General features: G+C 40.3%; 1 protein-coding gene across 1 annotated transcript; it reads left to right on the plus strand.

Annotated features, from left to right (window-relative positions):
* The first annotated feature begins 5,177 nt into the window (after window positions 1–5,177).
* Window positions 5,178–57,786, plus strand: SCML2 (Scm polycomb group protein like 2). The gene is made up of 14 exons (XM_086609152.1): window positions 5,178–5,241; window positions 11,741–11,811; window positions 16,057–16,291; window positions 20,400–20,488; window positions 21,922–22,165; window positions 35,809–36,059; window positions 40,552–40,687; window positions 42,598–42,801; window positions 47,179–47,361; window positions 49,928–50,041; window positions 54,165–54,167; window positions 54,993–55,271; window positions 55,979–56,142; window positions 57,661–57,786. Exons 3-14 carry the CDS (start codon window positions 16,093–16,095, stop codon window positions 57,784–57,786), a joined length of 1,992 nt encoding a protein of 663 aa, XP_086465278.1. The 5' UTR covers window positions 5,178–5,241; window positions 11,741–11,811; window positions 16,057–16,092.
* The last annotated feature ends 14,303 nt before the right edge of the window (window positions 57,787–72,089 follow it).

Consider the following 72,089-nt stretch of genomic DNA (forward strand, 5'->3'; position numbering starts at 1 on the left):
TCAAAGCTTTCAGATGGGTAGTCTTCCCCCATAAAATGCTGCTAACACTTTTGTGCTTCTCTTGAGCTTTCTACCTTCAGCCCAAGCTGCTTTATGTGCTTGTGCGCGCCCTTGGTAAATAATTGTCTTTTGCTGTAGTAGATTTTCTGTAATGGCAGGAGTCATCCATTTAATTGTTGCACCAAGAGTTTATGGAGGAAGTCTGTCCCCTTTTCTTGTAGGTTTTCTGCATGGCTGTTGTCTAAATGTACTAAAAGAGACACCCTGTTCCGGGCAGATAAGATAAGAATCCCAGTAGGGAAGCACAAAAAGAAGGGAAAGGAGACATTTCATGCTCGCTCTGTCTTGATATCTTCAACTGTGTGCATTGAGGCTTGGTGAAGGGTAGTTAAAAGGTGCTCACAACCCTGTGTGGTAGGAAGTGAAGAAGGCCCCTTCTTGAGCAATGGTAAGTCTTGGGCTTCTCTTAGTAAACTTCATCTGAAGGTGAAAAACTGCATGGTATGGGCAGAGCAAATGTTTCTGTCACCTGAATATGTGACATCCATAAGGAAGAGACAAGGGGTTTCTTTGAGAAAGTGGTCTCCTGCCGTGTTTTGAACACCCAACAGTTTGAGGTGGCTTTAAGGTGGCTAAGAAATAGCTGCAGAAATCTCAAAGCATGACTACTGATTGCTTTTTCCTCACATTGGACAGCAAGCAAATAGCGAGTCTTAAAAGATGATACATTGTGCCTCCTCATGTAGCACACCATCTGTGGTAAAAACTAATACTGTTGGCAGAGGTGATGCTTGTCCAGCATATAGACAAAGCAATCATTGTGTTTGTTGAAAGTTTAACTCTTCCCAGAAAGAAGTGGTGTGGATTTTTAGAGCATCTTGGACAAGAAGCTGGAGTTCAGCTTGGTAGTTTATAAGAGGAATTACACATTGGTCTCCAGGATTATCTTTACCAGACCTTAAATTCTAAGGTGCCTTTTGTGATTGAATGTGATCAAAAAAAAAAAAAAATACACAAGCCAGTCAAGATAGCTTTGTCTGGTTTCTTCCTTGTCTCTAATTTCTTGCATGATAGATGTGGTTGTTCTTGCCTCTCTTCTGTTGAGTAATCTTATCAGCAGAAGAATTTTGTGGTTGCAGATAGGGTGAGAGTAAGGTAAACACATGGAGTTTTGAATCGGTAAGCAGAAAGCATTATGTTAGATAATCTAATCTTGTTTTGTATCTACTACTTCAGTTTATGAAGTGTGCTGTAGAAAAATGTTAGTTGGTGAACAATATAATATGATGCTTTTGTAATTTTAGTATATGCTGTATTTTAATCTTGCTACCTAGAAGAAAACAATCTTTCATGGAATTTTGAAAATAGGCTAAATGTGTATATGTATATTTATGTAGTGAATATATAAGCTCTCTATATACTTATATGTATTAGTATATTTTTAACACTTTCTTTGAAAATGATACCCAGTTCTTTGCTTTTTTTTTTTTAAAAAAAAAAGCTGAGTAGCGTGTGATTAAGTCCACAGTAGCAACATTTCATTTTCCTTTATGTTTTGACAAAACGATCTAGAACATACTGTGTTTTACAATGGAAAGTAAAGTCAAATTTGTCTATTTAAAAATAGGCTTTATGAAGAGAGGAACGTAGATAATGAATTCAACTGACTTGGGTTTTTTTGGTCACTGTGAGCTTCATTACTCTAGAACTAAGAAGTCTCTTCTGTCTCTGACATAAAAATGAAGTTCCCATTTTCAATCACTTGTCAGCTTTGAGAGAAATAGTCATTGAACATGGCTAGGTGAAGGAGATGAAAAGAAAATACTCTTTGTACCTGCAAAAGTATTTCCCTCTTTCGTAACCTCATTTTTGAGGTTTGTCCTCAAAGTTTAACCAAACTGAGGGTCATGGGCTGAAGGAGTCATCTTTCTCAGCCTGGTGATTTGACGTAATAGTCTTCCATGTCTTAATTTTGTTTTCAGTGATCGTTGGAAACTAAAATTACTAGAATTTAGGATATCAAAATCTCAAATGTAGATAGGTGCATATTAAAAAACCCCACAACTCCGTGCATGTATTTCATGTTTAGAAAATTGGATTTTAACCTGATTTTCTTTAGCGTTGCTTTTAAAAATAAACAATAATTCTTATCCACCCTGACTACTGATACTGGAAGAAGCACACCAGAACAAGGCATCATAGCAACTGTGAAGTATAGACTGGAGGAAACTCTTCTGAGATGGTAGTAGATACAGGGTATCTCATGTGAAAACAGTATAGTGATTCTTACTGCTGGTAGCTTTTGATCTGCTTAGACAAAACACTCCAACTTTGTAGCAGGCTTCCCAACATTGAGGGCTGGAATGCATAAAAACAAAGGGAGCTTTTGAAAATAATCTTTATTTTATTCAGAGTTATTTTTTGCATGCTTCTGCGTGTGCTGAGTGAGTTTTAGTTAGGCATTTTAAAGAATCGATTTCTTGCCATCAAAAACAAGTGATATTGACGGTGCTTTGGGTGTATTATGAATGAAGATGCCTCCACCTCAAATGAAATAGGTATTTAAATGGCTATTGAGGAATCCATTTCTTCTCATTAATGTCTTCATCTCTTCTTGTTCTCATTGTTTTCTAATGGCTCATGATAAGAAAAGTGTGTTGCTGAGAGTGCTGCATTTCAGCCTCCGTATTTACTACAATATTTTTGACATAGACAGTAAACCTAACTAGTGCAGGAAATAAATAATTTGGGTGGTGGTTGTCAGCGAGAACTCATCTGGTATCCAGGCTGCAGTTTTTCATGTTCTTTCACCTGTTCATGATGTCTCTTATCATGAAAGGCTGTCATCTTGTTTGAAATCTGGCACTGTTGGGTAGATGTTCTTTCATGACTTTGTCCTTTCAAGCTTTGAGTGTTCACAGGAAGCAGTTATTAGTTCTCTTCTTCAATAAGTCTCTATGTGGGACTCTGTTGGATTTCCTCTTTGGAAATAAGCGGACTGAGAAGTTACCTACTCTGCAAGCTGCCAGCCTGATGTCTGTGACAGTCCCATGACTGTTTTTGGGAAAGCCTGACTAACTGAGCTTGTATAACATGACAAAAGGGTCTGCTAGTGATTGCCACCGCCCAGTAGAAAACTAGCTGAATTCAGTTCAATCCCAAACAGACTTGATGGAATGTACTTTGATGTGTAGGTGGGAGAAGGTGAATGTTATCCTTGTGTCTTGGCATTGTTACTAAACTAGTTTTACTGCTGCCCTCTCTCAGGGTTTCCACTGGTAGTTGTCAGGATGTAGGATGTCCACTTGTGTGGGTTAAAGCCCTATCCCTGAGGAGGTACTGAGGTTAGAGCTCTGTAGGCACCATCCAGAAGGATTTCAGCAGATCCTTCTGAAGTTGACCCCGTGAGGATTTTTCTTTGGGAGCCTGTCAAGTGCTTTCAGTGATGTAGAAAATGTTGCAAAGCAAATTTTTTTCCAAAAGAATGAGCATGTAAGTCAAGAAAGAAGACTAAGTAAAGGTGTCCCAGTGAGGCTGCATCAGGGCTGGTCTCCAGCTCTCCGCAGCCCTGCCCTGCCTGGCCATGTGCCTTGTCGGGCCAGGCCCTCCCATGGGCCCATGTCCCAGCCTGGCCTCAGCCTCAGGTGGGTGCCCAGGGCTGAGGCTGCTTCCAGTGCCCCCCTGGTTGCTCCTGGCCGGTGCGATGGGGTGGCCTTGGCTGGTGAGACTCTACTTGGCTGCACCTGATGTGTACCTGGCCTGTGCTATGCCCTGGCCAAAGGAGCACCACATCCTACCCCACGCCGAGCCGGGTGGATGGCTTATCCCCTCCTCGCTGACTGATGAGGGATTTTGGGTTTGATGGCAGAAGATTGTCGTGATTCAGCTCTTGCTGTGCATGGCAGTTCCTTGATAAATAATGAAAGAAGTGGGGCAGAAATGATGAACATGAAACATTGCTGGTTGATACTCTCTGTTTCAAGCAAAGCCTTACTTACAGAAAACTTAGAAGAGAAACACTATTAGGGCTTAATCTTTGCTGCGGAACAACTCATTGTCTCTCAAGTGTTTCTGATCACCAAATGCCTCTTATTCTAGGTTAGAAGTGTTTTTATTTCAAATGAAAGCCAATCAGTAGCTAAAGACTGAAGTGCCAGTGGATAATCAGCTACCAATACAATCTTTTGAAAAGTACAAGTGAACCATCCCTTCACCTGTTCAGGCTAACTAGGATGGCCAAAGCTGTGAGCTGAGGCACCTTCCCGGAGGAGTGGCTCCATTCCTGGTGCTGAGGCATTTGCAAACCAAGAGAGTTATTCAGGTGTGCAGAGCTTGATAACCTTTCTAAATCTGAAAGTGTACTTGCATTTCATTTGCCGTCTCAGTGTCATACTTGAATTGTGCTTGAATTCCAGTCCGCTATTGTCAAAAGCAAGTGACCAAAACAACATATTTTAGAGACTGAAAGGAGCAGGTGGAACTGGCTCCTTCTGTCTTCTCCATTCTAGCCTCCCAGTCCACCTCTGTGTCTTTCATATGACTGAAATCTGGCAAAAATGAAATACAACAAACTCCTTTCTGTATGTGTGTGGAAATGAACAGTAGAGAAGGTAGATTCTTCTGAATTACTTTTTTTTTTAAACAAAACAAAACAAAACAAACCTGAAACGTGCACTGAGATAGCTGCTTGAATTTGAGTATTCAAGAATTTGAATATAGAATGGAATCTTTAATCAGAAATAGGCTTTAAGATTTTTTTCCCTTGTTTCTCAGTTCATAGTGTTCTAGACAAGATTTCAAAAGATACCAGGTGATCTTGAGAATCTCAAATTGCATGTAGGTTGAGTAAAGCTGTTAAAAATTAGGGCAGAGTTGCTCTTTGTGAAGCTAATACTACATTTTCTGCAACTAGATTTATTCTGATAATGTGATATAAAGTAGTCAAAAGCTCTGCTTTTTCATGCTGTATTTTTCAATATATTTTGAAAGAAAAATAGTGCAGTGATTAAATTTATAGTACAAATACCTTTTTGATTATGCATTGAAATGAATAAAACAAAGTCAGTCTTTGGAACAAGACATTCTGTACTGTTTGAAAGCATTCTGTGTTATGCTGGACATCATTATGATGTGAATATGACATTTATTATGTAATGGAATCTTGTCTTTTAGATTCAAAGAATATTAAAAAAGAGAAAGATGGAAAGAATCAGCAGGCAAACAACTCATCTTTAAAAAGTGGTAGGTATTGCAGCTGTCAGGGTATTAGTTAAGGTACCCTAAAAGAAAAAGTGTGTATTTGGATTGTACTATCTCCTGAGGCTTTTTTGCAACCTCTTTGGCTGTTACTGGTGGGTAGTTAAAAACATACCATTGCTTTCATTTAACTCTGTTGGAAATGTATGTTTTGGTATAGAAAATGATGGTTGAAACTGCTTGACTTGAGCTTGATAGTTTTACTAGCTAAGACAAGTACTCTTTGTATATATAATTAAAGACACTGTGTAAACATTAGGTTTTTTTAGATCACTTACTGATTTGTCTGTTCTTCTAACCATGTATTTCCTAGTTTCATACCTTTTCTGCCCCAGTTATCTTCTCTTTCCTTAATGTGCTAGCTGGTGCTAAAGAAGGGCTTTAGGGCTTTTCAGTTTAATAGCCTGAGTTTTTAGGATTGCTTTAAACTTAATTTGTTTTAAAATCGTTTTTGTGTTTATAACAAACTGAGGAAACTACACAGTCTCCAGAAATGATCCAGCTTCTTCTCAAACCTCTACTGTCTCATAGAGAGCCTCTGCTATCCTCAAGAAGTGCCATAGTGCAGCATATACATGGATTTGCTGGCAATTTAGCCTTTGTGAGGTGCAGTGAGAGGGCAGCATCATCTTTATGTACGCTTCATATGTTCATGTTGGATGCTTCAATTCGGGGCAGTAAGAAATGTCATGAGTACTGTTGACTAAAGTAGAAGATCTCTTCAGAAGTCCTTAGTTAATTCTCCATAAAATATCACTGGGTTATTTAAACTCTCACTCTGCTTATGTTTCCATGCCTCTGAACTCTTAATAGATGATCTGGTTCAGAGATTTTCTTGAGTGCCAGAGGAGGAGTTCCTTACAAGTACTGTAGTCACTGAGCAAACATGCTGGGATACTAACACGGTAGCTGGGTAGTTGAGTTGATGACTTTGTATAAAAGATACAATACCTTGTTCCCACCACCCATAGTACAGCTTTCGTCTGTTAAATTTGCCAGACTTAATTCTTCCATTTCTTGAGATCCTAGCTGTCATCTTTGTTATTCTTCCTTGTTAATTTGAGACAGGAGAGGAAGTGTATTTGTCTTGTTTTCCCTCTTCTGCAGTCTAAGAGGAGCTCCAGTCAAACTGGACTGAGATAGCATGTCTGTGTTTTAAAATAATGTTGTCTGACATAACAGATGGAGCCACATAAGACAGCCCCCACCAGTAAAGTGCTTCTCATATGTGGATAAGATAACCATATTTCATGAGTTGCTGGCCTCCTTCTGCAGTAGCAAGCAAGGTGTTAAAAAACTTTATAGAGAAGTAGTGCTAAGCCGGCAAGACATATTTTGTCATCTGTGTTCTTTGCTTCGGGACTACGCTGTTAGTCTAGTGTCTGAGCAATGAATTTACTCATGAAATCTGTACTCAGCTCTCTCTGTCAGACATCTAGAGAGGAGTGCCTTGCTCGAGATCATGCAAGATTTCTGATTTTTCTATAGATGAGATGATAATTTTTATTCTGTGTTGTTACTTGTTGGTAGCAAGGAGGAAGAAAGAGCCTCTTGGTGCTGGATGAAGGAAGATGTCTTACAATGCCTTGGGCTAACATCCAGGAAATCCCTACAGTTTTCAGGGGGATGCATGATAGGAAAAGTTGAAGAGGAGGGGAGATACAGAGGTGTGAGAGGATGTCCTGATTTCAGGTGAAGAAGTAGACTAAAGTAGGTAGGGAAAGGCAGAATGAGGAGAAAAAGTCTAATTCAGTGATTGCAATGTGTGGAAGGAGGTAGAAAGTATAAAGCAGGATATGAAATACCTTACGCTAAAACTATTATGTTTACAAGAGTATGTAAACCAAAATTAAAAAGAAAACTCATATTTGACCAAGACAGATGGTGACATGAAGACTAGAAAAGATACATCTCTATGTCAAAAGCCTCAGATGCATGCCAAGGGAACCTAGGGATGAGAGAAGACACAAGTTGCTCCATCTGCTTAAACAGTGTTGAGACTACAGTGATACTGTATTAAACTAGCCTAAATAAACCAGAACCTTAAACTCTACCTATATACAAGTAACATATAAATCAATAGTTTCAATCTTCAATTTAAGTTCTGTAAAAATTTGACTTAAACTAAACTGAAGTGTGATGTACAGTAGAGGACGGAGCATTTCAATGAACTGGGTATTCACATATTCATGGGAGCAGATGGAACACCTCCAAGGGTGCTGAGGTAGTTGACTGATAGCAGTGTGAGGCTTCTCTCTCATTTTGGAGAGGTCATAGTGATTGGGGAAGTTTTGTGATGTCTGGAAAGAGGCAAAGAGTATGCCTGGTGTCAAGAAGGACAAGAAGGGAGCACTTGGGGAATTGCAGGCTGGCCTGCCTGACCTCAGTCTTCAGGAAGACTATAGAGAATATCCTCCTGGCTGCCGATTCCAAGCAAATAAAGAGCAAAGATGGGGTTAGGAGTAGCTAGATGGATTTGCCAAGTGTGAACGTGTATGACATTGCCTTTAGTGGTAACTGATTCTGGAAACAAGGAGCGAGCGGTGGATGTTGTTCGTCTCAACTTAAGCAAGGCTTTTTGTACAGTTTCTGTAGCATCCTTTTGGCCAAACTGGTGAGATGTCGTTTGGATAGGTGGATGGAAAATTGGCTGGATTGCCAGACACAAAGGATTTTGACCAGCAGTGCGAAGCCCGCCTGGCAGCTGGTAGCTAGTGGCATTTCTCGGAGGTCAGTTCTAGGGCCGATGCTGCTTTATGCCTTACTGACCGATGGGGGTCATCGGAGATTGTGGGCATCATCTAACCGGGAGGAGTAGCCGCGAGGCTGGAAGGCAGAGCCGCTCTTCAGATGGGCCTCCCCCCCGCTAGAGAAGCGGGCTGACGGGGACCCCGCGAGATTCCAGGGCGAACGGAGAGCCCCGAGCCCTGCGGGGCGGCGGCGGGCAGCCGGCTGCCGCAGGGAGCTGCGCGCGGGCCCGCAGCGCGCTCTTGTGGTGGAAGAGGTCGGCTGCATCCCGAGTCCCGTCGGCAAGACTGCAGGCAGCAGGAATTTGCTGCTTTCGGGTGTTCCTGAGACCGCATCTGGAGTGCTGCATTCGGTTTTGAGCGCCCCAGTACGAGGAAGACGCTGCTGTACTGGAGCAAGCCGGCAGGCAGTCCACCGGAAAAACGAAGGAGATGGAGTGCAAGATAGAAGCGGGAAGCTGAAACCAGAAAAATGGTTTCTTCAGCCAGAAGAAGAGAATGCTTCTGGGAGATCATCATGCTGTCTTCAGTTACCTGACAGGCGGCTGTAGAGAGGACAGAGCCAGGCTCCTCTCAGAGGCACGGTAGAAGGATGAGAAACAGCAAACACTGACTGGAGCATGAGAAATTCCTGCTTGATGGAAGGAAAGAAATCTTCACATTGAGGGTGATGGAACCCTGGAGGAGCAGGAGGCTGAACTGGAGACCTCCTGGGGTCCCTTTTAAGCTTGAGCTACTTTGTGATGGGCAGGTTTGACAAGAAGCAGTAGGGTATTGATACAGCATTGGAGAGAAGACAAGGACCATTGACCCATGGGTCATTGCCAGTAATGCAAGCAACTATGGCATAAACTTATTTCCTCCATTTTTAAATTAGTCAGGCCGTTTGCCCATGCTGATTGTCTTGGATCACTGTTTTAGAGTCTCACTCCTGTGTTGGTTACAAACTATTCTTTTTTTTTTTTTTACAAAAGGTCCTAGTTACCTTCTGGTGTGGGTTTTTTCCCCTGTTTCCAGTATATGCTGGTTTGTTCTTCAGCGCAGAAGTTCCTTTCTCTCTAGTTTTCACTTTGCTTGTGGGTTGGTAAAGTTGTGCTTGTTGCATAATGGCTTTTTCTTAAGCTGTTTAGTTCAGCCTGCAGGTCTGAGTGGGAAGAGAAAGGCACGTCAAATCATTTAGTGTGAGCTAATTTTGGTAAGGATCTCTGTTTCTCAGAAGTTGCATGTTTTCGGGGGCCTTAGGCTCAAAAATACATAGAAAACAACTGCTGCCTTACCCGTGTGCACTGAGAATACAGAGCAGCTTTGCGCGTAGAGATTTTTTTTTTTCCATGTGATTATCTTCCCAGACGTGCATCTTACATGTTGCAAACATACATTCATGTCCCATTTCTACAACTGCAGTAATTAAATGGTAATTAGCACCATCTCTGAGAGCTTGGCTTTAATTTATTGCAGCATGTCTTCACAAGTGGAGACATGCTGCAATAAATTTAAACTTCAGGTCATTTCTGCTTGATGAAAGAGGTTTTAATAGCCAGGATTTAAAGCAAAGAGCCAGGCAATGTTGTTTTCCTCTCAGCTTTACATGCAGCTGGCTGCTTGTGTTACCTTATGTGTTTTTCTAGTAAATGCTCTCTGGAAAGCAAACCTGTTTGTTTCCCTCTGTACTTTTGGGTCATCTCACCAAATTTACAGTCCTGTTATAACAATTGAGCTCATTAGGGAAATGCTGGTATATGGAGATAATGTTTTCAGAGGAGGTGAACAGTCATTTCTCCTGGTGAAAGGTGCTATCTCTTGAAGTATCTGCATTTGTATGGTCCTTAACCTAGTGAGGCTCTGATTCATGATTACAGCTTTTATATCATGTTAGATATGAGACATTTGGGATATAACTAGCATTTTCTTTTTGCTAGGTTTAATTTTATTGAATTGAGTACTTTAAAGTTACTGAGGTAAACTGATTTAAAAAAAAACCACACAACTTTTTTTTTTTTTTTAAAAAAAACAAACCACAAGTCAACCTGTAGTGGCAATTCTATTATTAGACTCAAAGAAGAATCTTTGTAAGGTGAAACTGCTAGCGGTTCATCATATTTAATTTTTGCAGCCTCCTTGGCCTGTCAATGAAAACAATAATGGATCTGGAGGCTGCTTTCTGGAGAAAGCTCTGAAGAGCTGTTTCCTGAGCATCCCTTCCTGAAATACAAGTATCTAACATATGCTTAATGTACCCTGCCGTTTGTGAGTAATACAAAATCGATGTAACTGTATAAATATGTGAATAAAATTTTCATTTCAAAATAGGTGGAATTCCAAGATGTTGTATGGAAATGTCTTTGTTACCAGCTTACATACAGTCCAGACCTCCAAACTAACAGCTTTTGAGATTTTACTGACTTGTTACATAGCTAGCAACCACATGGCCTCTGCAGTGCCAAGGACAAATCACTTGTACGCTATTGAGTCTGTTATGCCAAAAAAAAGAGGATCTCAGGCCAAAGGAGTAGTTCTTTTCTGCTTGAGGCACTGTATATTTTTGACTAAATGCTGTGCTAATGCAGTCAGACTCTGGGTTTGAGCCGCCACGCATCCTTCAGAGAAGCAGTGTGCGAGTGCTGGACAATGCTGCTGTTTTCTGGTTGTTTCTTTGCTTCTCCTCTCTCCTGAAAATTTCAGAGATGTGTTTAACTTGCCCAGTGGCCTTTTTGGAAGGGTTACTGGTCAAGCCGATGCAATCTCTCCATCATCACCAAGGATTTCGCTACAGATTGTGTGAATGGCCGTTGCTGAGCCACTGGGTGGCATCACTGCATCGTTTTGGGGTTCGTGGGTGATTTACTCTTCAGGAACATCAGAAAGATGCCAGCTGCCCAAACAAGAAAAATAAGCAAAAGAGCTCACTTTGATAATTTAGGAACAAAAACGTTAGCTGTGCCATTGTAGTTTTTCTCTTGTGCTTTACATTGATTTACGTAATACTTGCTTATATCTTTTATGTTAGTGCTTCATACTGTTCCATTCATACAAAACTGGTAACACTGATTAAATCAAATGCAGAATACAGTCACCCATGCACATAAACAATGCCGATGTTAACACTGGAAAAAACACCATGGTTCTGTTGCTGAACATTGCCATAATATTTACCCTACAAAGAGAAATCTATATCAGACTTCAGATGAGAAGAGACAAAGACGCAGTTAAAAGGCTGTGGTAATCCTTTTGCTTTTTAGTGGCCTGGGGATAGTATTCTCAACATACATTTCAACACAATCTGCATGTCTGTATTTTTCAACATATATCGTCTCTACTCCTATGAGGTTATTCTATGAGTCCTGCTGCTAGGGGAGCTAAGATACAGACATGCTAACGTGATATGTACAGGGATGCTTGGCAGGTCCTTAAGCAGAGAATTGAATCTGGATATCCTGACTGGTGTCTTTGTATGTGAACCACAAAAAATAAAAGAATTTGGGGAAGGGTTATCTTGATTTTGCCTATTGTGTGATCGCCCTTATGAATGAACGGTACTCTTAAAGCTCCTTCAAGGTTGTATGTTTTTCAAAGGTGGAGTTTCCATTTGAGAGTAATCCTGTTCTTGAAAAAAAAAAAAAAAGGTATTCTACAAGATAGTTGTTTTTTTCTGTCCCTTTCTCTCCCCAATCCCCCTTGTAATTTAAGTTCCCTTTAAAAACTGTCTGTATGGTCTTTTTTTATCTTATGTCTTCCAGAACAGTTTAATTGGGATGATTATCTGAAAGAGACTGAATCAGTAGCTGCCCCTCTGCATTGTTTCAGACAGGTATGCCAGATGCTATTTTGCACATGTGTGTGTATATATGCATGTTACAGAGTGATCTAGAGTAACTTCTATGTTTAGATTGCTTGCATACTTCCCATTTGACTTCTTTCGATCTCTGGTTATCAGTAGCTTACCGTTTTGGCAGATGCTAGCTACTAGTTTTTCATTCTTAGTTTCTGCCCCAAGCCAAACTTTGAGAGTTTCATTAAAATCGTAGCTTTGGACTCTGTTTTCCTTTAAAAAAAGACTGGTTAATGAGAACAGATAGTCTTATCGGAGTTCAAAAATATTTTCTACTTTTTTTCAGTAATCTTAGAGGTACCATGGTTTTAGTGAGAATTAAAATTTGGCTGACTGTCAGAGGAGCCTTTCTCCTGCCCAATTTCTGAAAATATCCTTTCAATTCTGGCTAGCTACAAGATGTGTGTGTGTGTAGTAGAGTTGGTTCACCACTTGTTTTCTGGATCTGTTAAATCTGTTTCATTTTCTCTCTTGCTGAGCAGGGTGCTTTTTCTTAAGGAGTAACAGATATTGAAGTTTAAAAAAAATCAAGTTGAATATAGGGGAATATAAAGGAAATACTGGATTTATAATGAAGGGTGTTTAATGTAGGGCACAATGTAAAATACAAAATAGTGCAAGTTTGATTCCCCCTGCCTGATGATTTGGTATGTATTTGCAGATGCAGTGTAACATCTCGTGTGAGCTAGTGACTCCAGTTATTCAGCCCTCTGGAGACCGAGTCAACCACCGCAGGCCAGGTTGGACGAGGCCCTGAGCAACCTGATCTAGTTGGAGATATCCCTGTTCCTTGCAGGGGGGTTGGACTGGATGACCTTTGAAGGTCCCTTCTAGCCCTAACCATTCTATGATTCTGTGATTCTCTGTAGAGGGAGCTGGGGCCAGTATTCTCCCAATTTGAGCATAGCAATCTTAGCTGCATAAAGTTGTGTAAGATGAGTTTTGATTTGTATGCCTTTTACAGCGTTAGGAAGATAGATGCAGAAGGAATTGGGTAGTTTAGGTTGATAGAACTGTAATAGGTGAGATAAATGGTGCATGTCTAGTTGAGTGGGTTGGGCGTGTTCAGAAAGGTATCTTCAAGGGTTCGTGGTGGTACTCTAAACGATACTGGCCTCCAGTGGAGACCAGACAAAAAGCAACACCAACGGAATAGTCTGAGGAGAGGAACTGTCACTCAGTGAATCTGAAGCTCTTGCAGGAATGGAGAATAGGGAGAAGGAAATGCAGATGGTAGCGTTTCCTTGTACCAGGCTCTGAATCTCAGCTTGCCTTTTGGAGATGAGGATAAAGGACAAAGAGTCCTCGCATGCTGCTTTTGATGAGAGATGGCTAAAAATAGCAGTGTCCATAGCTCTGTTTGAGTGGAGCTTCAGAAATTAATTCTACAAATATATATTTTTCATAGTGGATACTATCTCAGGGCAGAGACCCCAAACTCTGCTTGGGTAGAGGCAGAGTGCAGTAGCATATCCCTTGGTCATTCTGAGGTGAGTGCCGTCCTCACAGACCGCCATGACCAGAGCATACGCTCCTGAGAGATGTAGCTACTGCAGAAAGCTGCATAGAAGCCTTTCCTCGTTTCATCTTCCTCTTCCCTACTATGCTCAAGAGGTCCGAACTGAACAACTGAGTAACACCTTAAAGGCGCTTAAGTGACATGCATTGACTGAGACGGATAAATCCAAGTAGCCTGGATTGCTAAGGAGTGTGTGAGTTGGAAAGGAGAGCTTTAATTTCTATGAGCAGCAAATTTCAAAACAATTTGCGTATGCAGACTTTTGAGTTTTTCTAAGAGTTGACTTTTAAGCAGAAAGTGATATGCAGTGTTAATTAGCGCAGAGCTAGCTCCTCTTACTACATAATGCTTGCAGATTTTGGAAACTAAATTGCTTGAACTCTGTGTAGGACTAATTTGACTTGTATTGGGTTATACATGAATTGTACGTGTCATTATCACTCTATGTAATGCAAAGAAATGCACCGCTGTGGCCAGCCAGAAAACAAAATAGCAGAGAGAAGCTTAATTTGACAATTATATCCAGAATTTGTGACTTGTGGGAATTTTACGAGTTTAAATTTTGTAGTAATTAAAAATGACCTGGGGAGCAATACATTAAAGCCTCTACCATAAATTAAGATACAGGCACAGACAGCTAATGGAAATTGATTGAAGTATTTATCTTAATTTAGAAGGTATTTTATCTGTTGCTCTAAGTTGTTTTTTGTTACTACTTAAAATTTTGATGCATTCCACATCCCTTTCTCTCACCTTGAAACTTTTTTCCAAGCAGTTGAAAATTTTGAGTAAAAAAGCTCAGCCCTTTGTGGTTTGAACAGAGCTTAAAACAAGGCTATTACTGAACTGGTTTTGTTATTTTGCTGCCAGTAAGGACTGGCATGGAGGAGTTACTTTTTCAGTAGAATGCCTTGAGTTGTTGATATTTAAACAAGCTCACCATTTCTGCAAAAAAATAAACAAACTCCCCAACTTCTCAATTTTAGCTGCCTTTCATGGTTGTAGAAAATAACAGCTTGACAAGCAGTATCCTGAAATTGAGTTGCCCTTTAAATTTAATATGCTCAGGCTCCCCTTTTAGACAGCCTGCTGTCTAAATGCAGCACTGACAGATGCTATGCTCAGTGTTCACTGAATATTGCTCGCCTCTTTGTTTTTTGGGCTCAGGCTCCTCCAGAGCCCCTGCTGTTGTTCTAGGGTGTGTTGCAAATAGTGCACCTGCACACCATAGCAGGTAGAGCAAGAATGCATCCTTATCTTCTTACTATGGGATCCCTACCTGGCCTGGTCAGGCGAGCAGGAGAAGGGACATACAAATCTTGTGAGTGTGAACGCCCATGGTGTTGTTTTTTCTACCTGTCTCAGGTATTAGGATTCAGATTGTGTTAGTCTATATGGGATAGTGACTGGGTTTAAATGTCATGGGGATGGCTGCATACAGTTCCCGGCGTCTGTGTTCAAGAGCAGCTTTGTACTGGAAGAGTTGCAGAAGTGGGCTTCCAGGGTGATAGGACAATAGTCATCCTCTCCTAGGAGAAGCTTCAGTGCTTGGCTTATTCAACGTGTTGAAAGAGTACTGAGAAAGGATCGAGTTGCCCTACTGTAGATTTTGTTATTATTTGCAAAGGTGCAAAAAGAATTTAAGTTAAATGATAGCATTGGCAAAAATTTCCATGAATAAATTTAGACTGGAAACGAGGAGACCTTTAAACAGAATAGCAAGATTCTGCAATAATCTTTCCACACAATTAGGTGAGGCATTCAATCCCAGTTAGTGTTAATACAAAGTTTTTTAACATCATTAGATGATGTTATTGCCTACAGCACTACAGTAGGCAAGTAATCAGACTGTGATCCAGTCGATCTCTGCCAGTAGCATGTTGGTACATAGTAAAAAATATTCTCCTCCTTTCTTGCTCATCTTTTACCTTCTGACAGAAAGCTCAGCTCAAAGACCAAGTTGCTTTTGTCGCATTTTTTGCTATGCCCAGTGTCTTTTTTAAAAAAAATCTGATGTCTGCTAATTAAATTGGCATTTCATTGTATGTGTATGAATGTATTCAGTTCTCTATGAATAAGCACAAGCTGCAATTTCTGTCTTAGGAGAAGTTTTATGTGACTTTAGGACTGTCTGTTTTTTCTGTAAAATGCAGTTAACACTAATTCCTTTTTCTGTCTTCTTTCTTTGTATTGTAAGCTTTCTTGATGCAGAAACTCTTTCTTGCATAGAGCTTTTGTAGTGCCTAATGCAGTAGGGCCAAATTTTATCTGAATTTCCAAGACATTTTTATAATAACTATTTTTTGAAATTGAAAGCAAATAAATCTTGTGTTGTTTTTTTTTTTTTAAGAATTGAATGTCATGTTTGCCGGTGTCCTTGTTCTCCCTTCAAGTATTAATCACTCCTCCCCCATCTTTGTGTTCATATTTTCATCATGATTCCCTGTTGCCCTTCTTAGCAGTGCTTTTCTTTTTAGAAAGCAGCCGTGTTTATGCAGTAGAAACATCAAGTATGGGAAATGGCAACTGTTGGGAGGTTATCCAACCTCCTTTTCTCACTCTGCTCAACGCTTAAAGTTCAAAGGCTTCTTTATATCTACCAGTTATATGATATGTTTGGACAAATGAAAACTGTGTATTGAACTGGCTGGTAAATTTAGCTATACTAACAACAATAAGAAAAAATCTTTTACCTTTTATTGTAGTCTAGAATTCCACCTACGAACGATTTCAAAGTTGGTATGAAACTGGAAGCCCATGATCCTCGTAACGTTACCTCAGTTTGTATAGCTACAGTCATTGGAATTACTGGTGCCAGGCTAAGGTTGCGGCTGGATGGAAGTGACAACAAAAATGATTTTTGGAGGCTTGTGGATTCCTCGGACATACAGCCCATTGGGACTTGTGAAAAGAAAGGGGGCATGCTCCAGCCTCCACTTGGTAAGAAACAAAGCTTCTGAACTAATTGATTGAGTACTGCTTTCATGAAGTCGATTTCACCATTTTGCCTCGGCAAATTCAATGACACTAATGTTTCACTAAACCGTTACTTAATTGAAAAAGAGGTAAGCAAACTAATTCAGGTTAAGTGATTTGTGGCTTTTTCTTCTTTTCCGGTTCTTTTGACATAAGAACGAGCAGAATAATAAGTTTGAATTAGTTTTTGTGGGGTTTTTTTGTTTGTTTGTTTGTTTGTTTGTTTTTTTAAATAGTCCCTTAATATTAAACGAGAACATCTGACAGCTTTCTTAATGATGAGATACACCATCACGTGCCCATTCTATAAATGTCCCCTCATATGCCCCCTAACTACGAGTGTGTATGGATGCAACATCTTCCCGCTTGATGCTGTGCGTGCTCCTTTTAGTAGACCTTCGTCAGAACCGAGCCCTGGGGGAGGCCGACTTGCCTTTTTTTCCTCTTCGGTAAATCAGAGCAGCCCACGAGAAGGCGCTCGCTGTTAACCGACCTGGGAAGTGCTCAGCCCGGGCTGCCGGCGAAGCCTCGGCGCAGGACGGTCTGAACGTCTTCTCGGGCGCTGAGCAAATCGGTTGTGGTTTGGGAAAGGGGGCACAGGGGGCGGCTTAACGGCCGTCTTGCAGCATTCTCCTCTGAGACAGGAAAAACAGCACTCCAGAGCTGTAGCAAAACTGCAAGTTCACATTGCGTGCAATTCTCATCTCAGATCAACACGTAGTGGAGGATGTCTGATCAGTTTGTCCTGACTCGTTTGTGAGCATGAAGAGTACTCATGAACAAGATGTAGCTTTCCTATGCTTAGAAATAGCGTGCAGAATTTTTTTTGCCTTCCCTGAACAATATGGGTGACAACATTATGTGTCTCCCCAAGCTAAGAAATAGTTCTTGGGCTTAGTCTCATCAAGGAAGTTTATTAAATGGGGAACTGTACCGAGGAATTCCTTGCTATATGATGAATAGTCAGAGGTAACTTTGACTAACTGCTGCGGGTAATATAAGTGTGATATCTTTGCTGTGATTAACCTGTACATTTAAATCTGCATTCTTGTGCCATATTTGTCATACCTTAAACTTCTAGGTGTGGAAGTCTTTAAAGAAACACGTTTTTCATGTTGGTCTGAAAATAGTTCTTTTAAAATGAAAGAAAAATAATGACCAACATTTATCTTACCCTGCTCCCCTGAAAAAAAAAATCAGCCTGCAGCAGCAACACCTCCTCCTCTGTTATCCTGTTATCTTTTGTAATTTTTAGAAAATGCAAGAAATAATGTTCTTAATGTAAGAAATGAAACGTAAGCAGAAACTGGTTACTGCTGGTTTCCCATCTTATGGCTGTAAACCTATTTCTGGTTTGGTGTCATCAGTAGCACTTATAGATGAGAAGACAGAGGTGCAGTGAAGATAGGTATGCTTTCTCTTAGAAGCTTCTAAAAAACTTGTCAACCCAACTTGTTAACAACTTTCAGATCTTCTGTTTGAAAGGTGAGGTGAAAAGTATGATTTCACTACAGTATGAAACTTGATTTGCTTGTAGAGGTATAAACAGATACAGCAGCAGTTGACATAACCATTAAGACATCACATAGATTATAAGAGTAGATTTCTGTGCTGTTGTGTTGTTTTAGAAACATAAGAAACATAAGAAAAGCAATGCAACCAGAGTGCCATTCTGGAAGAATATTATTTGAGATCGATAGATACAGTTTGAGCCCAGAAGTTCTTTTTTCCTTCTTTCCTGTGGATGCGTAGAGGTTTTGAATGAAAGCACTGGAGATTCTTGACACCTGGGGAAAAGTTACTCCATTTAACTTCTCCAAAGTTCTTGGTTTAACCTTGTAGAATGAATGCAGTTAATACCAGTAGGAAAGAGGGTTGTAATAGAGAAGAGTATGCCTATTCCTTCAGCTACACATATGTGCCGTTTTAAATACATGGCTTCAGTTCAGGAGCATAGTGCCTTTCTAAACCAGCCTGATGAATGAAACAACTCTAGTTATGTATAATGGGGGCAGTTGATCCGTTAAGAAGAGGAACTTTCCACGATCGTCAGTAGAAAGGTTGATGCCTTGTCTTTGGATACTGTTTCTTACTCCTCTTCAGTCAGGCTGCTTGTAGTGCAGCACCTAACAAGCAGCTGTTTCCCTGCACCCAGGCATGTAAGTTTACCTGCCCTCTGAACAATTGCTGTTTTTTTCAGAAAAGAATTTGAGTGGCATTATTTTGTCCTTCCTGCCCTAGATTTTTCTAGAGATAGGCCAGATTCCAGCAATCAAACATTCTGGCATACCTAGATAAATTTTTGAAAAAGCCTTTTTGGCAGTTTAACAGCATCCTATTCCTGGGCAAAGCAGGGAGCTAATTGGGTGTATAATTACCTCCTGTTAGACATTTAAGCAACTGATTTTTTTTTTTTTTTTCTGAGTAGTAGAGAACCCTCTGGATACTAATGTTCTGCTTCTCTCATAATAACTAGCTAAAATAGACCCTCCTATCTGATTTTTACATAGGTTTAATTATGCGTGTTACATATGGGTTTTGAGAAAGCGATTAATGTAGCAAAGGGTTCCTGTTCCAGCTTCTGTTTTCATACATGAGTTTTGTTGTTGAGACCTTAGTGTTCTCCACAAATTACTTTGAGGGTAAAGTTTTCTCTGGTTTTACCAGGATGACTTAAAGGCCAAATGAAGTTAATTGAAACTGTTGTCTACTTGTAATTCCTCTGTCTTGTGTATATGTCTTTTCTGGGCTAGCTGGTTAGGAATATTGTGTTTTAGTAACCACGCATGTTTAGATTGTGTAAAGACTTGGTTATTAAACCAAGATTGATAATTAGCTCAGCAGTCCTCAGATTATGACACCATTTCTCAGACTTGAGATTTGGTTTTGCATAGGTAGTTCCAACTTAAAAACTGTTTATTCACCTGAAGATAGCTTAAAGCTGCAAGTTAAAGAACAATTATACCATATAATCCGATTCTAGATGACTTAATGATTTAACTGATCAAGAATTGCAAATATGTTCCAAGTTTCTAGTTACATTTTTTAAAAGATGAATCATCAAGGCTTGGTTATGAGGGAACTCATCAGTTCCTGGCAGATTCTGCTACTGTTTGCTTTGTGGAAAAATTTCCGATTTGCTCTATTATGTCTGTTTTTCTGTAGAACTGTGCCAGACATATAACTGTTGTAGATGCAGAAAAATGTCCATTATATCTGTTATCTTACACGTTACTTTGAAACATCCATTTGGAAAGCACAGAAAGCAAAAAGATTTTTTTTTTTTTTTTTTTTTAACTGGGAAGTAGTTGATTTTGAGGGAAAATTATCTGGAATGAGAATATTTTCAGCCAAACCTTTGTTCTGCTTGAGTATAAACATCTAAACAAATTTGATTATTATTTGTGTTTTTTCCTCACTTGTTAGTGAGGAATATTGAAGTAGAAACATCTTCCATTTTGTTTTCCAGTATGATACATGCATTTATTAAAATGATTGTATTTTTGCACTTCCCTGTTTTGTGTTCTTTGGTTTTTTAAGGCTATTTATTGATCTATTTTAATGGAGGAAGGAGAAGAAAATGATTGTTCTTTTTTTTGTCTGTGGTCTGGTGAAAGAATTAAAAGAGTCTTGAAAATAAAAAGATATCTCCTCAATAAATGAGAGAAGCTGGAGCAGAGGATGTTGTTTTAGAATAAGAGCAAAAAGCAGCCCTGAAAAGTAAGCTGGGCGCTTGTGCTGGGGGAAGTTACCCTGCACCAGGGACTATGTGGAACAACCTGACGATCTCATGTACTAGAACTTTCATGTTAAGTTCTATACATTTATCTGTAAACTCACAAATTATGATGAGTGATTCTGCAAGCACGTCACTCAGAATGGAAAGGCATTACATGGTTTTCTGCACTGACAGCAACCCTGTCTGTTCCTTCTTGGTTACTTTTATTTTGGTCAAGTCCAAAGTAGAGGAGATGAGGCAATAGGAAAGCAGACTTTATATCCTACTCCTCATGTTTTATTTTATAAACTGAAAGTAGGGCTATTATATACAAGTAATTTATTTGTTACTCAGGGTTCCAGATGAATGCGTCTTCTTGGCCAATGTTTCTCTTAAGAACTCTCAATGGAGCTGAAATGGCACCTGCAGCATTCTTTAAGAAGGTAAGAAGAAAGGGACTGCTAGGAAACAACTTACTATCTATTGGTCCATGGTTAAATTTTTTTAATGAGGATGCCAAGATATTACTGTGTTGTCTGCATCATGGAAAGGCAAGACTATTGCTCAAAATGACTTCGAACTGCTACAAAAGCTACAAAACTAGACAGGAAGCGATCTGCTTCAAGTCCATTGTATGGGCATCTCTTTTCCCAAGTTGAGACTTCAAAGTATGGTGTGTTATTTAGAAAATTTTTTTTAGTTCATTTTCTGTATCTTGTGGATTTAAGATATAATGCATATCACATTTTTTATACAGCACCATATTCATGTGATTGTGCACAGGAGTAAAAAAAAAACTAATGGGAATAAGAGCCATTGGAAGGCAGTGATGCTTGGAAAGGTTTTGTTAAGCGTTTTCATTGGGCACATACTCATCATTTAAAATGTAGCCAGAAAGTAGTTGAAAACAGCAGAAAAAGCTGTTCAGTTTTTTAAACATGACTCCTGAGTAACTTACTGTGAAACACGAAAAATTATATAAAACCAACAGTAATATTAAAATAACTTGTTGTTTCAATTTTTTGTCGAGGTGTTAAAACCCTGCTGTCACATTGAATTACTTCATTTTTGATACTGAGAGTGACGTTGATAAGTACATCAGTAAATCAGACAGTTGGGTTTAGACCTGCAATCACATTGCTTGTGAGTTAACTTTATATAATTATATACATTTTTTATATAAAGTTATATACATTTTCTGAGGTGTGATAAGCCATGCTTTGCTGTGCTAGTCTACCAGCGCATCTGAGATGACTTTTGGATAACGAGATTCCTGAGGCTGAAGTGATAATTCAGGTTGCATCAGGTCACAGCTCCTGCTCTGGGGGTACACTTATGCTGGTCACATTGACTTGGTTTTTGTTTTTCTTTTGTCCGCTTGGAATTGGTCTAAGGCCAGCTGAGTTAACAGGGCCTATAAATAATGTCCAATGCTAATGAATTTTTCATGGATTAATTGGGAGGTGAAGCTTTTACCAGACAGTTATCAGTCCCCAGAAATATCCATTCCCTGCAAACCTCCTCTTCTTTTTTAGCATGTAATAATTTAATTTTAGTGTCTTCGCTGTCTTGCTGCCCAGACATAATGTATTGGGTGCAACCTATTGCTTATGTAAATACTTTTAGCAGAGTCTTTCTGTGATGGAGAATTTTTCTAATTATCCCAGCTGTGTTTGTGGGAACAGAATCTAGATTTTTGTAATACAGAAGAGCAAAAGCAAATTGGGAATAGGAATAAGTTTCCTTGAATGTCTACTGTAACTTTTTGTGAGTAGTGAGTATAAGTAACGATGTTGAAGAAAACAGAGGTTTTTATCTTTTTAATTTTTTAATAGCCCATAGAAATACAAATATTCTACCATTCTTACTTTTGTAGGAACCACCAAAACCTGTGCCAAACTGCTTTAAAGTTGGAATGAAGCTTGAAGCTATAGATAGAAAGAACCCGTACTTGATTTGCCCAGCAACCATTGGAGATGTTAAAGGAGACGAAGTTTTTGTTACATTTGATGGCTGGAGAGGAGCATTTGACTATTGGTGCAGATGTGATTCTCGAGATATTTTCCCAGTTGGATGGTGTAGCTTGACAGGAGATGCATTACAACCACCAGGGAACAATGGTAAGATGACTAATAATATTGCTTAATTATTTTCCCCCTCAATTACAGCAGAATTTTAAAAACCAGCTGGCTGTATGCAGATAAGACCAAAGATTTGATTTGTGAGTAGCTGATGAGGATGAAATGTTGTTAAATTTTCTTTATGTAGTTTAAAGCTAATAGGATAGTTTCTGGGAAACAATTTTTATCTGTTCATAGCAACTCTGGGAACATGTTTTATTTAGTACTGTTAGGAGGGCTTTTGATAATCTTTAATTTCTGTGTGCTTATGAAGAATCTTGGGCTTAAACTAGATTTGTTGTTTGTATTATAAATAGTTAAATGCTCCTGTTTAATGATACTAATATATTTGCTGCAGCAGCACTTTACTTTCTTAGCAGTTAGTTTAATATAAAGTAGTCTGCTTCTGTGATGACTTTAAACTACATCTTTAGTGTTTTTTTCCTTCATACTCACAAAATTCTGTCTAAAAGCTGCCTATTCTGAATACTTTACCATCCTCATACCTTTAAAGATGTTTGTACATAGGGTTATAGAATCGCTTTAACTAATAGCGACTATGCTTTCAAATGCACAGCTATCTGCCTTAGAAAGAAGGGAAATGCAGTAAAGAGGGATATTGCTGAATGCAATCTCTCTGCTACTCTGAGGACCTCTTGTTTCTGTAGTGTAAGGCCTTTTTGTCAAACTGTTTGAGTCTTCTATCCTAACTCCCTTCAAATTTGACAGAAGGAGAGATTTTGAAAAAGAAGAACTATATTTAAATTAATTATTTTAATATTGTTGGTCAGAATAATTTGTTCTCTTGGTGAGCATTTTCACAGCTGGTGTTAGGTGAGTAAGGAACGAGTAGATAGGTATCACAGAACTCTCATTGGAAGTACCAAAGAAACAGAAGCAAGAAGGCCAGAAATCAGTCATGTTTCCTGCCCTCTCCATCACCATTGTTCTTCTCGATCTTTTGCCAGCAGGTCAAGAACTGTGTGGAAAATCTAAGTAAAATTAGTTAAGGGTACTTCCGCATCCTTGCCCTCACCTACCTGTCTGTAGTTACTATCTGCAGTTACTGCCAATGGTCATAGTACCTGTAATTTGTTTAATCCGTTTTGGTGGATTTCCGCAAGGGAGCAACTATGTGCGTAGCTGTACTGCTGGATCCAAGATGATCTGCCAGTACAAACCTGCAGCAGGAAGGCAGGGGGAAGTCAGGTGAGGACAATCTGCATTCGATCAAAAGTTATCTAATAGGTACCAAGCTGGCCACAGCTTTGATGTTTCTGTGCTCCCAATCTGGGGAGTGTCTTTCTCAGCTTCTTCAGAAGGTTGACCTTTTCTTGACAAATCATGAATGAGATTTTTTGTTATGGTAAGTTAATTACTTCAATTGTGGTGAAATAAAATGGCTTTGTAAAAAAAGGGATTGTGTAAATAAGTGGCATAAACATTTTAGAAGATATTTTTGTGACAGTTTAGATTGCTGAGTCCAATTGCATCTTCTGGAAAGAAGTATTATTAAATTGTTTAGTCTGCTTCAGTTTCAGTGCTGGAAAACCAGCAATATTTTGAGATAATATGTACAGAATTCTTTTTGCCTGATTAATGCTTGATAGAGATCAAAGAGTTGTTTAACAATTAGTTAGCAAAGTTGACTATGTGTTCCAGTTGTTCAGGTAATAAACCAAACAAAATTCTTGAGTATGTTCAAATTTACTGAAGGCTTGAAATACCTACCTAGGTATTTTTATGGATTCTGTTGCTTTGTTATGAAAAACAATACTTGAGGCATGGATTAAACCTGAAGCAAGGTTCTTAGAGATTTGCAGTCAAAACTGAGAATTTTGGACATGTGATAGAGACTGGGGATGGGGAGGTGCAGGCTGGGGATTTTGTTATTTTTAACTCTAAAAGTGAGTGCAAAGTTAACTGCAGTTTTATTAAAATTTTGTGTGCTCCTTTTTCCCCTGTTCTGAGCATGAAGAATTTGTTCTTTCAATTTTGCTTCATGTGCTTATTTTTTTATGTGCTGTTTGTGCATGTTATACACACTTGTCAAATTTACATAGCTAGATAAAATATTTTTTGCTCACAGGTTATGTTTTCTGCTGTTATTTGATTGCTTTTGAGCCATTAAAGAACTGTAATGATAGTCCTTTATTAAGATGTAAATAATAGCTTCAAGGAGAGTGTAATCAAGTCATTTCAATTCAGAAATATGATAATTTTGTCAGGATTCTTCATTAAGTCACATTAACATTGACTACTCCTGTTAAGGAAGAAAGTATGGCAGATACTATATTGTAGGGATTCACTTGAAATATTACAGTGTTATTCTAGCCTGGACTTTTTTCCTACATGTTAGTTTAGCATTCCTGCCTTGAATTACCACATTAGAAAGTGAAAATAATTGACTGAGTGTGGCTTAGATTTCAGAGTGAATATAATGGGAAGTATTCTTGGCTTTTGTAACTGCTTTTTCTGAAAGCATTTAAATGTGTTAAATTACTAGTTAAAGGACTGAAAAAAAACCCCCAGATTTTAGTGAGCAAGCCAAACCAGTATCCTGCAATCTAACTATGAAAGCGATAAATGATGCTTTAAATTTCATCCATATAATGAATGGACAACAATTTCCTGCCATGAGACTTACATTTTAGGGTCTGATTTACCTTTTGGAAGAGAGATGAAATGCAGTAAGGGAGGCAATATGAAAATTAGGGAAGATTTTTATTTCAACTGTTTACTGTCCCAGCCATTTAGGATGCCTAGAGAGAATATAGGACCTCTGTCATGGGAAGTTTTTGAGAACAGTTTAACGCAGGCTTCTTAAGTATGGATGACTTTATTCAGAACAGATAACATGGTATGTTTAGTCTTTATAGCCTTCTGTAACTCGCATTAGAAAAATTATGTAGAAAAATAAGCTTAGGAACTAAACCACAATTAATAGAAGATAAAATGGAGAAGGTAGGTGAAAAGTTGTTTTGGACCAACCCTTTTTAGCATTCAAGCCTTAATCTTCATGTTGCTGTTTTGTCTGTGGTCCTTATCAGAAAATGTGAATTAGGTGGACTTGGCTGGGTGTCAGGGTATTTGTACAGTGGTGTGAAATGTAGCATTCAATACTTGCACTAGCAGAAGCTACACTTTGCTAATATTGTAGTTTATTTCCTTAGAAATATATCTGATAGTAGTAATTTGTGTTAGATATCGTCTGACAACAGTGCTTGGTGTTGGCTTAGCCTGTTGGCGCAAGGTTAATATTTTAAGGATACAGTAGATTGTTTTCTCTGTATCTCTTGGTCATTTAAGTGCTTTTAGACATGACTTGTCACTCAGGAACATCAGTGTGAACTATAGCTGGTGAAAGAAGTTAGCATGATAGTGTCCATGCTGGATCCATCTGAAGGACCATCTGCTTTAGCAGGCTTTCTCCAGCAGTGGCTGAAAGCAGATGCCTGAAGAAAAGCGTAAGCACATAGGAGAGAGGTCTGCAGAAGTATTCCTAATATCTGACTGTCTACAACCCAACACTTCCCAAGCCCAGAATAATGCTTTTATGCTGAGTATCTCCTGGAGGAGCTTCATCTATTTTGTTCAGTTATATTTTGGAGCTGTCTGAACTTTTAGCACGTACAATATCCTGTAGTAAGGAGTTCTGTACTTGATGAGTATATGTTCTGTGGAAAAGGAGATATCCTTTTTCTTGCTGGTAGTTTAATTTGTTGTCCTCATATTCCTGCACTGAAATACCTTCTTGTACTTTCACTACCTGTAAATAGTCATTATCTAAATATCTTCTTCAATACAATTTTGTAGAGCTATATTCTAGCTTCCCTCAGCTATCTCTTTCCTAACCTGTAAAATCCTGTTCTGTTTCATTTTCCCTTGTTATGGGATTAGTTTAATTCCTCTGATCACTCTTGTTCTTCTGTACTGTTTCCATTTCAGCTATGTAATTTTTGAGCCACTGGAGCCAAAAGTGCACAAGGTATTTAAGACTTAGACTTAGTGGCATTATGGTGGTTTCTATCTCCACCCCACCTGGTTTCTTCTATAATTATTCATTAATTGATATTTGGGATTTTTGGACTACTACCAAGCAATGAACTAATACTGTCATAGAAATACTCATTTTAATTCTAAGGTGTCATTTTTGTATACATCAGCTAATAGCCCATCATTGATCACTGAGGCTGGATTATTTTGAATTGCTTGACATTGAATTTCATCTGTTATTTCCTCTGCTGAGCAACTGCTCAGCTTTACAAGATGTTTTTATGCATCTTTACTGACTGAAATACTTGTTCAGCAGTTGTTGCCATCTCATGCGTTGAGATGGCAAAGCTCATACCTGAATTGAATGGCACAAACCTAAGCAGAGATCTCATCAGGATATCTCTAGAGTCCTCTTTCGGCTGTGGAAATGTGTCTGTTTATTCCTGGCCACTGTTTGGTGTTTCCCAAGTGTCTGTTTATTCCTGGCCACTGTTTGGTGTTTCCTGTTGCGGACTACTGATGCCTCAATCTTCGGGGATCACAACCCAGAAGGTCGTTGTGATCTTCCTCGTATATCAGAAGGCTCTAACACCCTTCAAAGGTCCTTGTCACAACCAAAGGTTTCTAACAGAGAGCTTCAAGACGCTGCTCTCCAGGGGCTCCTATCACTCCAGTCTCCAGGAGGGAACTGCCCCACTCCCTCCTGGGAGTGCCCCACCTTTAAACCTCCATGAGTCACGTGGTTTCCGGTTGACCAACGCGACTCACAGCACCTGTCCTAACAAGGCACAGGTGCTTCCTATTGTAGTAGCCAGGAACTCCCCCGACAATTCCCCCTTTCTTTTTTTGAAAAAAAGAAACAAACACCTGGTAGCCTTTAGGGTTTTCCAATGTTCCAGTTCCATTTTTCATCGCCATTTGTCAGATGCCTTGGAACAAAACTGTGGGGGAGTCGTTCTTATGTTTTCCTGTCATACCATGTCGGTGGTGGATATATCCACTGTTCTGATGAGGTTGGATACATCCACCCTGGTTGTTCTGGCTGCTTAATCTGCGGCTGCCGCAACATTCCTTCAGATAGTTCGTTGCTCCCTTCATACCCTTCACTTGCAGATACATAATCTGCTAATTCCTCTTCCTCCTCTTCTGCTGACCCCTTTTGGATTATATTATCTAGGGCCTCCCATGTACGCAGCAGGTCGGTCCGGCCCTTTTGATTAACCACAGCTTCATAGAGTAACTTATCCCCCAACCTTTTCCAAAGTTCTAGGTTAAAGGTAGAGGTGAGGTTGACTAGATCTTCATGTCCCGCTGCCCAGTTGAGTAGGTAATATAAATCCTCATTACTTATACTGAGCCCCGCAGCCATTCCTGCAGATTTGAGAAAGGTGAAGGTCTGGCTTTCCTTTACAAGATTCTGACCCATGTTCACTCTCAGCGGCTCACCTTGTTCCAGGTGTCTTGGTCAGTCCGCAGCTCCTGCCGCTCTCAAGCTTCGGTCTGCAGTCCCAGTGGTTCCTGTTCCGACGAATCACGTTGGGGTCACCAATTGTTGCGGACTACTGATGCCTCAATCTTCGGGGATCACAACCCAGAAGGTCGTTGTGATCTTCCTCGTATATCAGAAGGCTCTAACACCCTTCAAAGGTCCTTGTCACAACCAAAGGTTTCTAACAGAGAGCTTCAAGACGCTGCTCTCCAGGGGCTCCTATCACTCCAGTCTCCAGGAGGGAACTGCCCCACTCCCTCCTGGGAGTGCCCCACCTTTAAACCTCCATGAGTCACGTGGTTTCCGGTTGACCAACGCGACTCACAGCACCTGTCCTAACAAGGCACAGGTGCTTCCTATTGTAGTAGCCAGGAACTCCCCCGACAGTTTCCCAAGAAATTCTTTGAAGGATCACGAGGATCTTCCCTTGTATCCATTGCCAGCTAAGGATTTTTTTTAAGAGACTGTGGTGTGAGATCTTCTCAAGTACAAATCCATAGACTACATCAATTGACTTTCCATTGTCTGCTTGCTTATTGACTCCTTAAAAAAAAATTAAAATAGATTTGAGATGTGAATTTTCTCTACAAAGCTATGATTGGCCCTCTCCCAACACATCGTATTTATCTTTGGGCTCACTACCTCTATTCTGTACAAGAGTTTTTAGCAACTTGGCCAGTACAAACATCAGGTGTCCTGTTCATACCTTGCTGGCTAGAGTATTGGCCTCACATTAACTACCTTTAAGTCTCTGAACTTGAGGCAATTTTAGGGACAAACTTGCATAGCACCGTCAGTAGGTTGGACATTTCATCTTTTCATTTCCTTAAAACTCCTGGGTGCTGCATGTCTTGCCAGTTCTCTACTGTTTGTTTTTGTCTCCATTTCCTGATCTCTACTACTGGTACTTCATGTCAGGGAACTTGTTTCAAATCCCTGTGAAGAGGAATTCTGATATGGGAACTGATGTGACGAGCTTCCTTGGAGTGAGTATGAATGCAAAACAACCATTTGATCTTGTTGCTTTAGTATTATCTTCCATGTTTGCTCACTCTGAAATTTGATCAGCGGTTGGGTCCATATAGCTTCTGCTTTTGATATGCTTTAAAAAGGCTTTTTAAGTTTGATATCTGTTGGATGTTTTTCTATTAACTCTTTTTCTAGGCCAAACATATTGTGCTTTTCTATTTAACCGCCATAGATTGTAATTTTTATTTTACTCAATTGGATATTAGGAAGCTGTTACTATACCTAAGAATATTGTTGTATTGCACTATAGCTAGTTGTGTCTGAGGCTTATCGTTGTAGTAGATGGCAGATGACTAGAGATTGTCAGAACAATTTCAGTTTGCTGGTTTTGTATAAATTAATTTTAGTGTTTAGTCTTTACATTTAAATGGCAGTTACTTAGGCAACCCACCTTTTTATTTATAATAGAAGTAAAACCTTTTCCATAAAAGAGCAAAAACAAAAGAAAAACTGGGGACAGGCCATGCGGGAAATGATAAGTATTTTCACCTGCAAAGATTGATTTCAGTGTAAAGTAGTATCTATCGTTTAGATGTGAACAGAATCTGGAGAGGAATCAGTTTCTATGGGTCCCTGATCCCCACAGTCTTATGAAGCTGAATCTTTGACAGACAAAGGTGATGCAAGAACTTGTGAAGGAGGAACTGCTCTCTGCACTCTACAGGAGAGAATTTGGGTGTCCAAAGGAAGAGGATGTAATAATCTAAATAAAACCAGTGATGCACTGTAGCTTTTATCATTAGTCCCCTTCCTTCCTTCTTCCCTTCTCCTCTGTCTCCCACCCTTCCTCATCTTGTGTCACCTCATTGCTTTTCTCCCGATTCAGGGCATTTATTGTCAGTGAGAGCAATCTTCTTTCATTACGCTAATCAGCCTGTGATGTTAAAGGTCTCCTTCAAAAGCTGTCTGCAGCAATAAGAGTAGTACACGCTCAAGCAGAGATTAAAAAGTATCTTATTTGTCTGTTTTATGAATTCTTAGTGTAGTTTTATTTCGTTTTCAGATGTGTTCTCAATGCTGACTTTATGCGGGTTTTTGCAAGCTAGCTACTGGAGATGCATTGCTCGCTTATTGATAATGAAATTATGTCAAAATAGCTGTGCTGTATTTTCAGCTGAGTGTACACAAATGTGCAACATCAGTATGAACTTAAGTACTGCTCTATAATGTTTGGAGATGAAACAAAAGAAGTGTTGAAACTTTAGACAGAGCTACAGTTAGATCTGTGAAAAGACTGTGTTGTTTAAAGTAGGCCCCCCCCCCCCAAAAAAAAAAAAAAACAGATAAGCATGGTAATTCTTAAGTTTCATTGAAAAAAGAAACAAATGCTGAGATGGTACAATTTCATACTGCTGGAAGTTTCATTTTTCTCTCAGTGCAGCCAGCTTCTTTTCACAAGCAGGTCACAGTAGTTAAATCAGGCACATACAGTAAGCAGGTTTATGCTGTCTTCAGAATTGTACATGAAAAACTCCGCAGTGCTTCAGGCTAAAATCTGATTTGCCACATTCTCTCACATGTTAAGCTTTTTTTGTTTAGTATTAATATTTCCTGGTACCTTGCAGCAAGGCCTGGATGGTGCTGCTACAGGGCAGTAATCACTTAAGGAAAAATTAAAGTTTTGCCTTTCGCAAAGCTGTGACCTTACTGTAAGTCTGGCTCCTTCACCATATAACCGTGTTTATTTATAAGGTAGTTGTAATTTTTTTTGAAACTATAAGTATTCCGACACATGTATTTTTGACTGTTACATGGAAAGTTATTTTTTTATTTCATCTTCTTCAGGCCTTGGAGATACTAACATCAACAGTGTTTGTGTTGCCCAACTAGTGGATGGGATTGAGTGGATTTTTTTCCAAATTTGTGTTAGAATGTATAAGCTATGTTAGGACTATCAGTGCTGTCATTCAGTTATTGAGACAAAACAAATTGTGGCATTGCCTAACCATACTCTGTGTTTCTTTTTTTCTTCCCCTGAAGCTTGTTGCATTTTATTGTTTCATTTTGGGCCTACCTTTCATCCTACTGATGCTGTTTGGGGAAAAATAATGACAAAAACTGGGCAGAATCAGTAATGATGGGGTAAAGAATCAGGACATTAAAACTCTTACTTGATGTGTAGAGCTAGGCTTTGCCAAGCTTATTGACAGATTCATTGTCAGCACACCTAAACTGTCTTCAGGTAACTCAAGTTTGTGCTGCTTTGATACTTTATTAGGTATTTACTTGACCTCTTCCTTTTCAGCTTGTCAAGAAAATACAGGGTTGGGGTTTTTTTGTTAGTTTTTTTTTTAATTATTATTTTATTTGCTATACTGGTAGCAGAAAGTAAAATGTAGAAAGAAAATTGCAAGCTATGATGCCCATGTCTTGCCAAAGTGGATGTTGAAGTTTCCAAGTGGAGTGATGCTTTTTAGGTAGCAAACCAATGACTTATAACTGATTTTGTATTGTAGTAACTTATCAATTAGTATCTTGCGACTACCTCTTAATGAGAAGTAATCCAAACACAGATAGAAAGAGGTGTCGTGTTAGAGATACTTACACTTTTTTTATATGGCTCTCTTGTTCAATCGAGACATAAGGACATAAATTTTTATAATCCTTGGCAGTAAGCTGTTTTGAAAAATTGTTAATCTTTTCCACCTCCTTTCCCGGTTGTCAAAACTATCATGATAATAACTTACTGTATTAAAGGAGGTTAATTTTATAGTTAAAATCCTGGGCTAGAACTCAGGAGATGTGTTTCCATTGCTTCTGCTGTGGAAGGCTCACATGGATTTAGAATGAGTTGCTAAATCTCTTCACCTTATTTTTTTTATCCGTAGATGAGAGAAGGGCCAGGTTTTTGTATTCTCAGAAGAGCATTCAGCTTGGGTCTCGGTGGGGGCATAGGAACAATACTGCAGTGCAAATAGAATCATTTCTGTCTTGAAAGAAATGCTGGTTTAAACACTGAACTACTGTTTTTACTGTCCTAACGGGCACGTTCACCTAAGGTAGGAATGCTGTGTTCACAGAACGTATGATAAAATGGGCCCCTACCTTGCTTTGTGTAATTTTACTTCAGCTTTTTTAAGTCTTATCTTGTAATTGCTGCTCTGTGACACTAACTGAACTGTAGATTTCTAATATTTAAATATTACAAATCTGAACCTGTTTTTCCCTCTTTTTCTATAAAAACATAGAATGAAACGGTCACTGTGGATTATCTGAGGGAATTTTGCTAATTAGAATTGCACAAGAATTCAGGCTTCTGAGCCGTCATCTGTCCCATCCCCTTCCCAAGCACTGGAGGTTTCAGTAGCTTCAGGTTTCACAGTTGTCTTAGATATCTGCCTTATTCTGGCAATGGATTCTAGGGATAACATTATGGGGTCAAATTTTGCAGTCCTGCATGTGTCTGGGCATTTTTTTTCTGCTTCTGCAAGCAGAATTTGGCCCTCATCTAAAATCTAATCTTTCATATCCTTCCCATGCAAATGAGCTCAGTTGACTCCAGCGGATCTGCTTGGGCAAACGAGGGCTGAGTTGTGGCGATGCATCTTTAGGCTGTGAGTTCCAGGATTGGAACTTGCCAAAATTTGGCATTTCTTATACATATTTGGATACAAAGTTCACAGGTGTTGAATTCTCACAGAATGGTTTTGGGGAAAAAATGAGAATGTTTTAAATGAGCAGTAATGAGAGTATGAAAGCTGTGTGTTGCACGAAGGTAGTCACCTATAGCCCTCACTAACATGACAGTAAAACAAAGCTCTGTGAACTCTGAAAACACCGTTTAGTTGCTAACATTACTATGGTGAAGTATGTTTGTGTAGCAGGATCTCTGCTCTTCAGTTATTGAGGATGCCAGTACGGTTTTGGGGTGTAAATAAGAGGCTCGGAACCAACACCATGCAATGCATCCCACTGCTGAAACTGGAGCAGTGGATGTTTGTGTAGAAGAGCAACTCCACACAAATGCTCGATGTTGTTTGTGCAAATGAGAAGGCCTTTGTGATGCAAAGAAGCATCCTGAAAAGGCAAATGTGCTTTTTTGGTTGTAAATATCCCAGCTAAATACTGCTATAATTGCAAGCAGAGCTTGGCATTTTCCCCCTCTATTCTCTTCGTCGTTATATTTTAACAAGTTCTCATGAGACTATTAAAACGTCTTAGTTTTTGGAACATGTGGTCTAGTGGGGATAACTCTGTCTACAGATGCAGTGGGTTGGCAGCTCGATTTTGCATGTCTTTTCATTTCCCTCCAGATCCTGTGACCCAGTGTAACCTTTGATCTCCCTCTGAAGGCCGGGGTGAAGGAAGTATGAGCAGGTGACTGATGATCACTGTCAATACAGCCTGCAGACAATATGGGAATTACTTTAGCAGTCTCCCACTCCCTTGCGCTCCCCCCATCCTCTCTTAAATCAACACATGCAAATAGCAGCCTCCTCATTTGCTGCTGTCTCCAGGAGGCTGCCCAGGCAGCATGGGCTTTGTTGCCGTCCTGCCTATTGAAAAAAGCAGCTTCAACTCTAGGCAGAAGGAATAATACTAAATGGGACCTGACACCCCACCCTTAATGGTTAATGCTGCTAATATTTGGTCCTCTGGCGTGCACAGGTAGGAGGATGCTGAGTTAAGGGTACTTGATGTGTGTATTTCAAGAAGGCAGCCTGAAGTGGTTGGAGCTGTTTGCGTTGTTACTCTTTGTCTGGTAAATGTCCTTCTGGAAGGGAGTAGGGCTTGCCCAGTGTTCTGAAACTCATACCTGTGCTCCTAGGACCTGTTGGCATTGCAATTAGCTGTGTATTTAACCTTAGCTGTGTCTTTGCTGTGCGAGAATAGAAATGCATTTGCTAGATTTCAGCATAGGCAGAGGCACAAAGAATTTGTGAACCAGCGTTTCTTTACGAGTTCATGATTGTTTTGTCAAATGCATAGTTACGTGGCACAAATAAATAAAAATATCTGCATTTTACCTTGATGTAAGCATAATTCAGGATGCAATATGTAGTACTGTATTGTACATCATACAGTTGATACTGTTTTGCTTTCCAGATGTTCAGCTTAACGTGAGTTGTCATTCAGCAATTTAGAGTCATGAGAGTAATGCTATGCCAGCATTTGGGTAAAATTCTGTTCATCTTACTTTAAGCTGTCATTGCATATGAAAATAAATTTTGGCATACATAAATAAAAGGAAAGTGATCACTTTGCACATCCAGAAGGTGCTCCTTCTCAGATACCTAAGGGTATCATGTCTATATTTGATGTATTAGGATCGCAACCAGACATAATGAAGAGATTTCTTCTGAACTGCCATTTAGGAATATTAGATTAATAACCGAATCAGACAAATAGCAAAGTATGTAAATGTCCCTACAGCTTTAAAAAGTGTGTGTCAGTAGTACTTGTATTTTATAAGAAGTCTGTTTGCAGTGTGTATTTCATCTTAACTGTGACATTTTCTATTGCAAATACGTAATAACAGTTAACTCCTGAATAAAAATTCAGAGTTAAAGTAACAGTTGCAAAGCTAGGTGCTGGACTGGTAAGGTGAATATCACTCATAGAGCTAGACATTAAAGTTGTTACTCAATCTTTAAGTATGTTCTTTTCTCGAGATCTCATTTCAAATGTGTCTTTGAGTTTTATTGGCTTACCAGAAAGCCTCAACGTACTAATATTTGAGGAGAAGAAATATTCCAAATTCAAAAAAAAACCCAGGAAATTAACTATTTAGCAGCTCCCTAGGCTCCACTTTCAGTCTGCAGTAGCGCTCTGGATCAGGCATTGTGGCTGACACAGTCAAAGCCAGCTTGAACCCTAACTTGCAATACTTCTAAGTTGTGTCATATTAAGTTCATAGTGTTTAAGGTTAGGGTGAATCATGGAGATTCATCATCAGCAAGATGCGAGAGGCTGTAGTAGAGGTAGTGTGATACTAGAAAGCCATCTAATTTTAGTGTAGAGGCTTCAAATGATTTCAAATACATTGTGTGTTCCTTTGTCACACCTCTCGTGACAAGGGTGGTTTGATGCCACAAATCTCCCGTTTTCATCCTCTGCTTACCTCTTCTACAACTTCTGCATCTCTCTGCCTCCAGCAGTCAGGTCAACAAAATAGAATATTTGTTGGACTTCGTGGTTGCTTTTTGTTGGCCACAGGATGCTGCTGTAGCATGGTGTGGTTCATCTTTTCATTGAGGATATGTCCTTTTCCCTAGGTTCTGTTTGGCATCCTTCTGGTGTTTTAATCGATCCATTGCAAAGGGAATTGTTCAAATAAGATCATCATTATTATTTCAGAGAAGAGCGAGTTGGGTGGAAGAGATTGCTATCTGGGAAGTTTTGTTCAATGAAATCTGGTTACATCTTGCAACTTCGCACCAGATAATAATACCGTCCTATATGTATATAGGATCAATTTTATATTGGGATGGGATATTCAACAGAGAACCACTTCAGTGTTAAGAATGAGTAAAAATGATAAAAATGATGCTGTGTGTTTGATTTTTTGGAAGTCCTTCTTCCAAATAAAATTTTAGGTCTGTATGGCTCCAGGTAGAAAAATCTGGGTATAGTTATGTGAACTTAACTTTCTAAACTGGCATCTCAGACAAATGCTCATTAATGATACTTTGCCTATCATCAGTTTCTCCTCTTCAGTGGGATGATTTTCTTCACTGCTCGAAAGGTTTGTAGCTCCCTAGAAGTAGTTGGCATGTCTTGTAATCGTGGAACTGCTCTTAGAGGAGAATGGATGTATTGTGGGCTGTATAATTTGTGAAGTATTTGGAAGGCCTTCTTGATGAATGGCACTTTACAAATATCTTGTCGTAAAGAAAATTATGGGAAACATTTATAAGGTGAGTGGATTAATTCTTTTTATTTTCATTTGAATGTTTTTGTCTTAGGAAAATCCCTCTAAAGTAGTGGGTATAGAGAGTTCTCTCTTGGGCTTCGATGAGGTTATATAGTTTCATGCCAACCACTTAAGTTCAAAATATCCAAGTGTATTTATTTTACAATATAAATTGTGCACTACTTTTTTTTTTTTAAGCCTTTGTTAGAAAACTTGCTTTCCATCGTTCATTTTGAGGTTTTCCTCCCCTCCCCTTTTGTTTTTGTTTTTCCTCAGTTTCCATTACAAAGAGCAGTGCAAAAATCCAATCTTCCCCTTCCAAAGTGACCCGGCGTTCAATGCAGTCTCCACAGAAATCTGCTCCGGTACCAGCGCAACGGGGCAGGAAACCAGGTCGGGGCAAACCCCCTGGACAGTCTGCAGTTCCCAAGAAGGGCAGGTCTCCTAAAAATATTCCCTTGACAAAAAGCACCTCTCATACTGAAAATCTTAAAACAAGGAAAAAAAGTTTAAAACCTGGAAAAAAGGTTAGTCCTTATCTACTACTTTACTTTATATTGCAAAATTTTGTAGTGAGATTTTTTTTATTATCATTATTTAATTTTCTGTCTTCTCTTCAGCCTTCAGGGCTTTACTGTTTTCAGCAATTGATTACAAGAAAAATTCTAGAATAGCTATTCTGGAATATTTCAGGATAAACTTCTGTGGATTATTTTATTCCAGAGCAAGATTACAAATTTGCTTATGAATGAGTTGTTGGTGTTGAAAAGTACTATCCTGGAATAGCCATTTCCAGAAAAATTCCAAGAGCCAGGGAGGCCTTTAGAGTTTTTAGTCTGGGTGATTTTATTACTGAATCATATACATAGTTTGCTTAATTTTTTTATTATTATTTTTGGGGTTTTGTCTTATGTTTAGAAACAAAGGATTAGAAACAGTGAGGGGTTTGGTGCAACATTTAGGCATCGTAAGCATACATCTGGATTTGCCAAATACATCTCTTGGATACCCCCTAATCCTGGAGATACTAGCATGAAGCAGGAAGCTTCTTTCCAGGCAATACATTTCTCCAGGTATGGGCCTAATTCTGCCCTGATCTGAAAAACGATTCCAGAATGAGCTAGTTCAGGGAGCTAAGCTGGTAGACAATTAACCCAGCATCTTTTAGTTTTGCTGTCTTTGTCTGCTGCCCCTCAAAAAGACACAAATGTTACTGTTGCTGCAAGGAAGGATAGGATCACAGCAGGGCAGATTTAGGCGAATCTGGAATTGGCATGGAAGTAAAATCTGTTTTCTGAGGCTTATTCACCCACTGCAGGCTGTCAAGAAGGAGTAGCAATGCTGCAGTCTCTTTCCCCAGACAGTTTGTGCCTGACTCTGTGCTCCTCCCACCTTTTCATTAGCATCAATGAGGGAACGGGGGCATTGTTTTTTCTCTTGTTTTTTTGTGTGTGTTTTCCCCCGCTCCCCAACTTCTCCCAAGTTTCAAAAAGTTGAGGTTTGGGGTTTTTTTCCTCCAGTCTGGATCACTGTGGTCTATGGCGTCTATTGCTAGTGACGTGTGGGAAGGGGTGGAATAATGGCACCAGTGGGACGTCTCCTTCAATGATAGTGCTGGTGAAGTAGCATTACTAGAGCATACCTAGAAGGCTCTAGCACAAAACTGGAAGCAGACACTTTGTTGAAATGATGACCACAAGGTAATAAATGATTCTGGGGACTGGAAATAGAAAGCTGAGCGCTGTCTCTTCTGCTGCCTGCCGCTTCCAGTCGGACATCCAGACTGGTAGGCTACTGATGAAAGTGGTCTTCAGCTTTATCTTTAGCTTGGTGTATAAAGGTGCACAGAGACAGATTAAAGAGGAGAAAGGTGTTCCCATACAGACTTAGCTGGTGGATGCGGTGTTCTTCATAAGTTTGTCGGGCTTTAAAGGAGAGTATTGAACGCAGGACTTTCATATCTTACGGACATACTCGGGTATAGCAGGATGTCCTCTGCGTCTCGTTAAAAAGAAATTGAGAAGCTTTGTGTATTCTTTGACAGAATAGTTGGAGGCATCCCACCCTTAGAGGAGGCTTCTGGTTTCTAAACACAGGGTGTCTGAAAGTGTCTGCTTGGAGCATTGCATTTGGCACCTGATCTGTGTGAGGTACTTGGGGGGATTTGCTTGGGGAATGGGGGTTACCGCTGACACTCTGTGTCTGGAAACAGTGAATCTAAGGTACCTTTAGACACTCCTGATTTCCTCTGTGGGACCAGGCAACTAAGAATTAGGTTTTGCAGAATCTAAGTTTGATAAATCTAACTTAGGAGTTTTACTACATTAACTTTTACATTAATAACTTTAAAAATTAGCTCCTTTTGAGAATCTGCAGAAGGTTGTTATTGCTTTGGTATGTGGTTAAATTGCCAAGATGTTCTGCATATGTGCAAGCTCTTCTTTGGACTGTTATGCCGGTTAGCATAAGGGTGAAGAAAGGAAATGGCTTTGTGAGATTTCTGCACAGACAGGGTGTATCTGACATGGAGTGCTATACAGCCTGTATACCTCACAATACATAAGCAAATATAATGCCAATAGTATGTGCCTAGAGGTTTGAAAGTGCTCCTTTTTTAAGACTGATCCAAAAAACCCCTCCAGCTTTTCAGGTTAAGTAATTGTGCTTCAAGTGTGAGGTGGCTATGTGGTAGTTCAAAACCTGTGTATTTAGGGAGATTGGTTTATGCCTGATATACTGTAGAGTTGTTTGACTTTCTTTGTCCTTTTAAGCTTGTTACGCTGCAATGTTTATCACTGTGTGGGTATTAACTTTTATTGTACAACTAGGAATGTTGAGCTGTTGTGTCACTTTTTTATTTTAAAGTTTTCTAAGCTTCTCCGTAAGTATGAGATGCACATCAGGTTTTATTTTCCATTTGTGTCCCTCAGTTTGCACCGTATGGTTTTACTCTGAATGAAGAAGAAATCTCTTTACATCTCTTTCATTATTTTTAAAAGTACACTTTGCATAACAATGCAAAGAATTCCTTCCAGAATTTCTTGAGGAAATGCCTTGGTCTGAGTGTGGATCACAGCCTTAACCTCGACCCCACAAGAACAGAGTTTTTAAGCACCAGAGGAAAGCCTGTGCAGTTGGCCATGTTGTGCCAGACTGTTGGCAGAGCTCTCTGCAGGCGAAGGGAGCTGGTGTGCACCCCCGGCTGGCAGGGGCCAGTGCTGGCACCCTGACCAAGCAAACGTGCTGAGCCCTGCTGGGAACATGGCCTGCCTCCTGAAACAACGTGGCTTTGGGATCACAGTTTGCTGCTCGTCAGCCTGGGGTTGCAAAATGAGAACCTCAGCTGAACAAGCATAACGTGCTGTATTTCCAAAACGCGTGCTCTTTCCTCCTTCTGAAGGAGAAGGTACAAAATGGCTGGCTAGCCTCACCACGCTTATGTGTTGGTGTGAAGGGCAGATAGTTCCTCTGTCTTACAGTTTAGTGTCTGTATTTTGTTTTCATGCCTACATTTCTCCCGGGTCCTCCTCTTTCCCCTCAACTCGACCGCCCATATTTTGCAGCGTGGTGACAGACAACTGGGCCCTCAAAGAATCCCTGCTCCAGAGGAGCCTTCAGGAATGTCAGACTTCAGATCAAAAGCTCAGACTTCCTAAGTGCGTTTTTGTTCTCTGGATTAACGATGAGAGGGACCTTTCTGTCACCCAGTGTGAAGATGTGTAGGCAATTCCTGACAAGTAACACATCACTGCTTCAGTGTGGGACCTGCGCCACCTTTTTTCATTCACAATGCAATGTCAAGCCTTGGCAGTCAGTTCCTTATGTTCATGGCATTTCCACCCAGTGCCGTATTGTCAAGTAGTTTCTTCAGCCAAACTTATCTTCTCTGAGCTGTAAGAACTGCACGTTCTTCAACGTGCCCTGGATTTCAGAAGAAAGTTAACTTATTCTTTATAGGTGTTGTGAAGAAGTTAAGCACAGCAGCTCTTAGGAAGGTGTATATTTTGATTGCTTTCTACAAGATTTTAATGTTTTATTTGGAAAATATACTACTTCTAAAAGTGTAAAGGATGAATACTGCTAAATGCAAGAGAGCTTAGCCTCCCTTAGCAACTTGACTGAATTTTCAGTTCTCTATAGATCAATTTTAGCAATAAATCCTTACTACATAAGTAGACAGGTCTCTGCTGCCTTCAGTAGTTTCAAGACCTTGGGTAATCTCTTATATTCCTAACTTTTTTGGCAGATAAGAGAAGGAGAACATAATCTGTTCTCATGTAACAGTAAATGGTGAAGGGAGAAGTGATGAACTGTTGTCCAATTAATTATTTTTTTTTTATTTCCATGTATTTTCATAGCAAGTCAAAGCACATTAGAAATGCCTTCCTTGTGCATGTCCCTTTTCTAAACCCCAGTCCAAACCAAATTACAACAAAATTCTTCTTTCCTCAGGTAGGACAAAATGCATGCTGACCGATTTCTAAATCTTTGTGGTGCGAACTCTGGTTGTCTCTCATAGGATAAGCTGCAAATAAGTTTGGTTTGGGAAAGGAAAAGGTTTTGGCAACCCACACAACTGGATTGTAACTACTGGTTTTTATTTGATACCTTGCGTAAAGCACCAATTCCTGAAAGTGATTAATTGAGAATTTCAGCCCCTTTGAAACAAGCTGAGGGAAAATCGTGTATGGACAGGAAAATAATCCAAAACACCTTTTCTGTGCTTCCTAAGATTTAGAAGAGTCATGAATTAGTTTATAAAGCTCACTTCCCACTTTTCAGGTAGAAGTGGGTTCTTTCTTAAATCATTTGTCTTCCACTGCCTTACTTAAGTAGCTGTAAATGCAAACTGACAGTTTCTGGTCTTCATTTCCTGGGCTTTATCTTCTCTACTGGGTATAGTGCTTCCATAATAAGGAACCACACACATTCAGTAAGATGGTAACTGATAGCAGAAAGACTTTGCAGACTTCTTAAAAAACATTAAACATTTGTCTCCGGATTTTTTTCTTTGAACAGAAAAAAGTCTTGCCGGAACAACTGACTTCTGCATCATCTTCTTCTCATTCTTCTCCTGAGGGGGACAGTGGCACTACGCAGATACTTAAAGATGGAATTAGTTTTTCTGGTGCAACTGCAGCAGTTATATCCACAGGTAAGAGACAAAGAAAAAAAAATTAATGACATTTTTAACGTGAAATGGCTCCCATTTCAAGCAAGCCAGTAGTGTCATTTTATGGAAGATATGCTGCAAACTTATTATTGTAAATCATTATCTAGCTACCTTATTTTTTAAAAGTATTGGTAGGTGCCAGTGTTACTTTGCAGAACTAGTATTTTGATGCCTGCATTATGGCAAGACGTGCTGGAGCACAGGGGCTTTTGATAGATCTGCTAGACGTGACAATTTGTTCCTGTCTGAAGAAGGAAACTGTACAGTTCTTTCATGTCTGTCCCACTCCTTAATGTATGAAATGGGAATCGATGTAGCTGAAAACCCATATGATATTCTGATATCGTGCAGACTTTACTGTAGTGTAACAAAATGGAGATTTTATCTCTCTATAGCCTTACATTAAAAGGAGCAACTCAGACTGTTTAAACCAAGCAAAGGCAATCAGAGGAAATTCCGCCTTCCTCTTATGTTTGCTTGTTTTTGAAATATAATGAAATATATCTTGAAAAGTGGTGGCAAAAGAGAGATAAGCTAGTTAATGAACTAACTCATTGATGAACTTGTAACCCTAGTGAAATAATCTGCATGCTGTCAACTGAAATCTCAGAACTTTCCAAAACCTCCATAAATTATGATAATTTTGTTTGGGGTGCTTTTTTACATTTAAAAACTGTTTTTACAATAGAAATTCTCAGGCTCTTCTCACGCTCAACTTCAATCATGGATGAGGGGAAAATATGTATGTGTTTCCTAGGAAAATAAACCTTTCAGGAGGCAGTTGTCGTTCAGCCCAGACAGAAGATGCCATGAAAACTGTTTTTGCCAATTTGTATCTTAGATTGTTTGTACAAATATGTTTCCTCCAATTTTCAGACATCGGAGAGTGAGCAGATATGCATGAAGACATAAGATCATTAAAAAACTTATAGAAATATTTCATTTTTAAAAATCCAGATTTTTAATTAAGCCCAAATAATACTACAGTTCAGAAAATACAGCAGTCTTGTGTATAATAGAACACTTAGATTGTCTGCTTAACATCATAGAGGCGTATTTTTTCATTAAGCTGTGATAATGTCTTGGGTGCGTTCCTGGTCATGTGACAGCCAAGGTCAAAAAGAAAAAAAATATCTTCAGTTACAACTTTTTCCCATGTCTTTCTGCCTTGCCATTCCTTTTGAAAGAGATTTTTGCATAGAGTCTGTAAAATAGTGATTTCAAAAGTCCTGTTTGATTGTTTTGTGCTAAGCTTTAAACCACCTTACAATGTTTCTAGAGAAGTATGAGAGAGAAGCAGAGAAGACCAAGTTGCAATGTGGAAATCCTACATGAGTGGTTCGGGGCTTCTGAAGGTACAGACCTTCAGCACCCATTATATGTGCACACAGGACGATTATACATGCACACGTTAATGCTATATGAGTGCTTCAGAATGAACATCAGTGGTAGGTACATACCATAGGCTTGTCTTTGTTGCAGCTTCTCAAATAGGAGAAAAATTAGGGCAGTAACTTGGTAAGGCCACCAGTTTAGAATTGCATCTTGGTCATTCAGAGTACCTGCCAGTAATTATTACTTTTTTGGAACTAGTGTATGAACAGAGATTAGGCAAAATAAAAGGTAAGCACAGATTACGACAGCTTTGTTACGTTAGTGGGTACAGGAGGGCTTTAGAGACCAGAAAGAAGTGGGTTTAGGACTCAGAAAGGAGAACCTTAATAGAAGACAGAGAGAGCACTTTTTGTGTCATCTGAATGTATGCACGTTCAGCTTCTTGAGTTGACCAGTACATCTTTTCCTCAAGATTAAAACTAAAAAGATGGTTTGCAGTTCTGACTTGGAAACATGTCTGAGTTCCTCGGCAGTAAGTATGGCTTATTCTTTTTCAGTGTGTGTTTATGTCAACAAGCATGGAAATTCTGGGCCTCACCTGGATAAGAAGAAGGTTCAGCAGCTTCCAGATCACTTTGGACCAGGTCCTGTCAATGTAGTGCTTCAGCAGGCTGTACAGGCTTGCGTGGATTGTGCCTATCAGTCCAAAACAGTCTTTGGATTTCTGAAATCTGGCCATCATGGAGGGGAAATGATAACTGGTATGTGAAGATGCTTTGTTTCTTCTGTTTCTTCATTTGGTTGCAAACTTGAGGTAGGGCAGAAGAACTGAAGTAGCTGCAGTGAGTTTATATCGCTTTTGTAACTATTTAAACACAGTCAAGAACATGTATTTGTGAGCTTCTTTACTAAGAGAGTATCAGTGATGTGTGATTTATCTCACTCTGGGTCCAGGATGATTTGAACTGTTCTTTAAATTAGAACTTAGCAATAGGAGTGTTAATTTTACATATAAACAGTACAGTTAGATTCTTATGCTAAGTAGAAGTCATGCACCTCGTTTAGCAGCTGTAGCCAAACATTTGTCAAGTAAACTCAGTACAAGTGAAATATCAGCTTTATTAATTCTAGTCATTTGCATAATCTTATCCATGCATAGTGTTTGTGTTCTTAATGCCTTAACAAAGTGGGTGAAAAGTTTCAGACTCATCTGTTTAGCTCCCAGGCAAGTGATTCCACATGTTAAATTGCTGCTTCTTCCCTTCCCTCATTCCCCGGAATTGTAGCAGTATCTTAGGTCAATGTTCATCCACCTATGTCCCCTATTATGGAATAGGTTTATTTCTGCTACATATTAATGGCAGGTCTACAGATAAATTATCTCCATATCTCAAATGGAATAGCTGCTGCTTGACGTTTTTTTCCTTCTAGGCTAGGAAATATTCTGGTAGCAGTTAGCACATCAATTCATAATTCCATCACTGGCGATAAAAAGACTTTGCATTACTTTAATCTCCTTACATTAACACCAGATGTGAAAGATGATTAGTGGAATACAGGTTCAATTAAATCCTCGTAAAGATGTTGCTGTCTAACAATATTTAAAAAGCAGTACCCCGACCCGCATATAGTAGAACTTCAGTAAGCCTTGCTTATGTGTCCCCATGAGTTTGTTCCAAAATGGATGCTGCTTCCCTGCTGTGTAGTAAAGGTTTAATGGCATTGTGTATGTGTGGTTTTGCAACCCATATTGCATTATTTTTGCAAGATATATGAAAGGTTATTACATTATTAGTATTTTACTGTACCTAATTGAGACAAGTCAATTTTGCTTGAACAAAATGCACTGAGATGGGCATTGCCAGTGTTCTGGTTTTGATTGTTTATCACAAAGGACTAAATCATAGGACAGTGGCATAGTTGGTCTGTGACTGGGTAGTTGAAAATAATTGTTTCACAGAAGAGAGAGAAATTTCAAAATTTTCATGTAGTTCTGTTTTGTTTACATTCAAAAATTTTGCATGAAAAGGAATTACTGTTCTGCAGCTGGCTTCACCCCAAGACCTGGATTCAGAAAAGCCACCTCTGTAGCCCTGGATTCGAGGGACTTGGCAATGTGGACTGCTTCTGAGGCAGAGTCCTGGCCCAGGTGATAGCGAGCCACAAGATCCCAGTGGGTTTCTGGTGTTCTTGAGTGCTTGCCTTCTCATTGGCTTGTCAGACAGGTTGCTGATAAGCGGGTGAGCAAACACTCTCTGTCATTTTATCAAAAATTTGTGTGCAATGTATTTTGAGAAGCACAAAATGTGACTTAGGTTAGTGTAGCACATTACAACCAGCTGTGCATGTGAATAGTAAGGAAGAAGAAGAAAGCTACAGTGGAGTAAAATGAGGGATTACAGAATGAAATTGTGAGAGTGTTTTCTTGTAGAGTTTTTGTTTGAAAGTGGTTTCGGAGTGTGGTTTGTTGTTCGGGTATATTTTTAAACTGGCAAGAAAAAAAAATACTTTGTAGCGAAGAAAACGAAGTCTTTTGTGGACTGGTAAATTTTCATGATGAGTATTATACCTGCTGTAGGAGGAAACTGTGTGCTGATTAGGATGTAGAAAAAATAATCTTGCTAGAACACAGGTGAATAATTATCAGGTTCTTTTGGTTCAGCTGCCAAAGAAAATAATTGATTTGAATGGAATTGAATTTAGATTTTTCCATGTTTTCTTACTCAAACAAAAGCAGAAACCATTTTATTTTTGCTTGATGCATAAGGTTTCAATTCAGGCAAATAAAACTGAAAGGAAATTAAAGGCTTGATTAGCAAGCCCACTAATGATGGTGGTGTCAGCCCTTTTTTTTTCCTTGTAGCGCAGAGACTGTGGCATTTGGTGGAATGAAATAGGCTCAGGCTCAGATAAATCTTCTCAAGCAGAGAATTAAAATCAGACTCTTGGGTGAGTTTCTTCACTATCAGACAAACACATTTCTCTGATAGTTTAGCTCTCAGCCTTTCTCCTAGCGTGAACCTGGTGTTTAAATCATACTTACACAATGGAAGGTGAAGAAACGAGAATGACTCTTCATCCCGGGGGCTGAGACTGCACGTGCAAGCTCCAGTCTCTCTTTATTTGTCATTAAAGGTTGGGGTTATTGCACTTTTATTTTTTCCCCTAGCATTTATCTGGGAAGTAAGAGGCTTTTGTTGTCCCCAGGCAGAACAGACAGTTGAGCCTATGGATCTGGATCCCACACCGTTGGTTGGAGTTCGTATGGTTGCCCTAAGGTGTTCAGAGTACAAGAGAGCAGTGTTTGCACTGAATCTTTATTTGTGGATTTTTCCCATGGTATGTCTTGCTGGGGCAGTCACGTTGCATCAGCTGTTTCTTGCTTTACACTCCTGACAGCTTTAAGATAATACTGTTCTTTGCAATGCTTCTTTTCAAAATGAGAAATTAAGAGGTGGAGAATAAGTGATTTCCCCAAGGTCATATAAGAAGATTTGTAAGGCTATTATAAAGCATTTTAAATTTTTGCTCTAGCTGACTACTAACTTGCAGTAAATTTGTCAGGAGATCAGGCTGTGCTAGGTCTCACAGCCCATTTCCTCTCCAGAACTGGTTGAGTTCCAAGCAAAAATTTGCCTTCAGGAACTGCTTTCCCAAACAGGAGGTAGAGAACCTTGTGTCTGAGCTCCATGTGGGACTGTGAATCATTAGCATTTCATTTGAACGTTGGAGACTGGAAAAACTGAATGGAATGTGGAAACATGTGGGTCTGGGACTTGTCCCTGTAGTACTAACTCTTAAACTTTGAACACTTGCATTGGGTTGGTCGGTCATGAAAGCAAATGAAAGAGGTAGCACCCTGTTGTTGATGCCAGCTAGGTAACTTGCCTTAACTCTAACCAGAAGCTTCCTTACATCAACAGTGCAAGTAATTGACACTTCTGATTTCCTAAGGAAGCCTAAAATATGGTAAACTTGGGCTTTTTCTTTGGTTTTGTTTATATTATCTGTCTCTTTTGTATCACAATATGGAAATGTTCTTTAATTCAGATCTGTGAATAAAGGCTTTCATATCATTTCTGGGTTGTTTGGTTGTGTTTTTTTTTTTTTTTTTTTCTAAATGCATCTGCTAACAACAAAAGTGATCCTTTAAAGCTCTACTTATTGTTTGGAAACTTATGTTAACAACAGAAAGCCGCATGACAGACTGAAAACGAAGCAGATGAATTGATGCATAAACCTGGTGTTTATGCTGCTTCTTTCTAGCCCTAAGCTTAAGTTACAAGTTTGTTCCTGCTTTGCTGTACTATCTTTTCTAACCAGAAGTAACTAAAAGTTTTGACTAAATGTATATTGGTAGTATTGAGTCTTTTCAAAATCTTACTAATTTTCACAAAAAAGGAAAAGAACATCAGCTGCAACACTCTTTGCAGGGGCAAGGTAGGAGGTCAACGAGTAAAAGACGTAGACACATGTCCAGGCTCTTTGTAATCAGTCAGTTTAAAAGACACCAGATCCTTTTGTGGCTGTTGTGGTATCTCCACCACCTAGCTCCTGTTCAGATAAATGGGAGCTTGATCACTGTAGTGTTGGCAGCGGGATAGATTCCTCTAGTGGTAAAATAGCAAATGGCAAAACAGTTTCTGTAGTCAGAATTTCAATGGTAATGGATGCCAGCACATCACCACAGTATGCTCAGTTCAGTTAGAAACTGAGAAAAAAAAATCTTTAACTTGTTTGCTTCCTTTTTTTAGCAAGTACTGTAAAGGATCTTTTCTGTGTTATCTCCTGCAACTAGGTGGTGGAGAGGTTGCTGTTTTATAAGCAAACAACAGAAATTGCACGTAAGACTTTGGCAATGAGGGAATAGTTGCAAGCTTTGCTATGCTGGTGTGAATCCAAAATTATTTTATTAAAATAAGTTCCCTTAAAGCAAATTTAACTGACATGGGTCCAACAGAAGGTAAAATCAGTCCTTTGGATGTAAGTTTGTTAAATTACCAGAGTGATTGTTTACTTCTGTCATGTCTTGTGTGGTTTAAATCAAATCTGGACGTCTTCTCCTCCAAGTTAATTATGGTGTTTTACTATACTTCATGATGCTTGGAGGGTGTTTGACATCATCTTCTTATTCACAGCTTCCTTTGATGGGGAGAAGCACGCCATCAATCTTCCTTCTGTAAACAGTGCATCGTTTGTCCTACGCTTCTTGGAGAAACTCTGCCACAGCCTGCAGTGTGATAATCTCTTTAGTAGCCAGCCTTTCAGCCCTTACATGGGATGCGCACATAGTCCTACCGAGTATGATAGGAACAAACCAGGTACTGTTACACAACTCTTATTTTCAAGTGCTGATATTTTTGAGGGGTGTGGCCACTTTATGAAATGTAACTTTTTAATCTGTCTTTCCATGATGTCAATTGGTTGAAATGAATACGCTTTAATTCTTAGTGAATGAGTTCCGGTGCAGTAATGCTTTGACAGGATGGGATAGCTCATACCACATGTTGCTAAGCCACTATCCATCATATTTCAGAAGTCGTGGCAATCTGGTGAAGTTCCCAATGACTGGAAAAGGGGAAACATAGACCCCATCTTTAAAAAGGGGAAAAAAGAAGACCCAGGGAACTACAGGCCAGTCAGTCTCACCTCTGTGCCCAGCAAGATCATGGAGCAGATCCTCCTGGAAACTATGCTAAGGCACATAGAAAACAGGGAGGTGATTGGTGACAGCCAACATGGCTTCACTAAGGGCAAATCCTGCCTGACTAATTTGGTGGCCTTCTATGATGAGGTTACAGCATTGATGGATAGGGGAAGAGCAACTGACATCATCTACCTGGACTTATCCAAAGCATTTGATACTGTCCCACACGACATCCTTGTCTCTAAACTGGAAAGATGTGGTTTTGATGGATGGACCACTCGGTGGATAAGGAATTGGCTGGATGGTCGCTCTCAAAGAGTTGTGGTCAACGGTTCAATGTCCAAGTGGAGGCCAGTGACGAGTGGTGTTCCTCAGGGGTCGGTACTGGGACCAGTGCTATTTAACATCTTTGTAGGAGACATGGACAGTGGGATTGAGTGCACCCTCAGCAAGTTTGCAGATGACACCACGTTGTGTGGTGTGGTGTGGTGTGGTGGACACGCTGGAGGGAAGGGATGCCATCCAGAGAGACCTTGACAGGCTGGAGAGATGGGCCTGTGAGAACCTCATGAAGTTCAACAAGGCCAAGAGCAAGGTCCTGCACGTGGGTCGGGGCAATCCCAAGCACAAGGACAGGCTGGGCGGAGAATGGATTGAGAGCAGCCCTGAGGAAAAGGACTTGGGAGTGCTGGTGGATGAGAAGCTCAACATGAGCTGGCAATGTGCGCTGGCAGCCCAGAAAGCCAACCGTATCCTGGGCTGCATCAAAAGGAACATGGCCAGCAGGTCGAGGGAAGTGATTCTGCCCCTCTACTCGGCTCTCGTGGGACCCCACCTAGAATACTGTGTTCAGCTCTGGAGTCCCCAACACAAGAAGGACATGGAGCTACTGGAACGAGTCCAGAGGAGGGCCACGAAGATGATCAGAGGGCTGGAGCACCTCTCCTATGAAGATAGGCTGAGAGAGTTGGGGCTGTTCAGCCTGGAGAAGAGAAGGCTCCGGGGTGATCTTATAGCAGCTTTCCAGTACCTAAAGGGGGCCTACAGGAAAGCTGGAGAGGGACTTTTTACAAGGGCGTGTAGTGATAGGACAAGGGGCAATGGATTTAAACTGAAAGAGGGCAGATTTAGGTTAGATATAAGAAAGAAATTCTTTACATTGAGGGTGGTGAGGTACTGGAACAGGTTGCCCAGAGAAGTTGTGGATGCCCCATCCCTGGAGGTGTTCAAGGCCAGGTTGGATGAGGCTTTGGGCAACCTGGTGTAGTGGAGGATTTCCCTACCCATGGCAGGGCGGTTGGAACTAGATGATCTTTGAGGTCCCTTCTAACCCTAACCATTCTATGATTCTATGATTCTATGTGCAGAAATAGTTTTGTTCAGCTCCTTGTAGCCAAGCCAGGAAACACATGTATTGTATCCCTGTGATACTGCTAAAAGGACAAGCTCAAAAATTCACATTTCCTTTGTTAAATTTATGTTTGGATCATAAAATAAGCTTACAAGAAGATACTTACTGCCTTACAAGAAGAGGCTTGCCCTGAAAGGGAATTCAGTCTAGCCCTTCCCACACCACTAAAAGGTCCTTTCTTCCCTCTCTAGTCACCTAACTCAGTGGTGGCTCCAAAACTTTTACATTCTACTAAATATGGTCCAGTCTTTTAGTAGAAAAAGTGGGTTTTGCAGGTGGCTGCTAGTGATATTTTGTATGAGGACAATATCTGCTGCACCAGGAGCGTAGAGTGAGGGGGAAGTGAAATGATGTGTGCAAGATCTGACATCAGGTTGTTTGCTGGGCCTGGTATTACGAGTCCCAGCCTAAGGCTTACCAGGGGCCATAGCTGAGAAAACCTTGGCGTTAGGGCAATTTCAGAAGATTCATATTGAGTGCGAAGCTTCCTCACAGCTGTCCGATAGCTTAGTCTGTCTTGTAGGTGCTGCTTGAGAATTATTTTTTTTTCCCAATGGAGAAATTTACGTTTATAGTTCTGTCTCCTATGACAAAGTCATTAGTTTTACTCTTTTCAGAAAAGTAGCCAGGGTCATGGTAATTTGGGTGATGACAGTATAAACTAAGCTGTACTTTGGCTTTAAAAGTTTGTATTGAAATGACTGAGTCTGTGTGACACCAGAAACTGAACTGTAACCTGGTGAACAGCTGATGTATGTCTTTGATTTCGTCACTTTCCCAATGAGCAGCTTCGTGCTGGAGTAATAGGTGGTGACTTTCCTCTTCACAGCAAAAGAAGAAATACCTGAAAACAGGAGTGCTAAACGATATTCTCAGGACTCTCCACCGTATTCTGCTCCTCTCTCCCCTAAGCTTCCCAGAAATGATGCTCATCCATCTGAAGGTAATTACATTATGTCAGGATTATATATGAGGATTATTTATGGCTTCAGTATTTCCAGTCAAAAAGGACTGAGTACTACGTATGTGTCTGGTTTGTCTCTAGCCTTTGACAGGTCAGGGTGAAAGTATGTTAATTATTGATCAGTGGCACAGGTTTTGCACTGTGAGGAGGCTCAGACAAAAAGGTGACGAATGAAGTCTCCTGCTTCATATATTGATATTTAGTAGAAAACCAGTTGCCTTGAAATGGACTAGGAGATAAAATGGAAGCAACTCTTAGTAGCTCTAGGCTGAGGCCAGCAAGTGAGTAAGGGTGTAGCCTGATGATACAGTTGAGCTGAGTTTATGGCTAACTGCCAGTGAAAATTGTGCTGCTCCTGCTTTCCTTGCCTCCTTGTCCCTGCAGTGGGTCCCAGGCCCCTTGGCTGGGTGGTGAGCAGAACCAGTGAGCCAAAGCACAGAAAACATTTTGATGAAGCAAAGATTGCAGTTTAATTCTCTGGACTGACTCACTGTGGACTCGGACAAGTACAGGGAAGGGTTGAATAAAATGCAGCCGTGGCCAGGGGAGCAGCGAAGCCTCCCTGTGGCAGCTGGCTGTTAGATTGATTTAGCTCACTGATGAATAGCACCTTTTCCTGCTCTGCAGCTCAGCTGCAGTCACTGAGCACATGTCTCGTCTTAGTCTGCCTCAGATGTGGGGTATTACATGTAGGTTTAAACCTCAGTGAGACGGACTTAGGAAAATGTGGGTTTTGTACTCTGCATTTGCTACTTAACTGGTTAAACCATGGTAGCTTGTTGATTTGACTCATCTCATCTGATACATACTTTCTCTTGCTCAAAGGTATTTGTGCAACATTTCCAAAGGCTTTTTTGAGACATGAAGGAGAGTAGTTATTTCTTCCTTCATGTGTTTTTTTTGTTTTTTTTTTTTGAGATCCTGGGGTAATTTTTTGTCTATTAGCATCAGTGAGGACAGAATAATCTCTTTTCTGTGAAGATTTTAAAGTTTTAAGAGTACAGTTAAAGCAGAAAAAGATACCAAGTTAAAATATTCAAAATGATAGCTTATTTTAAATGGTACATCTTATTATTTTTATATATATATAGCATATTCACTTCTTTGCATATATCAGCAGCAGGAAATACAGTTCTGCATTGATTATTGGTTTCCGTGTCTTTCCAAAAGAAGTACTGGCTTAATTCCACAGATATATCGTACACCTAAAGTCATGTGTTTCTGGTAGGTAATTTAATAAGTATGGAACACTTAATTATACTCAAATGAAGTTGTTTCAATTGGAGCAAAACAAATGTTTCAGTAGATCTGCATTATCTTGTAAGAAATCTTCCTCAAAGTAAACATGAGTGCATATACTGCTTTTTAATCCTTGTTTGCTGATCGATACCTTTTACAGATAAGTCAGTGTAGTCCTTAAAATACATTTTGAGATCAGTTCATTATGAACTGCAGTTACTTGGATAAGAAATAATTAAAATAACTATTTTGCTGTGGTTTCAGAGGTTTGAATGCGTACTCTGTGCATTTCAAGAGGCAAGTGGTCTCTAGTGTTGTGTGTTTTCCATTAGGGCAATGTCCTCTGCTGAAAATCTGGAGGTAATTTTATAGCGGTCAGTCATGGGTTGGTTAGTAAGAAAGATCTGCCCCCAGGAAGTTCTGGTTCCATTGAGACATAGTTGTCTTGAAATAGTTGTTTTGAAATATCATTTGAAGGCAAAATGGAATAATTGCGGGAAAGGGTCTTTCAAACAGCTCATTTTCCTTCTGATGTACTCAGGGATATGCTTTGCAGATTTTGCTGTCTTTGCTGCTCACTAGCAGTTTCTTCCTAAAGTTATGAAAGATAAAGGAGGAGGGGGTGGGGAACAACTCAGTTTCCGTCCCCTTGAGCGTTCTTACTACTGCGGCTGATTACATCATTCCCGTTATGTATGAGGCAGAACAACTAGCTTCTAATTCCCGGAGGAGCTTCAAGAAAACAAAACGTCCAATTCCTGCTAAGGCCTTCAGTGTTTAAACAGTCTGTTGCCATCCTTACATTAGAAACATAAGGGCTTTTATTGGCCTTTTATTAATTTATCCAGGGATCAGGCATTCTGCAGTGGAACCTCCCGTCTCTTTCCATAGTACCGTTATTTACAACTGCTCAAAATGTTGAGGTAGAAGAGTGTCATTCGTTGCTCCATGGATTGCAAAGCTCCGTTTGCCAGATTCCGATTTTGAATCAGCTGTCATACCAGTTGGCCACTTTTCAACAAGATTGCAGCTGCGTTTTGTAGTAGAGAAGCTAGATGGATGGAAAGGGAGTGGATTGGACACTGCAGTTGCTGAACAGAAACACCTTCTCTAAAAGATTATGACCCTGAGAAATATGCCAGCTTTTCCACCTTGTGGGTGTGAGTTGAGAATTTACAGTTAAGATAAATTCAAATGCTGATATGTTGGGAGAAACAGCAGAGCTCATCTTTCCTAGCCCTATTTACTACTGTTTACTTTAGGATATATAACATCAGAGAGAAATCTGGGATATAGTTGGAATAAATACCATTAAATTCTTTTGTAATACAGTCAATTTTAAAAATCTTTGTGTCTTCAGAAATCTTGACAAGGATTATGTAAAACAATTATTTTTAAAAAATATATATGTATTTGAGACCTCTGCTTTTTTACTATAACTACAAAAAGTTTTTTTTCTTAAGACATTACATGGAGTTGGCTGATATATGCTTAAATATTCTAGTTAAAACTTTCTGCTGAGGGAGTATTGTCTCCATTGTTTCGTCCTACCTTTCAAGACTTCTGAAATCTGAATCTACAAATTCAGTCAGTTAAGCCCTAGGCTCCTTCATATAGCTTTGCTGTAACTATTTAAAGTCTCACCTCTGCCTTTTGGTCTTGGACTGACATTTCTATTGGTGGTTTCATTCTCTACAGTTCTAATTTTCCCTTGGTTAGCTACCCTTTAATTTTATAGTGCCGTATCATTGACTATGTCTCTTAAAGTCTCTCTGAAATTCTGTAGAATGATGGCTTTTGTTTTTCGTTTTGGTAAGTTGCTGCAACTACTTCGAGCTGACAAATGTAAAGAAATTAGTTTTCTTGTTTGTTTGTTTTCTCCTAAAATCTCAATAGCCCCACCTTTGTTTTTGTGATTCAAATCTAACAAACCAGCAAGTTTGGCAGTAGTTGTTTTGAGGGTTGTATATGTGAAAGAGAAGGGCTTGTGTCCATAAAAGCTGCTTTATTCCACAACTGTCAAGTTTAGTAAAAGATATTACATTATCTTGCAGATCTTGCCTTTCTGAATTCACTAAGTAGGGAGCTGGCTCCCCGAGTACCCTTCTTCCCTTTCGGGATTATGCTGTCTGAAGACCAAAACATGCTTAACAGTTCTTCACTGCACTCCACTTTTAAACAGGTTTCAGCAGAGAACCTAAGACCTCCTGAAGCAAGTTGAAAACATGCCTGAAGAAGCTCACTGGGTTTTTTAGGAAAATACTCTTCCTTTAATTTTAATTGAGTATTTACCCAAGAAATTCTTGAAAGTTGTCACATAAGAAGGGTAGTAAAAGGCTTATTTCAGGAACTTGTTTCACAGAGTATACCCGTTCTTATCTCAAAGAATATGCTGCTTTACTAGCATATGTCTTGTAACTTCACTAGAGTAATTTTCAAGATGGTAGTGTGGGGTTTACACTTCTGTGAACCTGTTAGCTATATTTTCCAGCTCTTCACTCTCCTGCCAAAGCAGCATTTGTTTCATACAGATTTGTACATCATGCTTCCAACTTCTTTCTCGGGCTAGATATCGGCCTGATGCAACCAGAGAAGAATATGTATGAGTGCTAGAGAATGGAGTGGTGTTCTCATTGATGTTGTTCCCCCCACCCCACCCAGGCATGTTTCTCCCAGTCAGACCTGAATTTGGTTGACTGAGTGAAATTTTCGGTAATCAATCACACCTGGCTCCTGTCTGGTGGCACAGGGAAAGGGACCTGCTGAATGGTGGTCGTCTGGCTTAGAAACAGTATTGACAGGCTCTAAAAATTCAAGAGTCTTCTAAGTGGCCATTGTTAGTGTTTTGCAGAGTAGAAATTAGCTGGTAAGGGATAAGAACTAAAAAGGAGAATGTTGTTATAGTCTCTTTCCTGAGACCTGATGTTGGTTTTTTTTAAACTTGCTCAGTGGGTTCAGTAATTTACATGTATCTTTAGCTTTCCAGAGTCTGTGCTCATAGACCCGGCCCTGTGCAAAGAACTACCTGTGTGTATATGCAGCATTGTGGTCAAAATGTGTTATGTTACTGTGCCATACCTGGTGCTCACAGCCTTCTGTGGCTTTACCTACTCAATTTTTAATGGTGGCCTCTGTGTCTGAATGTATTGGGATCTATGGATGATAATTTTCCACTTACTTAGTGAAGTTAGGGACTCCCTCTGCTGTTTGGAACAAATTAAATGATTGTTAGTTAACGTGAGAGTTTATATTAAAAATTTCTTGCAAGAGAAACGTAACACACTCTTAATGGTTAGCTTTTTGAGAATATGTTTTAAAAAAGATAATGAAAGTGCTTGACTAAGATTGTTTGATTGTATCGATATTAATATCAGACAATTTTACCCCCCAAAATTTCCTGTCATTTCCTTGTTCATAGTATTTAACAAATACAATTGAAATGATTTATAGAAGACTGTCTCAAACTTGACATATTAAATCTTTTGCTACATAAAATGTTTAAAATTACAGTAAAAGCTCAATAATTACTTAAGGAAAGGGATAAATGTTCAGCAGCAGTGGTTGCCTCACAGGAGATTTGTTAACAGGCTTACAACCTGTCAATACCTTCAACAGAACATAGCAAGGAGTTAAATAACAAAGGAATCACGTCCATCACTGAACATATTGATACTTGCTTTCTGTGTTGCAGAAACATTACCTATAGAGGAAAACAGCACTTCCAAAGAACACCAATTTTCTGAGGACTCAATGGATTCTGCACTTAATTCTGTAAATCCTTCAAGCCCGACCCGTCGAAATTCCACAGAATATCGTACTTCAGGGAGCATGGCATATTACAGAAATTCCCTTCAGCCAGTGACTGCTACCTCAAATTCAGCCCCAATCCTGCGCCGGCTGTCCTTGAGCTCTGCTGGGAGCAGCGGTTACTATGAAGTTGGTATGAATCGAATGCAGAGGCGTATTGAAGGTATGCGATAGAACTAAGCTTTCCAAAATGTGTGACTGCTTTTATTAACGTACAAAGTCCGTGAGTTATGAATGAAGAAGTTCTTTGCCATAGAAAAGCTTGCATATGGAGAGAAATGTTGTGCTGTTGCTAAGCATGCCAGGCTTGCTAACGTAACTGCAAACGCAGAACTCAAGCCTGTTAGAACTAATACTGCGGTGCAAGCCAGGGAGGTCTTGCCTGCTGCACTTTCATCTCCCTGCTGTTGCGGACCCTGCAGCATGCCAGACAGGAGAGGGATAGCTGTATGCAGCTCACTTCCTGAGCATCTTATCAGCTACTGCCATGTCATTGAAATACGGGGATAGGCTTTCCTCCTGTCACTCCCTCTGTCTGCACAGCTTAACTTGCCTTTGCCACATTCCCAATTAATGCCATCTTGGTATCCAGGAGCCAAGTACAAGTTGAACTAATTCCTCTAAGTATGTCATAGTGCTAATGTTCATGCTGCTGTAAATGTTTGCAGTTATATAACGCATTTAAAGACAAATGGAGCAGTTCGATATTATTTGGAGGAAAATAAAACATCTTTCATTTTGATATATTGCAAAGAATGCATAATAAAAGCTGCATGTTAATATTAAGAATGTCTTAAGGTAAAATGAAATGTGTTATGTCTGTGTAGACTAGTGATACTTCTTCCTTTCTTGATATTTTTGTACTAAAAGCTGCAAGTTCCACAACTGGACCAGATTTGAATTCACTAAAAAGAGAACCTTCAAGAATATTGAATAAGGATCCTTCCACCTGGTCAATAGAGGAAGTAATGCGTTTTGTGAAAGAAGCTGATCCGCAGGCACTAGCTCCACATGCAGAACTCTTTAGGAGACACGTATGATGCATGTCCATTCTGTTCTAGTAGATTCTGTGTCATGTTAAATCTCTTAAAATACAGCTTTTGTGCCTATCATTCTATTTGCAATTGAAGGTAGAATAGACTCTACTCATCTATTAGAGGGAGGCTGAAAATTATTTTTCCACCTGAAACTCCTCCTGCAGTATATTTTCTTGGCATTTCAGTCTTGTTACACTAAAGTAAATACCTACTGTGTTCCAGCTTGTCTTGGATAGTGCAAATACTGGAAGTATCCAGGTTGTAATGGCCAACATCCATGGTACTACTGTCATCCCTGGTACCTCTAGAGAAGATGGCATTCTCATGTACAGTGTGGGGCGTTTGGCCTACATAGACGACACCTCTTTAAGACAGCCTGTTCTGGAGACTGATTATCCTGAAGTAGAGATGCTGTTATGCCTCGTTAGCTTTACGCTTGGTCATTAATACTAAAATTCAGATAATCAATTCAAATGTGAATTCATCTGTTTTGAAAAACAATGTGTAGGGTAAGATCTAACTAGGTGTTGTATTTAGAGAGAGAGAAACTGTGTCAGTTTCTCTGTGCTGTTTTTGGTCTCCCCTCTTCCTTCTGACTGCTTTTCTATGGCAGGTTAATCAGCAACGAGGTGCTTTCTTATTTCATTGTATATATGGCCCTCCAAAAAGAGGTTGGCTTTCTCTTCAGTAGTATTTCACCCTTGTTCTGCGTCAGCTTCTACTAACAGTTGAATCTGAGAGTAAGCTGGATTGGAAGAAAAACTCAAAATAACTTTTAATGGCGCTTCCTGTCTTATGTTTTATTCTTAGCTGTATAATAAGACTAAATGTCACTTGTTTTGTCAGGTTTATGTTTAAAAAAAAATAAGACAGAGTGATTTTCTTTGTGGTGTTTTAAGGAACTAATTGCCTGTCTACAGTATTTAATGCTACTAAGAGCTTAGGACTGTCACATTTCAGCAGCTTCTCAACCAGGCAGTTGAAATCTGACTAAGTTGTCCTTGGTCTTGATCCTAACAATCTGTCTGGTTTAACATGGACATAGATCTGTCTTATTTCACGGATTTAGATGGTTTGTAACCCTTTCCTCCTTGTGACTGTTTGCATGCGCATGCCAGAATCCTCCTACAGCTGTGTTCAAGGTTCAGTGCAAGGCCTTGGTGCTTGGATCATTTAATCTCTAACTGCACAGACCTTCCTTTGCAGCTTCTTTTTTTTTTTTCCCCATGACCCATTCACTTTTTTTCCTGGCCAGTACCTAATTTTGAGTCTGTTTGGTCAGTTTCTTACTGTATTTTTCTTTAACATCTCAAATACTTTCATACATTAAAAAATATTAAAATAAATTCAATTTCAGTGGCCATCTGTAAATACCAAATTATACTAAGTTACTGTTTTATGTATAATATACAGATTTTTACTACAGAATAAACAAATACAATGTACTTTCCAGTTTTATCATGCAGCTTGTTAAAGTAGTTGTTTGTTGTTGTGTTTATTCTCTTCCTTCTGCAGGAAATCGATGGGAAGGCACTACTCTTACTGAGGAGTGATATGATAATGAAATATATGGGACTGAAACTGGGGCCTGCCCTAAAGTTGTGCTACCACATTGAAAGACTTAAACAAGGAAAGTATTAGCCAGTGGCGATACCACAGATACGTGTGTTTGTATCAAATTAAGCTCTCAGGTTCACAGCCATCGCCTTTATTTGAAACTATTTTGCTGATATAAATTGTCTTTATTTTTTGAAAGTACTCTCAAAATGTAAAAAAGACATTCAGGATAAAGAGGAGGGGGGAAAATCTGTATTACGTTCTAGTATTCTGCAAACTACTTCAGAAAGTTTGCAGGGAAGGACAGTTGATCATACTGGAGAGCTGAACTGAGGTCGGAACTGCTCTCCGAATCCTGAAAAGTGCATTCTCTGTTACAAGACTTCAGCCAGAGTGTTCGTATTCGGAACCAAAACAGCTGAATCCCAAAGGAAAATAATAAAACAAACCAGCTTCAGGTGTTAGTAATTTTTACAGATGTGACTGTAAACGTTCATACTGCAAGAAAAATTTAAAATAGAAGATCTCAGTTCTGTAGTGAATACTGTGTCTGGTCCTCCAGCAGAGTGATACCCTAGTATATTATTCTAGATAATTATTCCTAGATTTCCGTAAAGGGAATAGCCATATGAATTGGTCATGGGGAATGGAGGTGTGGGGAGGGAAGGGTTATGGAGGAGAGGGCTTGATACAAATATAAGCTTTTATAAAGTGTGATTATCAGTCCTTTGGTAAGTTATGAGGACAAATGTACGGTATATTGTCCATTTATGCAGGCAATAAATAGTTCTGTTTCATGGAAGGGCATATTGGCTGTATAAACAGCCATTTCTGGGACAGACTGATTTAACTGGAACAGCACATCCACATTTAAAACATTCCATCTCTTTGCTAAGTTTGGCATGGATGTATGCATTCATGCTTTTTATATATACACATGTATGTGTCGGGGAAATACATACTATATATATAAAAATATGCATACACACTGTACATATGTATTCAGTTTTTTAATGTATACTTTGCACTGTGCCAGAGAGACCTGTACAATTTTTGTTGTTGTTTTTTTTTACCAGTAAATTTAGTTGTGTACTACTTTCATCTTCATTAGCATCTGTTTAATTTGTTGTCCATTCTTGGAGTCAGAAGGTGACAAACAATCAAAGTGTGGCTTTATTCATACAGGTGAGATCCCTGTGCTATGCAATACTCTTGGTTATTCATCCCTTAACTCTGAGCCATATATTCTGGTATATTTCTGGAAAGACACATTTGTTTCTGATGTTTTGGGCCTATATTTCCTCTAAGGAAGTGCTACTATGTAACCAATAAGCCTTTTTTGGGTAAAATTGGTGCTGTTTGTATAAGCTGCAAGAATGAGTGGTGATAATAAAGCAGTTTGTTGTCACTGCTAGTTGTAATATACATCAGGGACAAGAAAATGTACTTTCTGTGTAGGAAACTGAATGTACTGTATGTAATAGTGCAAGTGATAAAAACTGTTTGCTAGGGAAGGTGTAGTCCTAAAATGGTAGATTTTATTATATTTCTTACTGCCTTTTCATATGAAAGCATATAGTATAAATGTATTTTTTACAAATTCCTTTTCTGAAAATGCCTTGCTTTACCAGTAGTCTGATACTCCTCAGGTTGCAGCAGAGATACTGCTGGAAAATAATAAATTTTGTGGCTCACATGTGTCCAAGTATTTTGTTAGTTTAAGTGACTGCAATGCAATTTTAATTTAGCAAGTCATTTGGATTTTGAGAATTGTTTTTATTATTACATCATTAGACATTTGACACTAAAGGTTATCTGTATCGATTTGTTTTGCATATCTTTTTGTGGTGCATGTATGCTTAGATGAATAATACAAGCGTGCTCTTTATAGTAAGAAAAGGTCAGAGCATTGATTGGGGAAAGAGAATATTTTCTCTTTGTGTTAGGAAAATACTGACTTGATTGTTGGTGTAACTGTATGAAAGTTAGTTACATATTGAGGAAAACATCACCCCCTACATGTTCAGTATTTTGTTTATACGTTACTTCTTCCACGCTTCATTATGTTGAATTTCAGAGTTCTTTGGCATAAAAAGATCTCATACGATTTACGTGGAAGTAATTGACTGAAAGCAGTTTCCGTTTTTTACATTGCCATTGGCATAAGAAAAACAAAGATGTTTAAATTTTCTGTTTGGCCTTTATGGAATGACATTTTTGTATATGGCACTATTATGGGTATAAATACTTGTTCAAGGCTTTCTGTGCACCCATGTCCACAGGGATTACTGTGATGTTGCAGTACCAGAATTTCACCGTGTGCTATAGCGTGAGATTCAAGTATTCCAAGTGTTGTAGCAGAATATATTTTTTATTCTTTATTTTCAACGGGATGTTCTTATCTGTCAACAAAAATAAAATAGTTTTTTCATTGTAACTGTCCGTTTTGTTTGACGTTTTGTATATGCGTGAGCACTGTTTGCGTAGGCAAGGGTAGATATCTTATCTGGCATTCAGCAGTTCTTGACAGATCATGTAAACATCTGGTGTCAGGAGGTTTTAATCAAAAGGGTGAAATCATTCCAATATTGTTTGTCTGAAGCAATTAATGTTTGAAATTGTGTTGGTCTTTGCTTTCAAAATAACAATTCAGGAATATATTCAACTATTTAGTTTTGCATATAGCATTTTGCCACTTACAGAATTCTCATATAGCCACTGAGGGGAAGAGACTGCTGAAAACTGTTTGTCCTGTGTTCAGATGAAGACCTGAAGTATTTTAATCAAAGCAGTTAATGGCAATAGGTTTGAACTTCATATACTTCATACTTTCTGTGATACAGAAGTCTGTTGTTCCAGTGGCTGTTTGCAATGATCAGCCTACACTTGAGAAGTAACTTAAATTGGGTTAATGGTAACCTCAGATCCTTCGCAGGCAGATTATGGAATTTGGAAGTTTGTAGGAAAAGTAGTCCAGAGGCATTTTGCTTCTGCTATCTCTCAAAAGATACTGAATATATTTTTGGTGCATCTTTGATATAGAAGACAACATGATTTATTCTCTTTGTTTCTCTGAGTTGCTTTTCTGTCAACAGGGATTCATCTGCTTACCTGGTTCTGTATCTTTCAGTTGTCTTGCAAGACAGTGCCATAACTCCTCAGTACATCATAAGATCCTTTCTATTTGAAATTAAAATGCTACTGCCTGGAAGGACTAGGAGCACTCACAATTCTTGTCACAGAAGACCTATGCAGTATTCAGATTGAAGAGTGCTATATGGCAGGGTGATTGCACGTTGTGGTTGACATGACGGCACTTCTAACATGTTTGTTGTGACTGTGTACATGTTGTAGGCCTCTTTCAGGAATGACAGTAAAAGGCAGCAACGTGATGTTGTCAGTGTTGGCTCAAAGGATGGAGCATCTTCCCCTTTTTTGTTGCTTTTAATAAAGGCTCATCGTTTTTTACTTCAGGTGGTAGACACAGGGAGGGCAAAGATGTTAATCTGAATACTCATGGTATTTGTAGAAACTCTTCTTCTTTTTGAGTCACTCAGGGATATAATTTGCTCAAAAGCAATGTTAACCTTCTCTGTAACTCTGATGACAGTTTTATGTGAGTCTGTGGATGTGATTGTGTATGCCCTGAATGCGATACAAAAACTCTCTGTTTGAATATCTCAACTATTCCTGTAAGGGAAAAATGAAGCCTTGAGTAAATGTGACTAAAATCTTGACGTTTGAACCTACTCAGATGAAGCACCATGCTGCTTTGTGCTTGGCATTTAATTGGAGGTGAAATTCAGAGAATCGAAACATGGGTACACTGTTGAATTAATAGTTTATCTTCCTGCTTAACTTGGAGGGCTTGAGTCACCTTTTCCTATTCATGTGTTATTCCAAGTGGGCCATATACTAAGTGGGCCAACTTAGTATCATGTTTTCATTTAAATATGAGTAACTAATGAAAGTCTATTTATGTGTGTGTGAATCTATAATGTAAATCATTTTTAATTTAAATGGCCTGACATCCAGAACCAAGGAGTTAGAGCAGCCTATGTCCAGCCAACTTGAAGCAGAGGCTGGTAGTCACTGTTTTAAGATAATTTGTGTTGTACTATTTATCTATTCTATTTCCATTCTGAGCTGACTGTTTTCTGGTGCTTTTTTCGTCCTGTTCTGCATTATCAAAGATTATCTTAAGTCTGTTTGGTGTTTTTGTCTAGACCACTTATGAAACTTTTATGCATGGTTCTCTATACCAATTACTCTGAAATTATGTAATTTTTTAAAGCTTTTTCTAGAATAGACTTAGAATAGTAACTGGAAGTAATGAGTGTATAGAAAGCAATGCTACAGGGAAAACCCAAAATACTGCTCAGCATAGACATGAGTGTTTTCAAATTAAATATAGCCCGTTTTGTATCACAGTGTTTCTAGGTTCATATTGTATCTGCCCCATTGTAAGTAAGAGTTGAGGAGTGTATCATAGAATTGAGGACTAGTTGAGGTTGAAAGGGACCTCTGTAGGTCATCTGGTCCAACTCCCCTGATCAAGCAGGGCCACCTAGAGACAGTTGCCTTGAACTGTGGCCAGATGGCTTTCGAATATCTCCAAGGATGAAGACTCCACAACCTCCATGGAGAGTCTGTGCCAGTGATCAGCCACCCTTATAGTGAAAAAGTGTTTTGTGATGTTCAGAGGGAACCTCCTGTGTTTCAGTTTGTGCCCGTTGTCTCTGGTCCTGCCACTGCACAGAGCATAACTCCATCCTCTTTGCACCCTCCCTTCAGATATTTCTATACATTGATGAGATCCCCCTTGAGCCTTCTCTTCTCCAGGCTGAACAGTCCCAGCTCTCTCAGCGTTTCCTCACAGGAGAGATGCTCCAGTCTCATCTTTGTGGCCTTTCCTTGGACTTTCTTCAGTATGTCCATCTCTTTGTTGTAGTGGGGAGCCCAGAGCTGGATGCAGCACTCCAGGTGCGGCCTCACCATTGCTGAGGGGAGAGGAAGGATCATCTTCCTCAGCCTGCTGACAACACTCCTACTCGTGCAGCCCAGGGCACCATTAGCCTTTTTTGTGGCGAGGGCACATGGCTGACTCATGGTCAACTTGGTATCCACCAGGATATCCCAGCTTCTTTTCTGCCAAGGTGCTTTCCAGCTGGGCGGCCTCCAGGACATACTGGTGACTGGGGTTGTTCCTCTCCAGGTGCAGGACTTTGCTGTTCCTCTTGTTGAACTTCATAGGGTTCCTGCTGCTCTGGATAGCAGCGTGACCCTCTGCTGTTATTAGCCACTTCTGCTGGTCATAAGCAAGCTTGCTGAGGGTATGCTCTGGCCCATCATCTGGATCCTTAATGAAGATATTAAACAGGACTAGAGCCAGTATTGACCCCTGGGGTACACAGCTGGCCTCCCACTAGACTTTGTGCTGCTGATCATCATCCTCTGGGCCTGGGCACTGAGTCAGTTTCCAGTCCACCTCGCTGGGTGCTTATCCAGCCCGTACATCAACAGCTTGTCTGTGAGGATCTTATGGGAGACAGTGTCAAAAGGCCTTCCTCAAGTCCATGTAGACTGCTCTACTATCTATCCACTGCTATCTATCAATCCACTGCTCTACTCTCATCTACCAGGCTAGTCATTTCATCATGGAAGTTTATCAAGTTGGTCAAGCGTGACTTCCTCTTGGTGAAGCCATGCTGTGACTACTCCTGATGATCATCTTGTTCATGTGTCTCCAAATGGTTTCCAGCATTAGCTGCTCCTTCAGCCTTCTCAGGGATGGAGGTGTGGCTGACTGGCTTGTAGTTCCCTGGGTCCTCCTCCTTGCCCTTCTTCAAGATAGGAGTGACATCTGCTTTCCTGTGGTCTTCAGACACTTCTGCCATTCACCATGATTGATTAAAAATTATGGAGAGTCGCCTTGCAATGTCATCTGCCAACTCTCTCAGCACCCATGGGTGCATCCTATCAGGCCCCTTAGACTTAGGTATGTACAGTTTGCTTAAGTAGTCCCTGACCTGATCCTTTTCTGCCAAGGGTCCATCTTTCTTGCTCCAGCCTTTCCCCCTGGTCGCTGAGACCTGGCATTCCTGAAGGCTGGTCTTGCTAATTAAAGGCTGAAGCAAAGCAGACAATTCAGTACTTCAGCCTTTTCCACGTCCTGTGTAATGAGGTCTTCCGTCTCATTCAGCAGTGGGCCCACCTTTTCCCCAGTCTTCCTTTTGTCACCTATAGAGTGTAGCCTATTTTAATGCACTATCCTGGTACTAAACACATTTTAAAAGCGGACAGCAGTATTTTTTTTTCCAACAGCTAGCTAGTTACCTAATGGAGTAAAATGAGCTTTTAATTACAACACTGGCTGCATGAACCTGTTCTGAAAGTTTCAGGCAACTTCATCTTTCTGCTGCTGTTTCTGCTGAATTAAAGGTACACAGAGTTAGGCTGGCTTGATTTAAAAAAAAAAAAAAAAAAAAAAAAAAAGACCCCCTCAAGATCAATTTCAAAGGTCATATATTCCTCTTCTCTTTTTATTACATGTAAAACTATTGAAGTGAGTAAAAAGTGCTCATTTGGAAGTGCTTAAGAGTGATGCAGGGAGGCAGAAGCTGGTTTTGCATCCATTTCTGTGGTGAAATGGTTGCTTTTTTCTCCAGCCTTGATTATAATCTTTTGCTCTGTAAACCTTACTAACTAGCCTGTAATCCTGGGATCTTGTTCCCCAACTGTCAGTGCTCCTGTCGTTTCAAAGGTTGCGCAGAGCCGTTTTGAGACTTTATCTTCTTAAAATCTGAGCAGTCTGTTGTAAACTCACTGTGTTTTGAGTCTGCAGCTATGAAACATTTTATGTCTTTTTTTAAAATTTTTTTTTTACAGTGAGAACCTCAGAGATTGTTTTTTTTCAAAGTAGCAAAATACATACATTTTAAAACTTTCTCCTCTGATGGTTTGTCCTAAATAAATTCTCACTACTGTGGCTGCGTAGATGATGGGAGTCCTATGTGTACTTAAAATATGCCATTGCAGTGGTCCAGTAGGCTTTTAAATCCCTCACTTACACGAATCATCCATCCCTGTCCTAGCAGATCATTTTCATTAGCTGTAATTTGTCCCATTTGAATCAGAATTAGCTTCCACCAGCTCCAGAATCTCCCAGTCCTGCTGTACCAGCTGAGGAGTCCTGCATGAGCTGCTTCTCCTCGTAGCTTTATGGACCACTGCTAGTTTTATTTCATCTTTCATTACCTGCTGGGGAACTGTTTAGTGCTGATAGCGAAGGCTGCACACCTCTACTTTTCTTTTTAAAATACATGAAGACATTTTCATCCACAGAGATTCACTTTTCAGCCTCCAAAATCAAAGCCCTTCCAGTACAAACAGCACGAGCAAACAGATGCCAGCACAAGAGGAAAGGGAGATCGCATCCCATGTTGTGTGAACAGACAAACGTGAACAGATGTCCAGCTTGAAGCTGGCAGAAACCCTCTCTGCCAATGGTTCCTTTCTAGTTTTGACAGCTGGAAGGAAACGAATACACCACAAAACCACCATGATAATTGCCATTACCCTGCGTCGGCAGTCTCAGCACTGAGGTCAAGAACTGGGAAGGCAAAGACTCATCTACCCTCCCAGATGGAAGCCGAGGCAATTGGCAAGGCACTGGGAAAATCTTAATGAATGGTGGTGCACCTTAGGAAGTCTGGTGTTCAAATGCAAGAGGCAATAGTTTTAGTAGGTTTCTCCCTTTCTCATATTTAGTTTTTTCAGCAGTTACGGAGGCACTCTTTCCCCAAGCAATTGTGCTAATGCTGTCAGGATCCCTAAGAGGGGGGTTTTCAAACAGGTCTGAATTCTTCTTCCCTCAACTTCCATCTTTCCCAACCAATCTGCCAAGCAGATCTTCCTCGTATTGGAGACCCTCTGTTTTGAGGAAAGGATCTTTGCCTGTGCTTCTTACTCCTGTGCATTTTGAAAAATTAGAAGAGGACTCTGCAACTTGCTTGCTTGATCTCTGATGTACATGTTAACTTGCTACTGACTTCTCTCCTTGCCCACAAATGTTGGTGGTACTCCGTTATGAAGAGATGCCTCTGGCCTAGGCACTGTTACTCAAGGTGTGGTCTACGAAGTGCTTTTCTGTCTGTCAGTCTGTCTCTTTTTTTTTTTTTTAAAGTCCCTGTACTCACATCAACAAAATAGTGAGGAAGGAGAAATTAATAAATAAATGTTCAGTTTTAGTGTACCCTTGGTATATGCTTGTGCTTTAGAGGTGAGGTACTAGATAGGTCATCGTAATGTACTTGGGATGTATTGTTTATTAGGCTCAATGGGCAATGGTGGGGGCTCGGGGGTTTTTTTTTTTTTGGTTGGTTGGATTTAGGTTTGGGGGTTTTTGTTGGTTTGATGTGTTTTGTTTTGTTTTGTTTTGTTTTAACTGAATGCTGTCAGCTGTTTGTCTATTTTCAAGGGACCGGCTCAGCCAAAGGGAGCATGTTACTTTCATACATCTTTGCATTCACTGTAGTGTATTCATTGTAAACTGTCCTTGCCTGGGTGCTGTTTGGTTACAGGAAATGACCGGATTGGGGAAAGTTTAAATGTTTTGAAAGAAAACAGAAATGGAAGCCTGGGATGAGTGATAGGGTTTGCGTGCAATAAACATGGGAAGGAAAATATATGGAGAATGAAGTAATGGAAAATCGGAAAAGAGAAAACCAGGTGGATCTACTAACTTAAACTCTTTGAGATTTGGATGCACTGTTAGTCATAACTAGTGTCTGTGTTTGCATTGAGCTGGGATTTTAAAGAGGGAAGTTTAGAGATGAACTTTTTGAGTCATATCAGGGATGTGAAGTATTTTATCTTGACATAGTATCATCTGAAAACATGGGCTGAGTCCTTGTAATTCCCTGACCAATTCTTGGGGCATCCTCTCTCTGTCCTGTAATTGTTTCTTCCTGATTGAATGAGCTGCTGCTACCAGCTCCCTCTTGATGCGATTTCTTTTAAAGCAAGACCATTCAAAGAGCTAAAACAGGAATACAGGAATTAGTTTAATTTCGTATAACTTCACTTCATAGTTGTCTAGATTCTCTCTCATTGTAGTCCATGGAGGTCTAGCTGACTAAGTTGATGGTATGAGTGATCTGACCAGACACCAGCATCTGCTTTACAAAGAGGTGGATAGTTCTCTTGACTCTATTGGTTTTATTGACTAGATTTCCAGTATCTATCATGGGAACCTTTATACCCATCTTGCTTAACTTCAGCATGTGAGCTCATTCCCCACCTAAAGTGCTGTTTGGTGCAAGTAAGAAGGAACAATCCCCTTTCTTGAGTCCTTCATTGAAAGACCTAGTTGACGTTCAGAAGGAGATGTTCAGGTGCATGTTGTACTAACCAAGAAATGCTGGCCACATCCCATGGTCTGCCACACAACAGGTCTCACTCGAAAGCCCAGATGTCTGGAATATCTAGTCCCAAAAGTCTATCCATCGAGAATATTTCTGCTCTCTTAGATCCTTGTTGTTGCACAGAGAGTGCTCTTGCATGTCTCTTGTTTGAAGTGGCGAAAGGCAGACACCAAGTGTTTATATATTGTTTGTCTTTTTTTAAACCCACCCTGACCTCCCTCTACATGAGTACTGGGGTGGTACTAGGTGAGCATGGAATATGCATCATCAGGATTTAAGATGGAGTGTGGTGGCTTTGTGCCATCATGGTTGAGCTGTGGAGGGTCTCTGAAGGGCAAGCACGCACTCGATTATGCTGGCCCGTGCTCTATGGACCAAGCTTTCAAGGTACTTGTTTTGAAACATTTTAAATGAAAAATCACCTTGATACCTTAATAACTGTGAATGCAGGTAGGTTTGTTTTTTTTTTCCCTTAATAAACAAGAAATGACTTGTGTGTCAGAAGCCTCAAAATTTAATAGCCTTCCCATGCTTACTGATAGGACTTTTAGGGGTTTTCTTGCAGTACATAAGCTCCAGAAAGAAGGACCTCCTTGTTCTGTGTCACAGTGACGCACCCTTGGTCTTCGAGATGCCAGGCTGGGACAGAACGTTGCCTATCTTTGGTTCTTAGGCAAAGAAGGATGTGATCTCCATTGACAAGGATGTGGTGGAAAGGATGATATTGAAACAATGCAGAAAATGTGACCGTTTTGAGACAGCTGCGGGCTGAGGAACATTAGTAATCCTGGGAGCAAGGAAGGTCCAGGCACAGGCTGACGCAGGGATGTGACGTGTCTGTTAGCAGCGCTTCACTGGTTCGCACTTCTTAACAGTGAAAACTAATGTTTTACCTGGAAAATTGTGCTCCCTTCCAGATATTTGATTAGATTGCACCCTGCTGTTTGCTCTCTTAATTTTCCCCTCTTAGTTTGAAAGTATCCTGATAATTTCAGTACCAGGATATGATGCTGTTATTCTAGGAGAGCTTGGGGTATATGGGCACGAAGCAGTGCTAAATATTTTAGTGATTAGTAATTTTTCTCCCCAAACATGAAGAAATGTTTCAGATGGTTCAACAACAGAATGGATTTTCCTAGTGAGGCTGCAATACCAGGATTTTAACGACTGTGGAAAATAAGTTTTCCGCACTAAAATTAGGGGATTTGCTTGTGTTTGTAGGACTGCCCCAGACTATTCTGAATTGCAAGCTTCAGCATTAAGAGTATGTGTTATAGTCCAAGAGAAATGCAACTTTAAATAAGAGAGAGGGAAGCACTGGAAAAAAGTGAAAGGCGAGTGAAAAAAAAAGCAAATTGCACAAATTCACATCATTACTGTCGCAGTGGCAGGCTGGCTGCGTTCGGGAAGGCAGGAACCGATCCCAGGCAGAGGAAAACAAGGTCTTTGACTGAGCCCTTCAGCATGTTTTTATAAACTGGAGCACAAAAAGAAACTAAAACATCTGGCACCAGGATATTATGCAATGTTGGTTTATGCTATTTCATTGTCCAAGATTCTTCATGAGTACTGTTAACGAGTTGCTTATTGTTGTCAGATCGCTGTCCTGAGGTGCCTCTGTGCAAGTGAAGGGGCACAGACTTCTCTGAATCGTTCCCTTTGGTGCTCGGGGGCCACTTCTGTGCCAGCCAGTTTTCCCTGAAAGCTTTCGCATGCAAGAAGATTGTGAATCTGCTCCTTAAGCCCCTGTGGGTCAAACCCCTGCAGAGATGTGCAAGGTGGTGTAATCATCCCGGTGCTTGGGGGAGGGCTGAGCAGAAAACGCGTAGAAGTGGTTAAAAAAAGCCAAGTTGGCGCTGATCAGATCAGCGTATCGCTTTTATAGCAGATAGGAGCATGGGTGGCAGGAAAGCCCAGGTCACACGCGTTACTTCACGTCTGCGATACGCAGAAATGGGTGCCTTTGCTGTTCTCCTTCCTTTCCTCTTCCCACTGGGCCGGGTTTGCTGCTGCTCTTCCCCGTCCCTGCTGTGGCAGGGCAGAAGCAGGGAGGCCACGCTGCCTCGCGTGCTCTGCGTGTGCGTGATTTGATGTACAGTGCCCCTCGCTCTCGCTTCTCGGCTGCCTTCAGCCCAAGAAAGCCTCCCCCTCCCAGCGCTCAGTGCCCGCCTTTCTTCCCGCTCTTGCTGAGCGGAGCGGCCCTGGAGTGTTGTCTTTGAAGCTGACACTTTCCTTTTCTCCGTCTGTCATCTGCTCGCAGCCAAGGGCCGCAGCTTTGCTTCTCCTCTTCTCCTTTTCGTTCCCTGGCTGGCTGCTTGCTGACTTTAATAAAGGTGCGATGCTCACAGGCTTGGAGGTGGCTCTTATCTCGGCTGCTGCTGCCAGCTTTCATCTCTCCCTTCTCCACCTTTTCCTTGCACTCGTAATTGTCTGCATTTTACCTGACTGTCTCTTCCCTCTGCCCAAAAAGCACCTGGTCCAGGTAAGTTTTCCAGCTGAGAAGCTGCTTGTTCTTCTTTTGGATTAATTTCTGTTGCTAACAGCTAACTCCATGTGCCAAAGCCTTGGCTGTGCACCCCTTGGGCACCGTAGGGCAAGAGGACTGGCTGCCCCACAGAGGAAAGCTCCAGGCTGGTGTGTCTGAGCTCTCCCACCCCGGAGACTGCCATGTACTGTGGCCTTCATCTGAGACAAGCAGTCCTGCTCCCCTCCTCGGATTCGGTGTCTGGCTTCCTGCGAAGCTCCTGCCTGACAGGGGGAAGAGAGAGGAGGGGAAGGTAACCTACCGCCACAGCCCTCTCCCCTCTCACTCACCTCCTAATAAAAGCCCACACCCAAAGTCCAAGTCAAAGGAAGCTTGGAGCCAACAAGGGGTGCCCTTGAGGTTCTGCACTGCTCCTCTCTCTACCTTGCATATACCCATCATTGTAAAACATCTTCCTCCTACCATTATGGCTTAATGACTTTCCCTTCAACTTCACAAGAGGTATTAATGTCTCCATTAACAGCCACCAGAAATGGAAGCTCCATATATCACGAGTGCAGCTCTGCGTCCTCCTTGTACAGAAGTTTCAGAAGCAGTTAAAATGTAGCCCTGTAGAAAATTAATGGCCCAATATACAAAATCTGTAATTGCTGCTAGAGGCGAGGAGGAGGTGGAAGTGCTCAATCTTGGTGTAATTAAGTACCTTGTTCTGTGGCAGCTTCTCCCCCGTGCCGACGGGATGTAGGACTCATGCTTCACGCACAGAGGATGGTGGGAGGCAAACGGTCCCTACTTAAGCGTCGTTTGCCCAACAGGATTAAGTATCAGAAGAGGTGCTGATGTGTGGCTCCTCTTCCCAAGGCACAGCCTTGAAGGGTAGAGTTGTGTGAAAGGGTAGCAGGGGAGGGAGCAGGAGCTGCCCTAAGCCTTCTTGGCAAGATGCTGTTCAGAATATCCCCCGTGCCGTCTCAGTTAAAGCAATGTAGGAGCCAGGCAGTGGGGTGGGTGAACCCAGTCTGCTCAGCCCATGCATTTCTAGTGGGGTGGCTCCAGCCTGTGTCACCTTGTAGGGAACATCTGTGGTGACCAGCAGTACTGGGGAGCATGGTCTTTCTGGAGACGGCCCCATAAAGCCAGGGGGGCCAGTCCTGGAGGAGAGTAAAGTGAGAATCTAGGGCATTTGGAGCCTACTCGGGTTTTCCTCAGCCCTGTTTCAGAGAGGGGAGGTTGCAGTTACTCTCATGACGGCCTGGGGGGAAGATGTATCCACATGGCTGCTGCTCTGGTCTGCCTTTACAACCGGTACCAGTTGGCTTTAAACTGAATTAGTCGCCCATAGGCATCAGGTGTTTTCAAAGTGCTTGTATATCCATAATATAAATGGATAAATGGTGTAAAGCTGATTTAGCTTAATTTGTTGTCAAGGTTCCTGGGGCTTGTGGTCTAAATTCAGTTAAACCAGACCACCGTGTGCAGTGAGGCAGCCTGGGTGATGAAGTTAGCCTGGGAGCACTAATTGCTCCCAGTAAAGGCCTGCAAAGGAGAAGTGGGAGAACCTCTGCAGCTGCAGCCAGCGTCGCCGGCGGGTGCTGCTCTGCCTGTCGCAGGCGCCCGTGTCCGGCAGGAGGGGTGCGCAGTGGCTGGGTGTCCTCCTTCCACCTGCTGAGGATGCTGCAGGGGATGACGCTCACGCAAGGATGGCAGGGATCGGGGCGGTCGCTGCAGCAGATGTAACCACCAGTGTGAGAAGCATGTACTTGAAAAAGAAAATAAATTTAAAAATCCCAGAAACTTTGTTTGAATTTGCCTCTGTCAACTGTGAAATAAAAATGGCAGCAGCTAATGCTGTGACCTCCTTCTTTTTAAATAATCTGCTGTAGCCCTGGGGAAAACTACATCTTCAGAAGGTTTTTCACACTCTGGAATGGGCTCAGCTGAAAGAGAGCGGGGCAGTGGCAACTGGGATGGCCGTCCCAAGGGATGTTGAAATCCTGAGCCTCTGCACTGTAATAACCAGGAGATGACACATTTCATCAGCATAGTTTTTTGGAAGGAGCAAAATAAAGTAGCAGAGTATTTTCAATTAAGGAAAAAAAACTACTTAAAAAAATACAGTTAGATGACTAAACATTAATGAATCCATCAACACTTTACGCTCTTCTGAACATTGTCAGTTCTGCCAGCTTTGGGAAAAATAAAAGGCTTTAATCATACTTAAAAAGCAAGAGTTTGACAGAATTTGATGCTACACTTATGTGAAAGTCCCCTGTTTTTGTATTAAACAAGAGGGCAGTGATGAGGGCAGTGATCCTTCAGGCCAAGAAAAGAGAAACAGCGTGCCTTTCCTAACCTCCTAATGCAGATGTGTTTTCTGAATAGCGATTTGGTGTCTGTTGGCATCAAAAGTTTCAACAGATTTGAAACACCGTTGGCATCAAAAGTGTCAACACTGTTGGCATCAAAACACTATTGGCATC

This window comes from Tauraco erythrolophus, chromosome 1 (assembly GCF_009769465.1).
Source record: "Tauraco erythrolophus isolate bTauEry1 chromosome 1, bTauEry1.pri, whole genome shotgun sequence".
Classification (NCBI taxonomy): Eukaryota; Metazoa; Chordata; class Aves; order Musophagiformes; family Musophagidae; genus Tauraco; species Tauraco erythrolophus.

Excerpts from the sequence above, each read along its gene's own strand:
- SCML2 (XM_086609152.1), top strand. The coding sequence starts at position 16,093 with ATGAAACTGGAAGCCCATGATCCTCGTAACGTTACCTCAGTTTGTATA. Across the intron at positions 42,802-47,178 it reads TGGAGGGGAAATGATAACTG|CTTCCTTTGATGGGGAGAAG; the intron begins GTATGTGAAGAT and ends TCTTATTCACAG. Across the intron at positions 55,272-55,978 it reads AATGCAGAGGCGTATTGAAG|CTGCAAGTTCCACAACTGGA; the intron begins GTATGCGATAGA and ends TTGTACTAAAAG.